Source organism: Selaginella moellendorffii, unplaced genomic scaffold, assembly GCF_000143415.4.
Source record: "Selaginella moellendorffii unplaced genomic scaffold, v1.0 SELMOscaffold_3, whole genome shotgun sequence".
Lineage (NCBI taxonomy): Eukaryota > Viridiplantae > Streptophyta > Lycopodiopsida > Selaginellales > Selaginellaceae > Selaginella > Selaginella moellendorffii.
In genome coordinates, this window is record NW_003314264.1 from 742,705 (window position 1) to 810,013 (window position 67,309).

At 45.5% G+C, this 67,309-nt stretch overlaps 10 protein-coding genes across 12 annotated transcripts; 5 read left to right on the forward strand and 5 right to left on the reverse strand.

The window, feature by feature from the left end:
- Positions 1–35,891: 35,891 nt before the first annotated feature.
- Positions 35,892–36,827, reverse strand: LOC9643770 (11 kDa late embryogenesis abundant protein). Its single transcript, XM_024668275.1, has 2 exons — positions 36,621–36,827; positions 35,892–36,421 (listed from the first exon to the last, which is right to left on the reverse strand). The coding sequence occupies exons 1-2, from the start codon at positions 36,726–36,728 to the stop codon at positions 35,993–35,995; spliced, it is 537 nt and encodes a 178-aa protein (XP_024524043.1). The 5' UTR covers positions 36,729–36,827; the 3' UTR covers positions 35,892–35,992.
- Positions 36,828–36,949: 122 nt separating this feature from the next.
- Positions 36,950–38,909, reverse strand: LOC9643771 (chitinase-like protein PB1E7.04c). Its single transcript, XM_002963516.2, has 4 exons — positions 38,582–38,909; positions 38,264–38,513; positions 37,248–38,180; positions 36,950–37,159 (listed from the first exon to the last, which is right to left on the reverse strand). The coding sequence occupies exons 1-4, from the start codon at positions 38,899–38,901 to the stop codon at positions 37,028–37,030; spliced, it is 1,635 nt and encodes a 544-aa protein (XP_002963562.1). The 5' UTR covers positions 38,902–38,909; the 3' UTR covers positions 36,950–37,027.
- Positions 38,910–39,783: 874 nt separating this feature from the next.
- LOC9643773 (histone deacetylase 19) lies at positions 39,784–42,792 on the forward strand. Of its 2 annotated transcripts, none has more exons than XM_024668433.1 (9): positions 39,784–40,354; positions 40,629–41,069; positions 41,141–41,283; positions 41,349–41,439; positions 41,498–41,613; positions 41,723–41,780; positions 41,844–41,906; positions 41,980–42,440; positions 42,494–42,792. In XM_024668433.1, exons 1-8 carry the CDS (start codon positions 39,827–39,829, stop codon positions 42,436–42,438), a joined length of 1,899 nt encoding a protein of 632 aa, XP_024524201.1. In that variant the 5' UTR covers positions 39,784–39,826; the 3' UTR covers positions 42,439–42,440; positions 42,494–42,792. The 2 variants fall into 2 exon arrangements, with proteins under 2 accessions (XP_024524201.1, XP_002963181.2); XM_002963135.2 differs by having other exon boundaries at positions 39,787–40,354; positions 42,498–42,792.
- Positions 42,793–43,590: 798 nt separating this feature from the next.
- On the forward strand, positions 43,591–45,762 carry LOC9643392. Its single transcript, XM_024668294.1, has 7 exons — positions 43,591–43,818; positions 44,062–44,280; positions 44,510–44,630; positions 44,697–44,842; positions 44,937–44,999; positions 45,131–45,199; positions 45,312–45,762. Exons 2-7 carry the CDS (start codon positions 44,068–44,070, stop codon positions 45,372–45,374), a joined length of 675 nt encoding a protein of 224 aa, XP_024524062.1. The 5' UTR covers positions 43,591–43,818; positions 44,062–44,067; the 3' UTR covers positions 45,375–45,762.
- LOC9643393 (adenosine kinase 2) lies at positions 45,500–48,098 on the reverse strand. Its single transcript, XM_024668293.1, has 13 exons — positions 47,881–48,098; positions 47,759–47,812; positions 47,619–47,665; positions 47,523–47,554; positions 47,361–47,462; positions 47,233–47,300; positions 47,104–47,180; positions 46,950–47,047; positions 46,813–46,883; positions 46,668–46,734; positions 46,478–46,600; positions 46,364–46,424; positions 45,500–46,260 (listed from the first exon to the last, which is right to left on the reverse strand). The coding sequence occupies exons 1-13, from the start codon at positions 47,973–47,975 to the stop codon at positions 45,884–45,886; spliced, it is 1,272 nt and encodes a 423-aa protein (XP_024524061.1). The 5' UTR covers positions 47,976–48,098; the 3' UTR covers positions 45,500–45,883.
- Positions 48,099–48,264: 166 nt separating this feature from the next.
- On the forward strand, positions 48,265–50,313 carry LOC9643774 (pentatricopeptide repeat-containing protein At4g02750). The gene has a single exon (XM_024667785.1). The coding sequence runs from the start codon at positions 48,265–48,267 to the stop codon at positions 50,311–50,313; it is 2,049 nt and encodes a 682-aa protein (XP_024523553.1).
- Positions 50,314–50,406: 93 nt separating this feature from the next.
- On the forward strand, positions 50,407–51,669 carry LOC9643394 (elongation factor P). The gene is made up of 7 exons (XM_002963138.2): positions 50,407–50,582; positions 50,647–50,724; positions 50,782–50,888; positions 50,950–51,027; positions 51,083–51,184; positions 51,249–51,330; positions 51,390–51,669. Exons 1-7 carry the CDS (start codon positions 50,471–50,473, stop codon positions 51,512–51,514), a joined length of 684 nt encoding a protein of 227 aa, XP_002963184.2. The 5' UTR covers positions 50,407–50,470; the 3' UTR covers positions 51,515–51,669.
- Positions 51,670–51,684: 15 nt separating this feature from the next.
- On the reverse strand, positions 51,685–53,139 carry LOC9643395 (pentatricopeptide repeat-containing protein At3g57430, chloroplastic). Its single transcript, XM_002963519.2, has one exon. It carries the CDS (start codon positions 53,137–53,139, stop codon positions 51,685–51,687), a length of 1,455 nt encoding a protein of 484 aa, XP_002963565.2.
- A 588-nt stretch (positions 53,140–53,727) lies between these two features.
- Positions 53,728–56,160, forward strand: LOC9643775 (26S proteasome regulatory subunit 10B homolog A). Of its 2 annotated transcripts, none has more exons than XM_024667626.1 (14): positions 53,728–53,808; positions 53,866–54,020; positions 54,083–54,244; positions 54,308–54,417; positions 54,472–54,583; positions 54,629–54,903; positions 54,952–55,076; positions 55,127–55,170; positions 55,237–55,368; positions 55,419–55,496; positions 55,559–55,641; positions 55,691–55,813; positions 55,864–55,924; positions 55,977–56,160. In XM_024667626.1, the coding sequence occupies exons 1-14, from the start codon at positions 53,745–53,747 to the stop codon at positions 56,136–56,138; spliced, it is 1,686 nt and encodes a 561-aa protein (XP_024523394.1). In that variant the 5' UTR covers positions 53,728–53,744; the 3' UTR covers positions 56,139–56,160. The 2 variants fall into 2 exon arrangements, with proteins under 2 accessions (XP_024523394.1, XP_024523404.1); XM_024667636.1 differs by having other exon boundaries at positions 54,635–54,903.
- Positions 56,161–56,254: 94 nt separating this feature from the next.
- Positions 56,255–57,526, reverse strand: LOC9643396. Its single transcript, XM_024667670.1, has 2 exons — positions 56,993–57,526; positions 56,255–56,918 (listed from the first exon to the last, which is right to left on the reverse strand). Exons 1-2 carry the CDS (start codon positions 57,524–57,526, stop codon positions 56,280–56,282), a joined length of 1,173 nt encoding a protein of 390 aa, XP_024523438.1. The 3' UTR covers positions 56,255–56,279.
- Between the last annotated feature and the right edge of the window lie 9,783 nt (positions 57,527–67,309).

Consider the following 67,309-nt stretch of genomic DNA (forward strand, 5'->3'; position numbering starts at 1 on the left):
TCCTCTGACAAACCAGATCTTATGATTCCTCTGACAAATTTCAAACTGAGTAGCTTCTAGACTTTGCTGTCGGACGTTGAACTTTGTCACATCATGTCCTTGCCTCGATCCAGCTGTGCCATATCAGTGATTCGAACTTTGCCATGCCGTGTTAGCGATCCGCGCCAAGATTATTCGTCGTGTAAAGGAATAATTATGCTGTGTGTGTATGTCCATTTATGGCAATATAAGGCCACATGCCATTCAAAGAATAATGCTAGTCGAGCATTTTTTGGTGCATTTTTGAGTTCAAAATTGCATGCTATAAAGTTTACCTGTACCAAAAATAGAAACAGCTTTATTTACTTGGGAATTTAAGTGGTTGAGGCATTTTTAAACTTACAAACACATGCCCTACTTACATTCCTTTGGTTGCTTAAAATTCAAAAATATTATAAACCTTTCTTTTTGCATTTTCAATGTTTTCAATTATGGTTTTTGATTTTCGCAGGACCAGCCTAGTAATCTATTTGCATCTCGTCATGTTTATAGCTAGCTTTTGTTTGTCCCCTTCGCTAGCCTGAGATACATCTGCTCGGCATCTGCCTCTTACAGCATTTGCCCAGAAAGGGCATCTTTCTTCACGTAGCATTTCCCACATGTTTAGGGTTTAGGGTTAGCAATTCAGTAGCTTGATAAACATGCAAATACAGAACTTGAGGCAAAATCCTTTGATATATCACAATGCCCCTAGGACCATAAACACATTTCAATAGAGAGGGTCCTTTCATTTCATAACTCCTTACGTAGATCTTGGTGAAACCAGAGTTAGTGAAGTTAGTTTCTTGTGATCCCGCATCTGATTGTGATGTCCCTTTGCAGTGTCGATGGAAAGGTCAATGCACACCAAAGTGTAGAATCTTGGAGCAAAATAACGGTCGGATCTATGGCAAATGCCCCTGAAACATTGTAAGGCTCGTGTGGTCTCATGTGGTGTCCGATCGAGATGCTTCTTTGTAGGTCATCAAGAAGGACATTGTATACCATTCTTTATTTAGCTGAACATCTGGCATTTTTGGAAATACAAGATGCTTTGGAATATCCAATCATGCATGGTATAAATATAGCGAGGGTATTAAATGATATCCCAATCATGATCTTTCTTTTGGATTTCGCGTGCATGCAGTCCGAGGAATGATGACGTTGTGGATTTCTTTTGGATTTCACGTGCATGCATGCACGCGGCGATCTAGAAATTAATGGTGGTGCCCAAGTCCCAGGAATGATGACGTTGTGGGATTACCAACCATCGTGACATTTCGTGCATGTGAGGTTAGGTTTTGCATCGTACTCGTGCTCCCACACTCATGCTCGCATCACGCTCCCACTCGCGATCACGCTCATATTTGCGCTCATCTACCTTCTCTACAGGTTTCTCGTGTGCATCGGCGTCCACTCGCGCTTGCATCACACTCGCGCTCGCATCGCGCTCGTATGCATCGGCATCCACTTCAAGACACACCTAGTTTGTAACTTCGCCGCCAACTCCGCCGCCCACTCCGCCACCCACACGCAGCCCACTTGGCGTCCTGGGAGATTTTAGCGCCACTCTCCAACTGTAAGTGGCAGAGTAGCCTTGCTGCTAAGATCCGCTCCACACACAGTGCACATTCGCCAGCGAGTCCAGCCTCAATTGTCACACCTCCATTTAGCTTCAAATGGTAAGTCTTTTAGGCCAAGTAGAAAATGGCATGAGGCCACATGCCATTCAGTAGCAATATTGGTATGCACCGATTGGGCTCTCGAGTGCAGTCTGGTTACAGATGGCGTGTAGCCTCACGCCATCTTAGGATGCAGCCTCAAGACATCTGATGCAATGGTGAATGGCGTGTGGCCTCACGTTATTTCCAGCTACTAGCTTTTCATCTGTCAGCTTTAATTGTTGTGCATTTCTAAACAGGCGAGGAATTGCGTTCTTCTTCCAGCCACTGTCAATGTGGATGCAGAGAAGGGGGAGGAGCTCACCAGTTGGACTTTTGGGATGGAAGGCGAGGATCTGAGGCTGTACAACACAGATGGTGGGAGAAAAGAATGCATGGGGATCCTCATCCAAGTGACAGACACTCCATGCAGTTCCATGCAAGAATATGGACTGGCACTTGTGGTAGAGACAGCGTCCGCCTTCAAGATCCACCTTGCACATCCTAGCGGCTTTCCGGAGGGGGGCAGCGGCTATGAGGAATTCCTAGAGGGAGCTAGGGAGAGGTTGTCCAGGAGGCCCACAATTTCAAAGACGCTGCGGGTCTATGAAGATCACATGGAATCCACGGACCTCACCTATGGCGATGTTCAAAAACTATATTCCAACATTGAGCCGTTGAGAGTGCCTTCAGTTCGCGAAGCGAAGGGGAAGGGGGTCGATCTAGAAACTACCCCGAAGCAGAAAAGGGTGGTCAAACTCAAGCCGACGTCCGACTCTCCTGCTCCAAAAAAGAAGCTACTCAGGGATGCCATTGCCTCGGGTTCGAACACTACACCCACCAAAAAGAAGAGCCGCAAAGAGCAGAAAGAGCAAGAAGAGGCAGCAAAAATCGTCGCAGATAATAGTACTTGTTACTATTCCAACAAAGTATATACAATCGACGTGAGCCGTATCGACATCCAAAGCAAATACAACCACAGGCTAGTATTTGATGAGTGGGTGGAGAAACTGAAGTAGAAGATGCTGGCAAGTCTAGTAACACCCGACATTGCAGACGTGATCCTCTACTACCAAAAAATGAAGGGCAAGACGAGGTTTCCAGACTTGATCAATAGGAAGGTGTTGGACGATCAGAACATCCGGTTCTATGCCGTCTCCGGGCAGCATTCTAGCTTGGTGATGCAAGAGATAGTTGTGGATATTATGGTGGGTGAGGAGGTGAAGAAAGTCTTCAAGACAAGAGTTGTCCGCCTGATAAAAGGCAACTCGCCCCTCCGATCTATCATATACATCTCCCACGCGCAGAATGTCAAGCAAGAAACGTGCTACAAATCGGGTCTGCACGAGACATTGGCACGAACACGGAAGCTCTGGGTTCAACTGAAGAAGCCACAAAACCAGGACAAGGACGTGCACTAGCAACTAGCGCCTGGCAGGTAAGCCTCGTTGCATGTGGCATAGCATGCGGCCTCACGCCATTTCCATTGCAGGAATTCTTGAGTCTTCTCTCGAAAACACTAGGGGTCAATGACACACTCAGCATCCATAACATTCTACTCGCGACAAAAGTTGTTTTTGACAAATGGGTAGATGTGCTAAGGAGGTACCATGACGGGGAGTTGCTAAACTCAATCGGTGTGGAGGACGGCCGGAAGCCCAATGATTTGAAGCTCAACGCCTTGCGTTTCTCGCGGTCTATAGACGACGACGACCTTCTGACAGTGGCTAATGCTCTTTTACGTGGTGAGGTAGTCTTCAACAAGACCAAAATGACTCCCGGCCATATTGTGACATACGAGGACTTGTGCACGACTCTGAGAGCTCGTGCGCTATTGAAGGATTGGATCTTCGAGCAAGTGGCTGTAGAGAGGGTGAGCATCGATACCACGCAAGAGATGATGGAAGCGCTGGAGTTGTCAAATGAAGACATCGACGAGTACGTGAAGGGGGCCCCCAAGTTCATCGATCAGCTGCGGGATGCCACGAAAAGTAAAGCTGAGAAGTTGGATCAGTATCCAAATTTCATTAATAGGGATGTCGACCGCCGGCTTCAGAAACAGCTCGACCCCGCAGCAGAGGCCTATCGAGAACCTTACTGGGTATACGTGAATTCGGATGAGGATCAAAGGTGGAGGAGCATCGTTTCCCGTGGAGATGAGCAGGTCAAGAACATCTTTTGTGTGATGGACTTCACAAACGAGGAGATCACTCATGCAGACGAAGTCAGCTCCATCATTGACTTAATGGTGGGACTTGCAGAGGTGGAATCTTCAGTCCACTATATGATCTACGAGTTCGAATCCTATCACAAGTTCTGGAAGGCCTTGAACGAGGTGAAGGCTCGGTTGAAAGGCAAGGAGATGCGGGAGATCCATGGGATAATGGCTAAGAAGAAGATACCGACGAATGTCCTCATCTTCAACCTCCTGACTCAGATTCCTATGGCAGACTCCCCTTCCCCAATCTCAATGGAGAGGTACAATGGATGAGGGATGCTTTTCAAGTCAGGGCCACGTTTTTCTCATCTCGTCGTCTTCGAAGGGTGCAAGAACGTGCAGAAACCATGTTAATACAGTCGGGTGAGGATACGGTCCTAGGTCACGCACTAAAACAGGCTATGGATGTCTTGTATTTTGAGATGGAGACTCGGCCAGATGATTTTCCCAAGATGGTCCTGGAAGAACAAGCCATCTAGCCTGAGCAGCCTATGGAAGAAATGCAGGAGGGGGATGAGGAGCCAGAGAAAGATAATGAGCAGGAAGAGCAGAAGGACGAAGAGGAGGACGAAGAAGAGGAGGACGAAGAGGACTTGGATGGTCCTCACAATGGTGACAATCACAATAATGACGACGACGATGATGACGACGATGGCCAGCCTGAGGTGGCCAAAGAGCAGCAGAGGAAGGTCATACAAGACAAACCATCAGGTAAATAATAGTACATCCATTCCTAACCTTTTACCATTTCTAACATTGTCCATGTAGGTCGCAGAGCAAATGGTAAGTAGAGATTATTCAGTTGAATTAAGAAACTCTAGCCTTTAGTGTCGAGGAAGGATAGTGCCAAGCAAGGGTCGAAACGTATGTCCAATCCTTCAGAATCAGCAGTGTGCCCAAGTGATATCGGTCCTAGTTCCTCAATAGCAGTTGATGGTAAATATAGTATAGTCGATTCAATGTGCTAATGAGTTTGTTTTTAGTAGCACGGGAGGATACCATCTCAATCGAAGGGAGATATTTGGACATGCATATGGATCCGCCAGTGGACTCTACTTGCCTGCAAGAGTCATCAGAGCTGGTGGAGGCTACTATCCATATCAACGCCAAGCAAGCTGACCACGCTCCACTTGATGCTGCCCATACCACTGAGTTAATCTTGTCCACGTATCCAACTAACGGTGACCAGGCGCCATTGGACCCGCATGAGGCCGCCCCAGCCGCCGAGCCGGTTGTATCCTCATTTCCAACGGACTCAACGTGTGCCCAATCGTCTGACTACGTGCCGTTGGAACCTCCCTACACCGCCCCTGCTGCCTGTTCAGTCATGTCCACTTTGCCAACGGAGGCACCAGCTGAAATGGCGTGTGATCACACGCCATCGAAACCACCGCATGCCACTGTTGAGCCAGTTGTACCAGAGTCTACAGCTGAAATGGCATGTGCCCACACACCATCGGATGTGATTGACCCCACATTGCAGAGGAGAGTATTTCTGCCCTTCACGTTTCCTCGACTAAAACCCTCTCAACGACCATCAGGGAGCACCATTCGCTAATATTGTAGATGGTAAAATTGACTTGTACCATTTTTTATGCTGACGCATTTCATTTCACAGTCACGGTGAAGGTACTGTATCGTTTTTGATCTGAACGGTGTCCTTTTCTCCCATGAGCGTGGCTCGTCCTCGAATGTCACTGCACCCTCCAAAGCCTGCGGTCGCAAGTTGGTCAAAAGAGACAGATTCACATTAATCACACGGGAGAAATTGCGGGATCTAATAATGACCATGCGACACTTAAAACAAAGGGCCGAGTTCAATTTGCAATTGGGAGTTTGGACATCCATGATGCGCCACAATGCATTAACGTTGCTACAGATGATGCACGATCAAACGCGAGTAATATTACCATTTGACTTTCTCCTAACGCAGGAGGATTGCTTGACTATGGTCCATGTGAGGGGTAGCAAGCCCATCTTCGTCAAGCCAGAGACTGTAGTGATGAACCGAACTGCTAGGTCAAGTGAAATCCTCATCATCAATGACTCGCCGATTAAAACTGCAGTGAACACGCACACATATGCAGTGCACCCCATCTCTTGCAGTATGGAAACTAGGGAGAAGAAACCGTATGTTCTGGGGGACCTTGCAAAACGGCTTGGAGCGATGGTGATAGAGAACCGGCCAGTCCAGGAGGTGGCTGCAGAAATCAACCAAATGGCAGATGGAACGGTATATCAGAAGCCATTTGATCGGACAGACACTAGTCATCATTTATGGCATGTATATTGTCTAGCCAAGCACTATCCGCATCTCCATAATCTGCTCAACCAGATGGGTTCTTCGACCACTGAACATGAGCGTGGACGTATTAGAGAAGAGATGGCATTACTATTGGGTTTAAATCCTGATAGTGTGGAGAGTGATGAAATTCCAAGATTATTGTATAGGCGTTAGAGGCAAAAAATAACAGTCTGAGATGGCATGTATTTATTTAAAAATGTAACTTATTATGGCATGGGGTTCCATGCCATTGTATTAATATTAAAAGACAATTCTTTGAGAGGATTTACATTATACTAGAAGTGTTACAGCATGTTATTGGAAGTCTACGAAGTTATTTTATTAATAAGGGGAAAGTAAAGATTGAATGGGGACTTGGGCTCCACCTAGACTCGGAGCAATTGAGCCAATATTAAAAGGATGGAAAGAAATTGGACGACGATGACAAGGAGAAAAGAGAGGTGAAGCAGTGGCAGGGGGAGGAGAAGTGATTGAGTAGACATTTTCTTGATTAAAATAAAATGGCATGTGCCTCAATGCAGTTGAATTTTGTTATATTTATATACTATATAAAGGTTTGGAAACCTTATTTTAAAAGTGGGATAATGACAATTCCCACTTTAACGAAATAGAGCTTATAGGATAAAGGGTCAAAACCACGTGCGCTACAACGTGCGCGGTAATTTTTGAAACCTAAAATCACATTCACAATAATATATATATATATTTTTTGTTCTTTTTTGTTACATATATACCATTCAACATACAAAGAAATGATATACCTTTACCTACAAAGATATAGAGAGAGACCTAATGCTCAACTCCCTTATCATAAATCAACTTGTTTGCGAAGATTTAGACAACTATTATAAACTCCTTTTTTTATAAATATGTCAAAGAGATATAAGTGGGGACTTATGATTAATAGTTATTCTAATGGTTATGGATTGAACCTATACACTGAGGTGCTAAAGTTAGTCTGCCAAAATTGACCCAAAAAAAACAAACTAGAGATGTTTGATTTAAAAAATACTAAATATTTTATTGATTTACAAGGTTTATTACATAGTATTATATGACCTACTTTTTATTACATTTAGCATATCTCACGACATTCTTTGGTGCGACCACCACACTTTTTACAACATAATAAGATGCCTTTAACTTCAACTTTATATTCACTTTCCAATACCTCTAGTGGTGGACAAATCTCTTCTTGGATGTGTAAGGTACTAATAAATTGGTATGAAATACATTATGAATATATGATCTCTATAGGAAGATCCAATTGATAGAATGCATCACCAACTTGCTTTGACACCTAATAGGGGCTAATATCTTTAAGTAATAGAAATCAAGTTCCATGAGGATAACCATACTTGGTCTCCCATTTGATAAGTTACATCTAGATGATGTTGATCTTTATAAAATTGATATCTATTTTGTGTTTGCCTATCACCTTAGAAGCTTTAGCATAGATGCTATGTATAAGTCTCCATGGGTAGAACTAATATGTTTGTTATCACTTTAGGTACAACTATTTATTAAAGAACTGTAACATCTCCCATAGAGAATAGTAAATTGCACTGTGAAATATGTTATTATAACAGATTTATGCTATATCCAAATACTCAACCCAATTGTGTTAGTCTGCCCCAATGTAGTACCATAAATAATCGTCAACCTAACTCTTCACTCATTTGGTTTGCTCATCTATTTAAGGATGATAAGCTATATTAAACTTCAACTTGATATTGAATAACTAGAATAATATGCCGTAAAAATTCCTTATAAACCTCAAATCTATATCTAAGATCATCTCTTTAGTAAGTCCATGAATCTATACTACTTCAAGGAAAAAAAGTTTTATTGCTTGTTTAGCATTCACTATTTTCACAATTGGGATGAAATGTGCAATCTTCAATAACCAATCTACAACCATCATTAAAGTATTAACTATTTAACTTTGGTAAACAAGTAATAAAGTTAAGTGTCATACTCTAAAATAGCCACATTAGTCCTATAATGCATTACAACTTCCTAGCGTATTTCTCAATCCTTCTACCACTTTACTATTAGAGTTTTTCTTCAATAACTCTATATGGTGCAATATCCCAAACATCCTCCCAATCAGTCCCAACTAATTGCTAATATTACTTTGAATTAAGTTTGACAACTCAGTGCTTATGGAATTACCAAGTTTATAGATGATGTCAATTAAACTCTAGAATTTAGACTTCTCGGGAAGTTATTCAACTTAGTACTATTTAAACTCAATGAAACTTAACCTCAAGTATCCTAAAAATTTTAATTGATTAAAACAAAGGGTGCACTTTTGTTTATGGGCCCTTTCCCTTTATATTTGAACTTTCATAGATTATTTTTGGAATCATTTTCTTTGGTTGTTTATACAAATTTAGTAAACATTTTCTGCTAATGATCTTGCTTTGGGATAAGTTTTGGCTATGTTGCAAAGTAGCTTAGTGTGTTATTATCTATATAAATCTTGATATATCCATCCAAATAGTATCTCCAATATTTTAATGCCAATATTGTAACAAATATCTCTTTCTCGTGCATAGGCTATCTTTATTGGGTCTCATTCAATTTTTTAGAATAAAATACAACCAACCACATTATCACAATCTTGTTGCAACACAACATAAATAACATAGCTAGATGTATGATAATGCATTTCAAAGGGTTTATCAAGATTTCAAATCTTAAGAATATGAACCATAATCAACCATACATAGTATTTCACTGCTTTTACCTTCTTCAAATCCACCTCAATTACACCACTGTAAACTCTTTAATTTGAACTTCCCTAGAGGTTACCTAGCTCAGTACTAATTAAACCTAAAGACGCTTAATCCCAAGTATCTCAAAGCCTTTATCCGATTAGAAAAAGGGGTGCACTTTTGTTCATAAGTATTTTCCTTCTATATTTGAACTCTTATAAATTGTTTCTCAAGTTGTTTTTTTTTATTGTTTACAATCCAACACGCTTCTTTGCAAGTTTATGCCCTCATTAATAAAAGTTAAGATCTACAGCTCTCCCGAGAGCCCTACTTTTTTGACACCTTTGTAAGCTTCTGGGTTTGGACTTCCCAAAAGGTCACCTAGCCCAATACTATTCAAACCCAAGGATGCTTAACTCCAAGTATCCCAAGACCCTTAACCGATTGAAAAAGGGGGTGCACTCTTATTCATGGGCCCTTTCCCTCTATATTTGGGGACCGTCTCTCGAGTCGTTCCTTTTGGTTGCTGAGAGCCATAGCTCTCTTGAGAGCCCCGCTCTCTTGACACCCTACCCCTCGGGTCTAGCCTAGCAGGAGCAAACTGGACCAGCCAGATGTCAATCAACATGTGGTGTGATTCCCCTAGCCAACCAACAGAGTCGGATCCGAGACCCCTCTGATACCAAATGTAAACTCCCGTTGGAGTTTAGACTTCCCGGAAGGTCACCCAGCCCAATACTATTCAAACGCAAGGACGCTTAACCCCAAATATCCCAAGACCCTTAACCGATTGGAAAAGGGGGTGCACTCTTTTTCATAGGCCCTTTCCCTCTATATTTAAACCCCATGGATCGTCTCTCGAGTCGTTCCCTTTGGTTGTTTACAACTTTACTCTTTTATTCATAAGTTGTTTCTCTTTATATTTGAACCTTTATAGATTGTTTCTCAAGTTGTTTTTTTTTATTGTTTACAATCCAACATGCTTCTCTACAAGTTTATGCCCTCATTAACAGAAGCTAAGAACCACAACTCTTCCAAGAGCCCCGCTTTCTTGATAGCCTACCCCCTTAGGTCGAGTTTAGCCAAAGTAAATTAGACTTGCCTGATGTTAATTAACATATGGTGTGATCCCCCTAGCTAACCAAAAGAGTAAGACCTAAGGCTACTTTCATACCAAATGTAAGTTCTTGAATTTGGACTTCCCAAGAGGTCACCCAGCTCAATAGTATTCAAACTCAAGGATGTTTAACTCCAAGTATTCTAAGACCTTTAACCGATTGGAGAAAAAGGTGTAAGAAACTAAATTTTCCATTCTATTTCAATCACTTAACCACAACTTTGACCACTTAGAAGAGTCTCACTCACAATCTCCATAAGTCCTATTCCGGACTTGGAGACTTGCTAGCCCCGGATTATACCCTACTTGTTTGTTTGTATTCACTTTAGCTTTGGACTTCTTAGTGAATATATCATCACCCAACACGTGAGCATAGCCTTCTTGGATCACACTGGCCTTTCTTGGCCAAACTAGCTTCACTGGGGTCCAACCCCCACATTCTCCTTACTATACTTTTGGAACCCCTTGTAGTGCCTTCCTGGGGGACGATTCCCAACAACTTAATTCAGACTTAGACTCGGTCTTAGTCTCGGTTTCAAACTCAAACTTGGGTCTCGGTCTCAGTCTCAGTCTCGATCTCGGTCTTGGTCTTGGTCTTGGTTCCATCTCCATCTCAGACTCCATCTCGGGTCCATCTCAAACTCCATCTTAGACTCCATCTTGGACTCCATCTCAGACTCCATCTTAGGTCCATCTTGGACTCCATCTCAAGTCCATCTCGGACTCCATCTCAGACTCCATCTCGGGTCCATCTCGAACTCCATCTCGAACTCCATCGTAGGTCCATCTCGGATTCCATCTCAGGTCCATCTCGGACTCCATCTCAGACTCCATCTCAGACTCCATCTCGGACTTCATCTTAGGTCCATCTCAGACTCCATCTCGGACTCCATCTTGGGTCCATCTTGGGTCCATCTTGGGTCCATCTTGGATCCATCTTGGACTCCATCACAAACTCCATCCCAGACTTCATCTCAGGTCCATCTTGGACTCCATCTCCAACTCCTTTTTGGACTCCATCTCGAGTCCTCTTATGTCCCTTTTTTAGAGACTCACTTATTGCTCGCTTCATGCTCATTCCTCAAGCACTTTGTTGGGAGTTCCACTCCTGCTCTCAACTTTTCGAGTCGGAGCTTTTAGTCTAAATGTGTTATGTTCATTTGGCTCCCATCTCAGCCACTACCACATGGCACACTTTTGGCTCCTCTTTGGGACCTAGGGATTTTGTGTCTCACAACTCCACCACCCATAAACGAAGTTTGATGTCCTCATTGAATAATAAACCATTTTATAAAGTAACATTAGCATGTATTACCCTTTTCATTCTTAGCACCAAGCCAATAATCATTGATGGTTTGTCACTGAAGGCTCTCCATGCCTTTCCTATCCTCTATGAAGTATAGTCTCTCCAACTTAGAGACTTATTAAGCCATTTATGGTGGTCCTTCCCCTTTTCTTTATTTAGTTCATGCTAAACTTGTTAGAGACACCTAATCTATTTTGACTATTCATTCAGGAGTAGTCTCGGCCTCTACTAGCATAACCATCGCACTTTGGAACTTTTAATTTTGATTTCTCAAAGTCAATTTCATAGATGTCTCTGACATCTTGCATTGCACGTGTTGTGCAAATTGCATTTCCCTATCCTAAAAAGTTCCTTACTTAACAAAACCATCATCCTCTCTTCTATTTTGTGTTACTCTAGGCACTAAGTTTTACTTTTCCATAATTTGTGCTAAGGTTGTCTACAACTTTATCATTTGGCTACCTTGCCACTCCCTCCCTTAGAACTTTCACCTTTGCCAAATTGGAGCATTTGGGAATCCATCCACAAAAACATATTTTCTTTCCCATGATTTGTTAACATCCAACACATAAGTGTTCCTTGCTCAATTTTGTTGTTTGGATTTCTTCCAATGATTTTCATGGCCCAAACTTGGCCACTAGTCATTTGCTCCTATTCATTAATTGTTGCACTAAATAACATAGGATCATTATCTCCATCCTTGATGTATTCTTTTGGTTCCTGTAGCACACCTGAATTTGGAGCCGAACTCCAAGCCTATTGCGCTATGAATGAGGGTCCAGTACAATCCCACGAGCACTAGCTCCCCTTATCTAGCATTTGCACGCAAAATAGTGTCAGACGGAGTCTGGCACAATTTTGGCATACCAATGGCCTAACGCGAGGAGGAGGGTACCCCACTAACTAGAGCAGCCTGGAGCTTGGGCTTAGACCCAAGCCAGACGCAGAACAAGGAGCGACACAGCCCAGTAGGAGCCAAACTAATGTCTCAAGTGGTCGAACATGCATTCTAACCACTATCCCTACTATACATTTGGAACCCCCTACAACCCCCCCCCCCCCCCCACCCCCTGAGGAACACACGCTTTGGGCTTTCACCCCAAGCCTCCCTTAGTATTAGGAGTTAGTCTCTGGGACAAGCTCGAAACTTACTAAATATGGAATGGCGCTAGATATGGAATGGCACGAATTTGGATACGAGATCAACACCATTGTGTTCGGGCCAATCTCTACATTCCATAGATATGCCAAATGAGCTAATCTAGACACTTTCCATAAATAGCATTTGGGACCGAAATGAGACCAACACAAAGGGTGTGATAGCGAGAGTGTTTGGCAAACAAGTGTAAGCTCCTGAATTCTGACTTCCCGGGAAGTCACCCAGCCCAGTACTATTCAAACCCAAGGACGCTTAACCCCAACTATCCCAAGACCCTTAACTGATTGGAAAAGGGAGTGCATTCTTATTCATGGGCCCTTTCCCTCTATATTTGAACCCTATGGATCGTCTCTCGAGTCATTCCCTTTGGTTGCTTACAATCCACCACGCTTCCCTGCAAGTTCACGCCCTCGTGAACGGAAGCTAAGAGCCGAAGCTCTCCCGAGAGCCTCGCTCTCTTGACACCCTACCCCTCAGGTCGAGCCCAGCGGGAACAAACTGGACCAGCCAGATGTCAATCAACATGTGGTGTGATTCCCCTAGCCAACCAACAGAGTCGGACCCGAGACCCGCTCTAATACCAAATGTAAGCTCCTGAATTCTGACTTCCCGGGAAGTCACCCAGCCCAGTACTATTCAAACCCAAGGACACTTAACCCCAACTATCCCAAGACCCTTAACCGATTGGAAAAAGGGAGTGCACTCTTATTCATGGGCCCTTTCCCTCTATATTTGAACCCTATGGATCGTCTCTCGAGTCATTCCCTTTGGTTGCTTACAACAAGGTAAGCTATCATCCAGCAATATTGAGGGATTAATCTCAATATGTGAGGGTTCTTGTCACTAGCAAGTGCAACACAAAACGAGACAGGAACTCCTTACCGAGCTAAGTATGCTTAGTTAATAGCACGTGGGAATTCCGTCCTTATGCTCATCCGGTCTAAGTACACTCGAAATCCCCAATTAACTCCACTAGCACAAAAGGGGCTACTAAAAGGTTCGAACTGTACTAACCTCCTGCCGTCATGGTAGTAAGGAAAGAGTGTCCGTAAGGACTGGCCGACAAGTATTTTTCGATACCCGAAGTCACATTCGCAACACTCTCCCCCCCTTGGGGAAGATCAACGTCCGCGTCGATGTATACCTGAGTCTAGCAAACCGTCAAGGAAACAACTCCGAAAGTTAATGGAAAGCATACTATATAGGAAACACACTAACTTAAATGAGTTATGGAACAACCTCTCTTGTACGTCCAAGGACGTTAAGACTCAGACACCTTCCAACCGTCACTGACAAGGAAATGACTAATGGAGTTAGCCACCCTTGCTGCTCTGAGTACCACTCGGCTTACAAAGGAGTGATACATCCTTGCCCGTAAGGACATAGGGAGAAGGCCAGAGGCCCAACTGCCCCTAAGCAAGAAATCAACCCTGTCGAGAAGATTTAGACAACTATTATAAACTGATAGAGTAAATTGTTTACACGACCATGCCCCTTTTCAAAAGTTAGGCATCGAGAGAGAGGTAGGGACTTGTGATCAGTCTATAATAGTTATCCCCATGGTTATGGATTGAACCCATGCACCGAAGTGCCGAAGTCAGCCTGCCAAAACTGACCCAAGGACTAATGGACGAGAGAAACAACACTTTGATTGATAGAAATATATTACTTTATTAATTTGCAAGAGTTATTACAAGGTTTACAAAAGCTAATCTTTATTACAATTCTCATACTCCGTGACAAGCTCATGAGCATATGTAAAATTCCTAAGAGGTTCCCAAGTTGATTCACAAGATGGATAACCTTTCCACTTAACTAGATATTCTTTCGCACGAGCATGTCTTCAAGACTGAGCATCCAAGATAGCTTCAACTTCATATTCTGGTTCACCATCCACAACATCTGGTGGCGAACGAATCATCTCGTGTCGAGCAACATCCATAGTGTAAGGAGCCAAGAGATTGGTATGAAATATATTATGAATATGGGACATCTCCACAAGAAGATCCAACTGATAGGATATAGCACCAATTTGTTTCAACACCTGATAGGGTCCAACATATCTTGGTAATAGCTTTCGAGACAAAGATCCCTTAATGTTCAAGTTCCGGGAAAATAACAACACCTAATCTCCCACTTGATAGGAGACATTCCGACAATGCAGATCCTTATCACGTCGATACCTATCCTAAGCTTTGCCCATTGCCTCAATTGCTCTAGACCAACCGTGACATAGCTGCTCCGCATAAGTTTCAATGGCCGGGACCAACACTTCGGACATTGGTTTAGGTACAATAATCTATTGAGGAACTCCACGAGCATTCCCTTGCAGCATCTCCCATGGAGAATAGCCTATAGCACTGTGAAATGTGTTGTTATAATAGATTTCTGCTGTATCCAAATGCTCAACCCAGTCGCATTGGTCCGCTGTGACATAATACCACAGATAATCCTCAACTTGAGCATTCATGCGTTCGGTCTGCCCATCAGTTTGAAGATGATAAGCTGTACTAAACTTCAACTTGGTACCAAACAGCTGGAATAGTGTGCCCCAAAACTTTCCCGTAAACCTTGAATCTCTATATGAGATCATCTCTTCAGGAAGACCACGAACCCGCACTACTTCATGGAAAAAGAGCTTTGCTGCTCGTTTTGCATTTACTGTTCCCATAGTTGGAATGAAGTGTGCAATCTTTGACAACCGATCCACAACCACCATTAAAGTATCATAACCCTTTGACTTTGGCAAGCAAGTGACGAAATCAAGTGTCACACTTTGAAATGGCCATGCCGGTGCTGGAATGCACTGCAACTTTCCAGCCTGCTTCTTAGTTTTGCGCTTACATTGCTGGCATATAGGGCAGGAACGGATAATTAGCTACATCACCTTCTATACCAAACCAGAAAAATCCCTTTTTCAACGAAGCTAGAGTCTTTTGCTGTCCACCATGTCCTGCTGCTAGAACATCATGATGTTCCCGCAGAAACAACTGTTGTAGATCCTTAGAGGGAAGATACAATCTTTCTTGCTTATAGAATATAAGCCCATCCCGAACTGAGAAGTGAAGCTTCGCATTAGTGCGGTTAGCAACTTTTGCTGCTTCGCTACCAGAGTTCTGCTTCGCTACTAGAGTTCTGCTTCGACAACTCTGCACAGCGTAAGATTGCCTTTGCCAATGGATCACTTCCATATGAAGCTTGAACGTCCTCCAACCAGTCCGAACTGATTGCTGATATTGCCCGGAACTGAGCATGACGACTCAATGCATCCGGAACAATATTATCTTTACCAGGTTTATATATGATTTCAATATCATATCTAGCAAGCTTCTCTTGCCAATGAGTTTGCTTCAGTGTAAACTTAGGCTGCGTAGCAAAGTAGCTTAGTGTGTTTCTATTTGTATAAACTATGGTGTGTCCACCCAAGTAGTGTCTCTAGTGTTCCAAGACCAACACTATAACAAACATCTCTTTCTCATGCGTTAGCCATCTTCGTTGAGTTTCATCTAATTTTTTGGAATAGAACACAACGGGACAACCATGTCGCTTTAGTGTAACACCCACCGCTTTGTCACAATCTTGCTGCAACACAGCAACAATTGCATAGCCAGATGCATCACAATGCACTTCAAAGGGTTTTTCAAGATCTGGGATCCTAAAAACAGGAACCGTAGTCAAGATCTCCTTCAACCGTACAAAAGCACGTTGACAAGATGGTGTCCAATGAAATGGTATATTACTCTTTATCAACTTAGTCAACGAAAGAGCAATTCTTGCAAAATTGCGGACAAACTTGCAATAGTATCCTGCTAAACCAAAAAAGGAATGAACATCTGACACAGTGGTCAGGACATCCCAGGACTTCACTGCTTCCACCTTCTTTGGATCAACTTCAATTATGCCACCACCAACTATATGTCCGAGAAAGTTTACGCACAATTGTCCAAAAGCGCATTTACTTTCCTTAGCATACAATTTGTGTTCGTGCAATTTCTAAAACACCAGCTCCAAATGTTTCAAATGATCCTCCAATGTTTCACTGAAGACTAGAACATCGTCGATGTATAGGACAACAAATGTGTCCAAATAATCTCTGAATATTCAATCCATCATAGTGCTGAATATTGCCAGAGCATTGCATAACCCGAACGGCATGATAAGAAACTCATAAGATCCATACTGAGTCTTAAAGGCTATCTTCTCCACATCCTGATCCGCCACCCATATCTGATGATACCCAAACCACAAATCAAGTTGCATAAAATACTTAGCCTTTAAGAGTTGGTCAAACAAGTCATCAACGTGAGGCAAAGGATAACTGTTCTTGATCATGATCTTGTTGAGTGCTCAATAGTCAATACACATTCTTATAGTTCCATCCTTTTTCATAACAAAAAGGACCGGCGCTCTATAAAGTGACTTGCTTGGTCGGATATGACTTTTGTCAAGAAGCTCCATGAGTTGCTTCTTGAGTTCAGCCATCTCCTTGATGTTCAACCGATATGGAGTTTTCATAGGTGGTTTAGAACCTAGAATAATCTCAATTCGATGATTAACCTCATAGATAGGAGGTAAATCCTTCGAGAAGATATCCTGAATCCTCACCAACAACTCCAATATCTTCTTTGGTACAGGATCAACCCTGTCACCTATTCGAACTAAGTCACCAACACTCTCAACTTCCATCACTTGAACCCAAAAGGTCCGACATCCCTTCTTAGCTGCTTTTTGAGCGGCCCTCACAATCAGGAATTTTGCATCCCAATCCTTTAAGGAAAAGCTCTATTTCGTTAAAGTGGGAATTGTCATTATCCCACTTGTAGAATAAGGTTTCCAAACCTTTATATAGTATATAAATATAATAGAATTCAACTGCATTGAGGCACATGCCATTTTATTTTAAACAAGAAAATGTCTACTCAATCACTTCTCCTCCCCCTGCCACTGCTTCACCTCTCTCTTCTCCTTGTCATCGTCGTCCAATTTCTTTCCATCCTTTTAATATTGGCTCAGTTGCTCCGAGTCTAGGTGGAGCCCAAGTCCCCATTCAATCTTTACTTTCCCCTTATCAATAAAACAACTTCGTAGACTTCCAATAACATGCTGTAACACTTCTAGTATAATGCAAATCCTCTCAAAGAATTGTCTTTTAATATTAATACAATGGCATGGAACCCCATGCCATAATAAGTTACATTTTTAAATAAATACATGCCATCTCAGACTGTTAGTTTTTTGCCTCCAACGCCTATACAATAATTTTGGAATTTCATCACTCTCCACACTATCAGGATTTAAACCCAATAGTAATGCCATCTCTTCTCTAATACGTCCATGCTCATGTTCAGTGGTCGAAGAACCCATCCGGTTGAGCAGATTATGGAGATGCGGATAGTGCTTGGCTAGACAATATACATGCCATAAATGATGACTGGTGTTTGTCCGATCAAATGGCTTTTGATATACCGTTCCATCTGCCATTTGGTTGATTTCTGCAGCCACCTCCTAGACTGGCCGGTTCTCTATCACCATCGCTCCAAGCTGTTTTGCAAGGTCCCCCAGAACATACCCTAGTTTCCATAGGGGTGCACTGCATATGTGTGCGTGTTCGCTGTAGTTTTAATCGGCGAGTCATCGATGATGAGGATTTCACTTGACCTAGCAGTCCGGTTCATCACTACAGCCTCTGGCTTGACGAAGATGGGCTTGCTACCCCTCACATGGACCATAGTCAAGCAATCCTCCTGCGTTAGGAGAAAGTCAAATGGTAATATTACTCGCGTTTGATCGTGCATCATCTGTAGCAACGTTAATGCATTGTGGCGCATCATGGATGTCCAAACTCCCAATTGCAAATTGAACCCGGCCTTCTGTTTTAAGTGTCGCATGGTCATTATTAGATCCTGCAGTTTCTCCCGTGTGATTAATGTGAATCTGTCTCTTTTGACCAACTTGCGACCGCAGGCTTTGGAGAGTGCAGTGACATTCGAGGACAAGCCACGCTCATGGGAGAAAAGGACACTGTTCAGATCAAAAACGATACAGTACCTTCACCGTGACTCTGAAATGAAATGCGTCAGCATAAAAAATGGTACAAGTCAATTTTACCATCTACAATATTAGTGAATGGTGCTCCCGATGGTCGTTGAGAGGGTTTTGGTCGAGGAAACGTGAAGGCTGAAATACTCTCCTCTGCAATGTGGGGTCAATCGCATCCGATGGCGTGTGGGCACATGCCATTTCAGCTGTAGACTCTGGTACAACTGGCTTAACAGTGGCATGGGGTGGTTCCGATGGCGTGTGATCACACGCCATTTCAGCTGGTGCCTTCGTTGGCAAAGTGGACATGACCGAACAGGCAGCAGGGGCGGTGTAGGGAGGTTCCAACGGCGCGTAGTCAGACGATTGGGCACACGTTGAGTCTGTTGGATATGAGGATACGACCGGCTCGGCGGCTGGGGCGGCCTCATGCGGGTCCAATGGCGCCTGGTCACCATCAGTTGGATACGTGGACAAGATTAACTCAGTGGTATGGGCAGCATCAAGTGGAGCGTGGTCAGCTTGCTTGGCATTGATATGGATAGTAGCCTCCACCAGCTCTGATGACTCTTGCAGGCAAGTAGAGTGCATTGGCGGATCCATATGCATGTCCAAATATCTCCCTTCGATTGAGATGGTATCCTCCCATGCTACTAAAAACAAACTCATTAGCACATTGAATCAACTATACTATATTTACCATCAACTGCTATTGAGGAACTAGGACCGATATCACTTGGGCGCACTGCTGATTCTGAAGGATTGGACATACGTTTCGACCTTTGCTTGGCACTATCCTTCCTCGACACTAAAGGCTAGAGTTTGTATCTTAATTCAACTGAATAATCTCTACTTACCATTTGCTCTGCGACCTACATGGACAATGTTAGAAATGGTAGAAAGTTAGGAATGGATGTACTATTATTTACCTGATGGTTTGTCTTGTATGACCTTCCTCCGCTGCTCTTTAGCCACCTCAGGCTGGCCATCGTCATCATCATTGTCGTCATCGTTATTGTGATCGTCACCATTGTGAGGACCATCAAAGTCCTCTTCGTCCTCCTCTTCTTCGTCCTCCTCTTCTTTGTCCTCCTCTTCGTCCTTCTGCTCTTCCTGCTCATTATCTTTCTCTGGCTCCTCATCCCCCTCCTGCATTTCTTCCATAGGCTGCTCAGGCTGGATGGCTTGTTCTTCCAGGACCATCTTGGGAAAATCATCTGGCCGAGTCTCCATCTCAAAATACAAGACATCCATAGCCTGTTTTAGTGTGTGACCTAGGACCGTATCCTCACCCGACTGTCTTAACATGGTTTCTGCACGTTCTTGCACCCTTCGAAGACGACGAGATGAGAAAAACGTGGCCCTGACTTGAAAAGCATCCCTCATCCATTGTACCTCTCCATTGAGATTGGGGAAGGGGAGTCCGCCATAGGAATCTGAGTCAGGAGGTGGTGACTGGCTGCTTTCACTCAGCCCTTGATCTGCAATGAATGGCATGAGCACACACGCCATAACCGCGAGGCATTACCTATCATCTTTTCGTTGCCCTTCTTCCTTTTCGAATCAAAGGCCTCTGATCCCGACGACTGTCCAACGTGCTTTCGCTTTTTATGACCACTGTCAATTTGAGCTTGATCTGCAAGAAATGGCATGAGGACCCACGCAATAACCATGACGCTTTACTTCCCGTCCTTGGAGGCTCTGTCGTGCCTTCTGCATCCTCAGGTGCCTGCTCCTCAATTCCCTTTCTCTTTCGTTTCTTATGCGCCAGTTCTACAGAAATAGCATGAGGACATACGCGATAAGCACACAAATGCTTTTACCCTTCCTCCTCTGCCCTAGTCGGTTGTCCATCTCTTTGTCTACAGCGTCTGAAAGCTGTTTTGCAGGTAGCCTAATTCGAGGTTCATGACGTCTCCTTGGCACTTGAACTGTATACTATTGCATCAACACATGCAACATCCCACAATATTTTTAAGTTACCTTTCATAAAGTTTTCCATTGGTTCAACTCGTTCCCCTGAAATACAAACTTAGATAAGTGCATGGGGCCATATGTCATGATCGTACCTGTTTCGGAACTCTCCTTATCACTCTCCAAGGCCTCCCCCTCCTCCACTGGAGGCACGTTGTTCCGTTCGATTTCCTCGACTCGATCTGCAAGAACATTAGTTAATTGCGTGGGGCCACACGCCATCAAACCTTCAGGTTCTTGTCGTGAGGTCTGCACTACTTGCCCTAGTCTCTTTGGAATTTGAGCTGCAAGAAGCAATGGCATGAGAATTCACGTATAACAAAAATGATTGGTACCTCTTGTCCGTTGTACTTGGCTGGTGCTTGCCTGTTTTGCCTTTGAAGAAGTGTCTCCTGCAAGGAATGGCATGAGACCACACGCCATTGCAAATATAATTTGTACCTCCTTTTTTCCTATTGCTTGTCTGTTTGTCCTTCTTCGATGCGCCACCAGTGCGCTTTTCAGTCCTCGTGTCTGAATATTCACAACGATCTATAATCAAAATGGCATGAGGCCTCACGTGACCTTACCTTGTGCAGGTTGTGAGCTCGGCCCAACATGGGTATCTTCAACAGTAGCTGTTAACGCCGTTTCAGCATCTGGGGGTGGCCACGCTCCTACATACAGAGCTTGTGAGATAACATTTAAACTTAAAGTGCGTACTCACCAGGTTCGCAGAGAAGATACTGTTTTTCTTTGGCAACTGTAATTATATGCTCCATTGAAGTCACCTCTTCAATGGAGTTTGTCACCGCAACACACAGGACACCCTTGAGTAGTGCGGCTCGAAAGAATAATCCGCCGCAATTGTACTCGACAACGCATTTGCCCTTGGAGTCGGAAGCAGGTGACCCACCCGCTATTGCGTTGAAGACCCAGCTGAGCATTTCCCATGCTGCACCTGGAGCTTTCTTTGGATTCGAAAGTTCCATAGCCGTCTTCAGTTCCTCAAGCACGGGTAAATTGACTTCCCTCAGATCAATTCGATCGGTCTTGTCGAACGAAGCTGGGAAGTCACTCCAGTCCCACTCTGCTGCAGGACCAATAACAAGGGTGAGTGTGAAGATGCGGACATTCGTCGGTATCTTCTTCTTAGCCATTATCCCATGGATCTCCCGCATCTCCTTGCCTTTCAACCAAGCCTTCACCTCGTTCAAGGCCTTCTAGAACTTGTGATAGGATTCGAACTCGTAGATCATATAGTGGACTGAAGATTCCACCTCCGCAAGTCCCACCATTAAGTCAATGATGGAGCTGACTTTGTCTGCATGAGTGATCTCCTCGTTTGTGAAGTCCATCACACAAAAGATGTTCTTGACCTGCTCATCTCCACGGGAAACGATGCTCCTCCACCTTTGATCCTCATCTGAATTCACGTATACCCGGTAAGGTTCTCGATAGGCCTCTGCTGCGGGGTCGAGCTGTTTCTGAAGCTGGCGGTCGACATCCCTCTTAATGAAATTTGGATACTGATCCAACTTCTCAGCTTTACTTTTCGTGGCATCCCGCAGCAGATCGATGAACTTGGGGGCCCCTGTCACGTACTTGTCGATGTCTTCATTTGACAACTCCAGCTCTTCCATCATCTCTTGCGTGGTGTCGATGCTCACCCTCTCCATGGCCACTTGCTTGAAGATCCAATCCTTCAATAGCGCACGAGCTCTCAGAGTCGTGCACAAGTCCTCGTATGTCACAATATGGCCAGGAGTCATTTTGGTCTTGTTGAAAACTACCTCACCACGTAGAAGAGCATTAGCCACTGTCAGAAGGTCGTTGTTATCTAGAGACCGCGAGAAACGCAAGGTGTTGAGCTTCAAATCATTGGGCTTCCGGCCGTCCTCCACACCGATTGAGTTTAGCAACTCCCTGTCATGGTACCTCCTTAGCACATCTACCCATTTGTCAAAAACAACTTTTGTCGCGAGTAGAATGTTATGGATGCTGAGTGTGTCATTGACCCCTAGTGTTTTCGAGAGAAGACTCAAGAATTCCTGCAATGGAAATGGCGTGAGGCCGCATGCTATGCCACATGCAACGAGGCTTACCTGCCAGGCACTAGTTGCTAGTGCACGTCCTTGTCCTAGTTTTTGTGGCTTCTTCAGTTGAACCCAGAGCTTCCGTGTTCGTGCCAATGTCTCGTGCAGACCCGATTTGTAGCACGTTTCTTGCTTGACATTCTGCGCGTGGGAGATGTATATGATAGATCGGAGGGGCGAGTTGCCTTTTATCAGGTGGACAACTCTTGTCTTGAAGACTTTCTTCACCTCCTCACCCACCATAATATCCACAACTATCTCTTGCATCGCCAAGCTAGAATGCTGCCCGGAGACGGCATAGAACCGGATGTTCTGATCGTCCAACACCTTCCTATTGATCAAGTCTGGAAACCTCGTCTCGCCCTTCATTGTTCGGTAGTAGGGGATCACGTCTGCGATGTCGGGTGTTACTGGACTTCCCAGCATCTTCTACTTCAGTTTCTCCACCCACTCATCAGATACTAGCCTGTGGTACGACAGCAAAGTCTAGAAGCTACTCAGTTTGAAATTTGTCAGAGGAATCATAAGATCTGGTTTGTCAGAGGATTTGATGTGACGTTCAAGCGTGTGTTATTTTTGAATTCTCGAACTCATTCCTAGGTCTATCATTTTTGTGCGCCGTGTTCTTGGTTCCGCTAAGCGCAGTGAGCGCTGCTTGTGTAAGCGGCGTTGTGAGCTGTGGTTTATGCATCTATGAGCGGTTGCGGCATTGCGAGCGCCATTGCGAGCGGCAGTTTATGCGAGTGGCAGTTTGTGCGAGCGGCACTACGAGCAGTTGCGGTGGTGCGAGCGGCGCTACGGTACCACTAATGGTATGAGGGCTCATGCCATCTTGGGGCTTGCAAGTTCATCACTAGCATATTGCCAATAGTTTCTTTACTTGCCTATAGCTGTGTGTTTATCAAGATGGCATGAGGCCTCATGCCAATTTTGTGAATGCGAAATTTCACGTGGGTGTCAATAGCATATTTGAATAATGGCATATGGCCTCATGCTATTGAGGTTGTTTGGTATGTTATGATTTAGGCCATTCTCCAATCATTTTTTGTATGGTCTTAACTTCTTTTCTGCACTTTCAGAATGGCCTCCGCAAGTGCGACGCATGTTCCCTCCGTGGATCTTAAGAACCGTGCTACATGGATTCAGGCAAAGGTGTTTCTAAACAACCCCGAGGGGGAGGTGGTAGCTGAGGGCTTAGCCACAGTTGTCGATCCAAGAGATGCGGTTGCTAATCAAGAATTGGGCTACGATGATATTGGAGTTGCGATTTTAGAGGTTGTTGACACAGAAGAAAACAGTCTGACTATTAGAAGCATTGTGCGGTGGAAATTGAGGCACTTAGTGTTTGAGAATGTGAAGGATTCACACTCAAACACCACTACAACTGATGACAGAACATCTCTTCATGGGAAAAGAAAGTACACCTTCCTAAAGCGCAGCCAAAGGGATCTGAGCAACAAACCGAAAAGGCAGAAAATGGCGATGGAGGTTCGAATTGTCTCGACAGTTGCTTGTTGCAAGAGGAGGTGCTGTCAACATGCTGATTGGGATGCTATTGAAGAGGAGAGAGCAAGATACAAGACATTGTCCTAGAAGGCAACTCGCAATTTTGTGTATGAGGCATTACGGTCATCTGTTGATGCTTCAGAACATCAGGTGGGGGGGATGGTCTTCCAGAGGGGTTTGGTCTACATGAAGGCATGGAGAATCATTTATGGAGTCCCTCAAACCACATTCTACAGAATCAAAACTAAGTTCGAGGAACAAAGGGTTCAACAGGCAGTCCATGGGAACAACGGTACTCACAAAACCAGGGGTCATGTTGTATATGGAGAGGCAATCTTCAAGAGGTTTGTCGAGACATGTAGCGAGCAGCAACCACATAAAACCCGCCTCTTGGAAGATGGAACTCGAGACACCCAACAAGTTCTCCCTTCCATGTATACCAAGGGGGCCATATTGGAAGATGTGAATCGGGAACTCCAGAGTAATGGCTACAAGAAGCTGAGCCAATCTAGATTTAGTAGATTGTGGAGCAACAGGTTCAGGGATGTGAGTATAGGAAAGTACTCCAGCTTTTCAAAGTGTGACGAGTGCATTGCTATCAAAATGGCTTTGTCGAAGAATTCTTGCATCGCTCAAGAGTGAGAGACGTTGGTTAGAAGGCGGCTCGACCACAACATCGAGCAGAGAAGCTGCAGGACTGCATATTATCATAACAAGATTCTCTCCATGGAGAGACCTGACTCTTACCTCTGCATCATCCACGACAAAATGGACCAGAAAAAGACGTGCTTACCTCGACTCAATCCTGCCCCCAAGGCAATCTCTTCATCCATGCAGCTGCCTATGTCTCTGTTTGGCATAATCGCTCATGGGCATGGTGCCCAGAACTATGGGAACTTCTTTGTACCTCTATGGGGTGGCGGGGGTGCAAACATGATGATTGCGTCCCTAGCAAAACACTTAAGGTCTCTGCAAAGTGCGCAGACTGAGCTGAATGGCCAACCCTTGCATAAGGCCCTTGTCAATCGAACCCCATACAGGGTTCAGCTGGAGGAGGAGGAAAGGCTTGCAGTATTGCATGGGGCCCCATGCCATCCCAGTGAATATGTTGGCCGTCAGATTGTAGAGTTATTAGGTGAGGCCTCATGCCATTCCGACGAGGCTGGTCACCCGGTGAATGCACAGCCTCATCCAAACAAAGCAGAATCTCAAGGAAGTTCTTGCGGCCGATGTGGCCTTCCACCCCATCTTCTGCTCCAAACAGACAATGCTGGCAGTGAGAACAAAAACATGTACGTCTTCGCGTACTTGGCGATGCTTGTTGCCAAAGGCATATTTGAAACGGTTACACTTGGCTTTCTCATGGTTGGGCACACTCATGAAGACGTCGATGCCATGTTCAGTCACCTGGCAGAGTCCCTCCGGCGATCCAATGTCCTCACCCTCCTACAACTCTACGATGAATTCCAAAATTGCATCAAAGGCACTGTTGAAGCTGCACTTGTGACAGAGGTTCCAGACTTTAAGGGGTTTGTAAGAGGCTACATTAGAAACGGATTTGAAACGCTGTTTGGCCACTCCAAGCCTCTTCAGTTTCATTTCAGCATGCGTGACGATGCCCCAATGATGAGGTACAAGATGAGAGAATGGGACACAGTGTGGCTGCCAGTGGACGGCATTGAACTCTTCAAGAGAGATCCCATAACTGGGGAACCTATGATTCCTTAGGGTTCCCCACGGCCGATGCACCCGGATGGACTCAAAGACCAGGAAAGTATAGTGGCCGGGATTAGACAGCATATTGCCTTCTGGAAGAGGGGGTTGGTGTTTGGTGGAGAATCCTATTTTCAGAGGTGCAAGCCTTTGCTCGAATACTGGGAGAAGATTATATCTGCTATCCAAAATGGGCCGGTTGTATATGAAGAATTGGAAGAGTCCTTTTGGCCAGAACCCAGAGCACCAGATAGTAGCAGAACAATGTCCTCTGGAAATGCAGTGACAAATAACGATGTTGAGGATTACTATTGTGGGCCGAGGAACAAGAAGCTGGATTCAGCATTCAATCCAGTACAGGTTTGCAAAGGAATGGTCGTGCTTGTCAGACCCAGTAATAAAAAACAAATGATATAGGTGGGGCGCTGCATCACTGATGCAGAGGAGGACGCGGAAACTAACTCCTTCAATGTAACTGTGGAGTGGTTCAAGCCAAGTTCCGGATATATGAAGGATTGCCTAGAAAAGAGATGGGTGCTGAATCCAAGGGATCCCAATATGAGCATATCGGTGGATAATGTTGTGCATGGTTGGATGTGGAAGCAGAGTGCCACCATCACCTTGCCAGACCATGCAAGAGATGCAGCAAGAGCATTCATAACCCGGGTTCAAGGTGAGATTCATTAATATTCCTTTACTAAGTTTCTAATGTATTTTATTTCAAGGTGAACAATCCGAATCTGAATCAGAGGAGGCGTGATGGCATGTGGCCTTACGCCATTCCTAGGTGAGATGATACAAATAACAAGTATAAATTCTTAGTTGTTCTAGCAAATCTTACTTAAAGTTCAAGGTGAACAAGCCAAATATGAATTCATCGGATTGTTATAACAAATTGCGAGGTGATGGCATGAGGCAATACGCCATTTGAGAGTGGTAGCCATTCCTATATGAGGTGAGTGAAATATTTATTAGAAATACCTCATTCAATTGTGCACTTCTAAGTCTTGGTCCACTCAGTACTGTTTGCATGTTTCTATTTTAATTCTTTCTCTAAAATGTTATTTAGCATGTGGCTTCATGCCATTGCTCTCCACAATCATGCATTGAATTTTTCTATCCTTGCATAATACTTCTCCATATATATAGCATGTGCGCACATGTGATATGGTTCATTAGGCCTGATATAGTGTGTGAGGTAAAACAAAGATGATGTGACATATGCATTTACCAATCACACGTGCATAAATCTAATAATATGGCGTGTGGCCCATATTAATGGCACATAAACCCATATTGTGGGCTTACGTGCTTTATGTACCATCATTCCCTTGCAGCGTGTGTGTTGGTTTCCTTTTATAACACAACGAACTCCATATTTTAGGGTGAAGAGCGTTCTCATGGCAAGCACAAAATCTGTAAGTGAGGCAGAAAAGGAGATGGAGAAGGAGATAGGTGAAGATGTAGAATATATAAGTCTTCCAAACTCCCCGTACTATACTCCAGGTGATCATTTTTCTGAACAAACGGCAACATTAACAACTATCGAGAACGCCCTAGTAACGTCAAAGACAACAATCCAAAGCAAAACAACTGACCCGGAGAAGGATGATAGTACCGCTGAGAGTACCAAAAAGGAGGTGTCCACTAGCGCTTAGGCTTATAATGGCGTGTGCCCTCATGCCATTTACTTGATCACCAAATACCTTTTTCCCTTTGCACTAGTATATCTTAATACCGGTCTGAGAAATAGAATGGCATGTGCCCTCAGGCCTTTTACTAAATCACCTTTGAAATAAATGCAAGCCTCTATGTCGTAAAAAAAAGGTACTAGAGAAATTCCTTAATAACATGAATGTTATTTAGTTTCATGAAAATACACTAAGGGTCAAATGAGTTAAATGACTTCTCCAGACTAGCAATGCCTCTTGCTACACCTTCACAATTAGATTCGTTAGAAAAAGATAACATTGAATAATATCTAAATGTTCTCACCATTAAGTTATATGTCTGGCTAATAGGAATGACGTTCATCTTGGAAAGCTCACCACACGCTCAATGAACAAATAGTGTGTGTGCGCATGCCATCGCTCTTCTTTAGCTTCAGATTCGGCTTGTTCACCTTGACAATGAGATTTATTATACAACCAAATGGACTCAGTCTGGACACAAAGTCACCGTGCTAGTCACCATGCCCTAGATATGTCTAGCCCCTGGACAAAAAACATATAATTTCACGTCATTTTTAAATACTTGAAAATTTGTACCTAGTCCCATTTTACTGAATAAATCCCACTTTAACGAAATAGAGCTTGGAACGCTTTTGTAACTGGAAGGACACATCAGGACGTCCTTCGGACTTCAACATGATACGACTTTGTCCAACACCAAAAATCCCTTTTATATATTTGTTGAAAAAGTCCATGCCAAACACCATCTGAAAATCTACTATCTTCAACACTACCAAGTCCACTCTTTCTTTCCACTTGGATATTTTTATTGGAACATCACTCACAAATTTTCTGGCTACTTGCCCACCTTCTGCAAACCGGAAGTGCATAGGTGACATTTGCTCAGTATTCAATCCTAACAACTTAACTAAGTCTTCGGATACCATGCTGTGCGTAGCTCCCATGTCAACCATCACTCAGATTTGGTGTCTGCGGACAAAGCCTACCAGATACATCAACGGATCAGTGTTTGCATTGACTGTGAGAAAAGCTTGAGGAAAGCAACGAAAGTAACTCACCTCCTCTTCCTCATAGTCTGCATTGACCAACTCGTTAACCCCTTCAGCTTCGCCACCACCGTCTTCCCTCATGACATTAACCCGAGACATTGTCTTATGCTTGTTGGGACATTCTGAGGACCTATGTCCTAACTCTCCACAATGGAAGTAATGACCCACACTACCTATTCTGCTAGGGGCAGGTTTCCCAGGTTGCTACTGCTTGTACCCACCAAGAGGAGGAACAAAGGTCCTAGGACCAGAAGAAGATGCTGATGATCTCCAACCACCACCACCTTTGTTAACCGTTTCTTGTGAGCCTCTAGGGTGGAACCTGCCTTCCACCCTCTGTTTCCGATCACCTTGTTTATTCCCAGAATTCCTATTCTTATCCGAGTTACCAGCATATGGTTGCTGATATTGTTCCATAAGCGAGTGACTAAAGGCAACTTGCTGCACTACCTCCTTACACTCCAGGTACGCCTTCGACTTAAACTTCAAAATCTCATTGCGAGAAAGTGAACTTAAGCCCTCCAGAAAATAACTTCGTGCATCTTCATCACTCATATTTGCAATCATAATGCACTTCTAAGCAAACACTTTAATGTAATGCATGAGATCCCCTCGTTGCTTTAACCGCCACAGCTCTGTGAGAAGTCTCAGACCAAGATCATCCAGCAAGTATTCCTTACGGATGCGAGACCGCATCTTGGTCCAACTTCTAATCTGCCCTTTTTTAGCACACACCTAGCGCCACCAAGTTTTGGCATGATTGGTGAGAAAGGATTGCGTGCACGCAACTTTCATACGATCATCTACATCTGCCGCTATGAAATAATTTTCCATATTGTAGACCCAGTCCTCCAAAACCTTATAGTCCCGCATGCCTCTGAAATTGGGTGGTTTCAGGGGCTTGAATTTTGAAACTCGTGCAACCATGGGCAGCTGTAGAACTTCATCGTCCTCAAAACTTGAAGAGAAGTCCAGTTGCTTAGGCTTAGCTAATTTAGTTGCCTCATCTTCTTTCTTCCTCTTCTTATTCTCTTTCTTCAATTTGCGAATCTCCCTTCGCAAATTCTTGATCTTGACTTCCTGAGCCGTACGCTACAACGCTGCAGCATCTGGCTCTTCCTCTTCTAACTCAACCTCAGCCTCTCTTCCGCAGCATCTCTAGCAGGAGTTTTCTCCTCTCGATTCGCCCGTCTAGAGGTTTCAACATCATCAGCATGGTTCCTTTTCACCATCTTGCTAGCTGCATGCATGTCTCTATCAATAACTAAACATGCTTACAACGTTCTTACCGAATGGTGCAATCCAACTAATCCTACACAGGTTGCTTTGGATCTACTAAAAAAGTCTCTGCATATGCAACTTGAGTCAGAAAATCCGACAAAAGTTGGATAGGAATCACTAAGACAATTCCTCTGATACCAAATGTAGCACACTTGAATTTGGAGCCAAACTCCAAGCCCGTTGTGCTATGAATGAGGGTCGGGTATAATCCCACAAGCACCAGCTCCCCGTATCCAGCACCTGCACACAAAATAGTGTCAGACAGAGTCTGGAACAATTTTGGCATACCAGTGGCCTAACGCAAGGAGGAGGGTACCCCACCGACTAGAGCAGCATGGAGTTTGGGCTTAGACCCAAGCTGGACGCAGAACAAGGAGCAGCACAACCCAGCAGAAGCCAAACTAATGTCTTAGGTGGTCAGACATGCATTCCAACCACTATCCCTACTATATATTTGGAACCCTCCACAGCTCCCCCCCCCCCCTCCCCCCCCTCAGGAACACACACTTTCAGCTTTCACCCCAATCCCTTAGTACCAGGAGTTAGTCTCTGGGACAAGCTCAAAACTTACTAAATATGGAATGGCGTTAGATTGCGCATTTAGACACGGGATGAACACCATTGTGTTCGGGCTAATCTCTACATTCCGTAGATATGCCAAATGCGCTAATCTAGACACTTTCCATAAATAGCATTTGGGATCGAAATAAGATCAACAAAAAAGGCGTGATAGCGAGGGTGTTTGGCAGACATGGTAAACTATCATCCAGCGATATTAAGGGACTAGTCTCAATACATAAGGGTTCTTGTCACTAGCAAGTGCAACACAAAACAAGACGGAAACTCCTTACTGGGCTAAGTATGCTTAGCTAATAGCACGTAGGAATTCTGTCCTTATGCTTGTCCGGTCTAAGTACACTCAAAATGCTCAGTTGACTCCACTAGCACAAGAGGGGCTACTAAAGGGTTCCAACTGTACCAACCTCCTGGCGTCATGGTAGTAAGGAAAGAGTGTTCGTAAGGATTGGCCGATAAGTATCTTTCAATACCCGAAGTTACATTCGCGACAGTTCCATGGCAAAGATTTTGCTTTGCCAAGTCTAAAGGGTGTTCATACTTAATAAGTCTCTTTAGCATTTTCTATTATGGGTTTTATTACGGCTCAACTTAATGACCCACCTATAAATCCCTTTCTTATACTCGCAATAACACTGCATTGTTGCAGTTCTTTCCCACTTGGTACTTTGATAAAGCCACACTATTACTAATAGCTCAAGTCAACACTTTGAACTAAGAATTTTATTCTTTAACTTCATAAAGACCTTGTCCTTGTTTTAGCCATAAGATCACTTAGTGATCTAACTTTGGCACTTTAACAGGTTTGCAAATAAATACTAAATCTTCCAGACATTTAACTTATTGACCATGACCTCGGGGGCATCCCCCACATTTGGTGGTGCACCCAAGCTAGCCCTTCCAACCAAGGACCCATAGCAACTAAAACTAAGTGTCCCCATCTCATTCACCATGACCTTGGTGTAGGGGGTTCCAAAAGTATAGTAGGAAGAGTGTAGGGGTTGGATCCCAATGGAGCCAGTTTGGCCAAAAAAGGCTAGTTTGGCCCAAGAAGGCTATGCCTAGGTGCTAGGCAATGAGATAACCACTGGGAAGTCCAAAGCTAGAGTGAATATGAACTAACAAGTGGGATAGTTTAGTGAAGTGTTTAAAAGCTAACTCTAATTCCCTCGAGAGATTGAATGGTCGATGCTTCCAGTCCAAGTGTGGGTGGCACTACCTACTTGGATATCTGGTGTGGCTTAACGAAATCTTGCTCTAAGCCCATGGCTAGAGCACCCAAAGGCGAAAGGCGAGGAGAGTACCCATGAGGCTCACATAGGGCCACGATGTTCCAAAATGTTATCCCAAAGTCCCGGATGGTGAAAAGGAAGAGGAGTAGTTATTGGTGTAGTGACCAAGGATGCAGTCACATAACAAGGAAATCCTAGAGAACAAAGGGACTTAGTGGTCAAGCCTGTGAGTCTTGATCTAGTGGCAGTGTTAGCTAATACGGCCATAGACAGAAAGGGACTTGGTAGGGACTGGAAAAGAGATATTAGGGAAGGCTATTCCCCATGTCTGCAGACATCCTAAAGATACCAAGGAGTGGATCTAGTATGGTCATTCATGGATGGATGGCCTAGTCTTTGAGAGACGGGACTATGATGTAGGTGGTGTTGGACCACCAGTGTGATCAAGGTGAATGGGCATGGCCTTAGCGTAACGGGTTGATATGTTGGTGGTACCTTAAGTGCCAGTCATGGGATCGGGCACGTGGAGCACTTAGACTAAGTGCAAAGGTTGTGTGGCATGGATGCTATTCTCGGGGTTAGCAAGCCCTAAGTCCTGAATTGGACTTATAGATGTAAATGAAACTCCTTTAAGTGGTTGGAGATATGGTTAAGTGGCTAAAGTAGAATGGAAAAATTAGTTGTTTACATAGACTCCATCTCGAATTCCATTTTAGGTCCATTTTGGACTCTATCTTAAACTTCTTCTTGGACTCTATCTTGGGTCCCTCTTGTGTCCCTTTTTTAGAGATTCATTTATTGTTTGCTTCGTGCTTATTCTTCGAACACTCCGTTGGGAGTTCCACTTCTGCTCTTGACTTTTCGAATTGGAGATTTTAGTCCAAATGTGTTACACTCATTTGGCTCCTACTTCAACCACTACATAGCACCCTTTTAGCTCCTTTTTGGGGCCTAGGGATTTTATGTCTCACAAAGGGGTGTATTTTTATTCATGGGCCCTTTTCTTTTATATTTGAACCTTTATGGATCATCTTTTAAATCATTCTCTTTTATTGTTTACATCTCACGTAATTGACCAAAAGTACACTTAATCTCATTATTATATAGTTTATTTTCTTGCAATTTTTAAAACACTAACTCGAAGTGTTTCAAATGATCCTCTAACTTTTCACTAAAGACTAGAATGTTATTGATATACAAAACAACAACAAATGTGTCTAAATAATTTTTAAATATTCTATAGCATCTTCAACAGGAGATTCCTCCCCTTGATTTGCTTGGCTTTTCAATGACTTTTTATAATCATATTAATTTAGTCATGTTAAGTATGCTTAACTAATAGTATTTTAGAATTCTGTCCTTATACTCTTATGGTTAAATATATATGTGATTAGTTCCTCAACTAACTTAGGCAGAGATTAATAAAAGGGACTAGTAATACTGACCTCTTGTCATCATAATAGTGTAAGAAACTAAAGATAACAATTTGATAAATGATTCAATGGGTAAAGGGAAAAAATTTATAAATAAGAGTGCACTTTTTTTTCCAATCAGTTCAAGATTTTAAGTAGGGTTAAGCATACTTGGGTTTTGAGCTGGAGTTACTAGGTTGGATGACTTCTAGAAGTCCAAAATTAAGAACTATATATATAATATCTTTTTAATTTATTTTTATTTTAAACTTAAACTCCTATAAGATTAGAAACCAGCAAGTCACTTTCTCTATCCTATATAGCTTTAAAATATTTGTAAACAAGGCCATTTTAAGCATATGATATGAGAAAAAAAAACCTAAGAATATAGGAATCTTTATGCTTTATTTCATCAAATATAAAACATGCCTCTTGCCTATACAGCTACTTAAGCAAAAAGAATCTGCATTGCTCTCATCTAAAAGATTCTTCTAAATTAGTTAAAAATGACAAATGATTTACATAAAATCATCAATTGCTTATGAAAGTCTTCCTCTCTTTTGCAAATCTAAAATTCAAAGAGCATTTACATCCTTGTTCCCCCAATTTCTAATCCTTGTTTATATAACCAGTTGATATATATTTTTATTATCAACAATAACACTAGATGCTTGCTTGGTTTCCTGCCACAAAAGAAAACTAAAACTGAAAAACAAACTTTAATATAAAAAAAACTTTTTCTTTCCTTCCAATTGATCTCCTTGAGATTAGTATATAATAATTATTGTGCTAATTGCCTTCTTTGAAAGAAAAGAAAAAGAAATTAAATCCATCTCCTATAAAAGAAAAAATGGCATACTTCATCCTGTGTTTAGGGCTCCATTCCTCCTTGGTACTTCCAATAAGAATCTCTATAAAAATAGTACCCGAATCTCTACCCAATAGTAGTTTGATTTACAAATGGACTGAACCCTAGAAAACCTAAATTAATTTCTTCTCAGAAATATTTGAAGTTTCTAAATCTTTTTTATCAGGAAAGATTAAGCAAAATTTTCAGATTAACCAAATGTTCTTCTCAGGTAGTATAAAACAAATATTTCCTATTGGAAGACATTTTTTCTGCCATGAGATTTTTGCTGTTGGGAGGCTGTTATGAGATTTACCCATTGGCAAAATGTGTACCTATCAGTGTATTTATATGATGCAATCAGGAAATCACTATAAGGAGTAATATTTCTTCGTCTCTTCTCATTTTTCTGCTTTGTTCTTTACTTTTCTACTTTCTACTCAATAGTGCAAGAGATGGCAAGCAATAATCTAAGGAATGCATCAATAGTGGAGGATAATCTCGTCACAGAATTGAGGACACCCACATTGATGGCATGGAAGAGCAAGAAGTGCAAGAATGACAAGGCCACAAGTATCACTTGCAAGGGGAATGAGTTGATAATCAAAATATCAACTCATAATAGTGTTATTTTTGCAAGTTACTAGTGTTTGCAAGAGGAATCAGTCGATAATCAAAATATCAGCTCATAATAGTGTTATGTTTGCAGTTACTAGTCATTTAAGCATCATCCATTCTCTAGCGCCAAATTTTCCAAATGTTGCTTACTTGCATAGTGTGTTAGTGCATGGTGCTTTAGCAATGCAATATAGGAGTCCTACTAGCCTTATTTTTTGCAACAACTGCTTGCGCCTTCTCTCTATAATAGCCAGTGGTGGGATTTAACTAGGTACATTGTTTTTCGGATGCTTGGTGACATTTTTTTTCCTAATTTGGCCAAGCAATCTTTTGTCCATGCATAATTCCAAAAGCAACTCATTCTCTCTGTGATCACCAATGCATCAGCCCATGTTCATGTAAGTAAGCTATAAAGTTCTTACTTCTTCTAATTTGCAGCTAGAACTGACTTTTTCATCTTCTTCAATGTTAGGGCTCTAGAAAGACTTTTTGAAGAATGAGAGGATTTATAAATCCTAGATGACAAAAGACCATTGAACACAACTAACAATCAACGAACTCAAACTGTGGTGCCTGCAAAACAATCGGGTAGTTTGTGTATTTAAAGTCGATCTCTTTCCCCTCACATTCGGATCTATACTGAAAAAGGCCGTGCTCAATCATAGAGTCAACTGTGTCCTGGAAATTCTCTAGTGTCTACTTTTCGTCAGCATCCCGAGCGAAAGATCGAATTGAGTGTGCTAATGGCACGGACGCTTGCTTCTTTTTTCCAGCTTCCTGCACTCCATTTACACTAGCCTGCTTCACTCATTGGCACAAATCCTGCAGCAACGAAGCCCTGCCGCTTGACTAGTCAAACATCGCATCCCACAAAGCTTCCACCCTAGCATTCCTCTCGGATACAAAAGCCAACGCCTCATCCTTGGGATATTTCTTACGCGCCGGCAGGTGAATCCACCGCAAGCTGACGAGAGCAGCACAACATTCGCCTTGCACTCATCCTTGGAGATATTGACCAGCTTCTTCATCAGCTTGTCAACCTCACTAAGCTCCCAGTATGATCAAGAACGTTGGCCTCGTCAATGAAGACGGTTGGAAAAACACCTATGTAGCCATTCAGAGAAGTTCATAGGTGTTTGCAATGATTACCCAACTTCTATCGTTCCACCGTAGAATGATAAGTCAGTCCCGTCGATCCCGTCCAAATAATAGACATACTCGCTGCAAGGCGCCTTCTCCAGATCGGCATCCACTTGGGTTATCGAGAGTCTTGCCAACTCATGAACCACGGCCGACTTTCCCGAGTCTTTTGACCGACGGTGACCAGCTGAGGGTCGCCCAGCTAACTCAATTGGAAACATTACTAAACCCATGTGATACAGATAATTATCAATTAACTTCCAACAAAGGTTTTAAAGATAACATTTTCAGCAATGTAATTCACACAGGTAAGGAAGGTCCCTCCAACTTTCAATTCAAAGCCCGGTGTGAGTACCGGTGTGGGTGCCGGGGACGTGAGCTCCCGTGCCAGTATGGCCGGTGCCGGTGTGGGTGCCCGTGCCAGTATGGCCGGTGGCGGCCGACAGGGGGTTGTGTGTGCCGGTGTGAGTCCCCGTGCCAGTATGACCGGTGGCGCCCGACAGGGGGTTGTGTGTGCCGGTGTGTGTGCCAGTATGAGTCCCCGTGCCAGTATGACCGGTGCCGGTCGACAGAGGATTGTGTGTGCCGGTGGTGTGGCCGAGCCCCGTATCGTGGTGCCCAATCCCGTGCTTCTTCTCCTCCGCCTTGGCGATGTTCTCCGCCTGCTTCTCGTGGAGGTGTCCCGCCGCCTCCGCCTCCTTCATGTGCTTCCTCTCCTTGGCCTCGTGCTTCTCGGCCTTGTTGTGCGCGGTCACCTTTTCAGCCTGAACGAAGACCACACCAATGAATTGATCAGCACAAAGCTCAATCGATCGATATGAGAGACAACGACACGACAATCGCTCGGACCATCTAATAACAAATATAAAAGATACTACTCAATTCGGTTCATTAGAGACACCAACGTGAAGCATTTTGAGATCGAGCAAACATCCCGGATTGAAAAAAGGGGGAAGATCTCACCTTCTCGGTGCCCGAGGCCTTAGCCGAATCCATCTTCTCCCCGGCCTTGGCCATCGCGTTGCCGGTCTTCTCCTGCACTGCGGCGGTGGCATTCCTAACACCCTGCATCTTCGAACACCTTTCGAATCAAACGATCTCGACTAGAAATCTCTTCGCTGATCTGATCACAACCAAAAGAACTAGAATGCGTCACGTTCTCTATCCATAGCGCTTATATACACATCGCCCAGGCTAGAACCACGCGCCACGTATCGACCATCCTAGTGACGACACGTGCATTTCTTATGTGACGTGTCTCTCATGCACTGGCCTGCGCTGGCGAGCGGCCATTGACGGAAAAGGCATCTTCTTAGAATGTATTACATATTGGCGAGGGAATAATCTTCTCTCACTAGGTAGTACGTGGCTTATTTTGAGTGGGATCTCTTTTCTGAGGTGTCCTTGAGCGAAGGTTGAGCTGATAATTCACTGGAAATTTGCGAGCTATCTGGCGATGGTGATTCTAAAGAGCTAAGATCATCGCTCGAGCTAGCTTGAGCCTGTAGAAGTAGAAAAGCAAAAACACAAAGACACATATATCGCTTAAGATCTCGAGAAACTAAACTTTTCAGAGCGATCGAAACTTACGTGTGAGAGATTGCTGCTCCAAATCATCCCACCGCTGCTGCTGCTGCTGCTGTTGTTCTCGAGAGCTGGCTGACAATACAAGTTCGTCAATCCAGACGATGAAAAGTTCCTGCCAAGATCCACACTCGTTGGAAGAAAGCTCGAGCTATAAACTCCAAGTATATCGGCAAGACCACCTTGAAAAACACCGGTGCTAGGCGACTCGGGCTTCAGCGGACACGGCAAAACCACACCCATGAGAGGTCCGCTGGCCAGAGAAACACCCGAGGCCGGGGAAACCAGAGGAAGCGAGAAACCCAGAGGAGGAAGGAGCGGAGGTGGCGGCCCGACTGACACGAAAGAAGCGGCTGCCGAGGACGAAACCAGCGATGGAAGGTGAGAAGTGAAAGTCGAGTACTGCAAAGCCGAGGCGGCTCCAAGCGGACATGGGCAGTAGTAAGGAGCCACGACTGCCGAGAGAGGAACGCTAGGAACACTTACGGAGCCACTTACTAGGAGCGGGAATGGAACGAAGGTCTGTGGGAGTGATCCAAGGATTCTCTGCGCGAAAGCCTTCTTGTCGAGCTCTCCCGAGCTTCTCAGCAGCCGCTGGCTCTGGTTGAGTGAGAAGAGCGTCGCGGCGATGGAGCTGGAGCCAGGAACAGTGGTGGAAGTCGACGAGGCGAGGCCAAAGGACATGCCTATTGCTGCTGCCGCAAGCGCTTGCGAGCACACTGCGCTTGGAGCATCGTCTCCTTCACTCGAACAAACAAATGGATTGCTCAAACTTGGAAGTGGCAAAGAACCTGGCAGCAGAGCTTCTGGGCCGGAAGGAAACGAGGACGAAGAAGACGGTGGCAAAGTTTGCAAGCCGCTGGCGATCGACTTGAGACGCGACTCGTGGATGCCTGTCTGCTGACACAAGGTTGGCCTTTGTTGCAAGATATCTTTCATCTGTAGCACAACAAAGGCACGAACGTTTTTCTTTAGCTCTTCTCTAGAACAGACAAAAAGGGATGAAGAAAAATGTGACTGACCTTGAGGACTAACTCATCTCCACGAGCTTTGGACTTTTCCGATTGCCAGAAGAACACCGATCTGTTTGAGGCGAGTTTGAGGACGAAGGATCTGCCGGAAGAGTCCGTAGCGATTTCTTGCAGCTCAACTGGAAAAGAGCCTTGGATTGGTGACGAAGAAACTAGAGCCAGTCTTTCGATCGTCCCATCATCGCCCAGGAATGAGAGACGTAAGTCGGAGCTGGGCAGCATCGTCAGATCGAGGTGACCCCTGCGGCAAAAGAAAAGAGAAGAGTAAACCACCCAGCCTTTGGAAATCACAAAGATCTTACGCTATACCTTGAATTTGTTGGACGGAGAAAGTAGCCATGGCTGACAATTCTTCCAACGCGAATCGAGACGAGAGGGGCACATAGACACCGAGCAAGCGTGGCGACTTCCTCCGAAGAGAATTTCTCGCTGTTTGACGACGAAGCAGCAGCATCCAATGACGAGCTAGACAAGGAGATTGCCACAAACCCTGAATCCGCCGCTGGGCGTGGTGAAGCATCGGATCCGGAGCAAGCACTATCCGACGATGGATTGGAGCCGTCTGGTCTCTCAACATCCGCCGCATTCGCCTTACCGCATTCCCAGCCGCTGTTCTTATCAGCGTCCATCGCCACCAGCCCTAACCTAGGGAAATATTCGGCGAATACTTTAAATCGATTCTTTATGCAAGGGTTTGTAAATGAATAAAATCTTCTCTGACTCAATTTATTTTAATTTTAACAAACATGATGTTTTACTATTCAGATTTTTCACTCTGACACCAATATATTTACTAATTTGTAATAATAATCCGAAATATATTTCATAAGCATGCAGTCAGTGTTCCATCCATATTGCCAATAAATTCATTGAGATCAATCTTCTTGATATCACCCCCACACTGTGTTACTAATATGTGCTTGTCCTCTAAGGTTACACCACTGCAGGATCCCAGGAAATTACCAAACTCTTTTCGGTGCAAGTTGTGGTCTGCAGCAAACTGCACCAAATCATTCAGGTCCAAGTCTGTGCCATGGGTAGATTTGTCCTTCTTGATGCAATTTCCATTCAGCCAGGAACCATCCTTGATCACAACATCGTCGCAAGTCTCTGAGTAGTCCTTGACGTCCTCGTTGCACTATCAACAGAGAATTAAGAAATTTTCCCACTGCCAACATGAAATTTACATGGGGCCTTTCAACTAGTATGGCACTTGCAGTGACGATCAAAGCAAATAGTATTAGAGGAGAAGCATAGCCCATGCCTTGGTTGCTAAAACTATATGAGAAGCTCCGCAATAGTTTATTTTGGTTGAATTTAACAATGACATAGGAATACAGAAATATACATAGCCTATGTACAGGAGCGGCAAGAATCGCAATATTATTTCGAACCACGTGGAGTAATATCCATTTATCTATATAGAACTTTACAATAATTAAACCAAGCAGAATCAAATATAATTCTTTTCGCATATCTCTTTTAGCCCCTGCATTTTAGGGTTTCTCTTTTAACTTAGGGGACTTAGAGGAGGAGGAGGAGAGATCTCTGGCGATGGATGGAAGCGGCAACTCGCTCGCCTCGGGGCCGGAGGGGCGGAGCAAGCGCGTCGCCTACTTCTACGACCCCGAGGTAGGGAACTACTACTACGGCCAGGGCCACCCAATGAAGCCGCATAGGATCCGGATGACCCATTCCCTCCTCGTCCACTATGGCATTCACAACAAGCTCGAGGTTCTCAAGCCCCTCCCCGCCAAGGACCGGGACCTCTGCCGCTTCCACGCCGACGACTACGTCGCCTTCCTCCGGGTCATCACTCCCGAGACGCAGCACGAGCACTTGCGCGCGCTCAAACGATTCAATGTGGGCGAGGACTGCCCGGTTTTCGATGGCTTGTACTCGTTTTGCCAGACTTATGCCGGTGGATCCGTCGGTGGCGCTGTCAAGCTCAACCATGGTCACTCGGACATTGCGGTGAATTGGTCTGGTGGATTGCATCACGCGAAGAAGTGCGAGGCCTCGGGGTTTTGCTACGTCAACGACATTGTTCTTGCCATCCTGGAGCTTCTCAAGTACCATGCTGTAAGTTTTTCGTGGTTTTCTCTGTCGAGAGAGAGTTTTATAGCTACAAAATTCTTTCCTATGCTTGTTTGTGTTTTTCTTTGTTCTCTTTCGGCAGTAGTTCTCTCGCTGTTGCAAAATACCTTGTTTTTTCCTTACTCCTAAAGCTGCTACAAGCTTCTCTTGAGTTCTCATCCTTCAATGCTGCTACAAAGTTTCTCTCGTACTTGCGCTTGTTTTCACTTTGTTGCATAGCCACAAAGTTCTCATGGCTCTTTCTTGTTTCTCTTTCCAGCGAGTTTTGTACATTGACATTGATATACACCACGGAGATGGTGTCGAGGAGGCCTTTTACACCACAGACCGTGTCATGACCGTCTCCTTCCACAAGTTCGGGGACTACTTCCCCGGAACCGGGGACGTGAGGGACATGGGACACGCCAAAGGGAAATACTATTCTCTCAACGTCCCGCTCAACGATGGCATCGACGATGAGAGCTACCATTCTTTGTTCAAGCCGATCATCACCAAAGTGATGGAGGTTTTCCAGCCGGGGGCTGTCGTGTTGCAGTGTGGAGCCGACTCGCTGTCCGGGGACCGGCTTGGATGCTTCAACCTGTCGATCAAAGGCCACGCTCAGTGTGTTAAGTTCATGCGGTCTTTTAACGTTCCGTTGCTGTTGCTCGGAGGCGGAGGCTACACAATCCGCAACGTTGCTCGGTGCTGGTGTTACGAGGTTTGTACGACTTGAGAAACAAGCTCTCTTTTACTTTGGTTTCTTGATTAGAACAACACCTTGCCTTGCAGACTGCTGTTGCTGTAGGCGTGGAGCTAGAGGATAAAATGCCATACAACGAGTATTACGAGTACTTTGGCCCGGATTACACGCTCCACGTTACTCCGAGCAACATGGAGAATCAAAACTCGGCTCAGTACCTGGAGTCCATAAGGTCTGATTTCATTTTTTACTTCTCTGTCCTTGAGTACGATGTCTTTGTATTCACTGAGTGCACAGGAATCGACTCCTGGAGAACTTATCGAATTTACAGCATGTACCAAGCGTACCATTCCAGGAGAGACCACCTGATACTGATCTTCCAGAAGAGGTCTCCCTCTCTGTGGCTTCTACATGGTGAAAAGCTGAGAAGTTGTTTATAACTGTAGGAGGAGGAAGACCTCGATACGCGTGAGAAAGGTCGGGCTTACTCAGACTCGGAGTCTGAGGAAGACGAGCCTCGCAGGAGTCGTCACCAAAGTCCTAACGACGCTGCCATATCCAGGTTTGCAAACAAACAAAGCCGAGCATCGTCATACTTTCGTGCTCTCTTTCTTTATCTTTCTTTATCTTGCGTTGAGCTAATATCAAGTGTCCGGCTGCGTCTTTTACAGGCGACAATCACCCTCGGCAAGAGATGACCGCATCAAAAAGGAAAAAGAAGAACTTATGGTACGAGGACAATGAATTTTCTTATTTCCTTGCTTCTGACGGGACTATTATATCTGTGTGAAGGACGAAGGAAGTGATATCGACGGGGATCTACCCAAGGCTCAGCAAGAACCTCAAGATGACCAGGTTTATATACCTCTCTCTAGATTCTATGGCTGAAAAACCACCGAAAACAACAACAAAAACCATTTTTTGGCAGCCGACTGCGATGGAAACCGATGCCAAAGCCGAGGAGAAGTGCTCGTCCTTGCTCCCGGATGCACCCTCGGCCCCCCTGGCCTCGTCCGCGGACACAGCGCACGAACCAAACGAGCAGAGCACGAGCAACACAAATTGGCAACTTGTGACGACCTCCACTGCTGCTACGGCCGCAGCGATGAATGCTCGAAGTCCATTAGCTCCTCCCGCTCTTAATCAAGCTCCCCCGAGCTCGACAGCCATCGCCACTGCTGCTTGGACGCCTCCAACTTCTGCCACAGTCGTAGCTCGGCTGCCTCGATTCTCCGCGAGCTCTGGAGCTCCAGTTGCTGCCACTGTCACTGCCACCGCCACGGTTACCGCTGTTACGAGCTCCACAGTGGCGAATTCTCCAGCTCCAGCGCCAGTTCCAGCGGCTCTAGCTCGTGTGACCGAAGCTCCCACACCAATGACTCCTTAAAGGTAAGCTCTCGAAAAAACTCTTCTTTGCTCTAACACAAGTTTTCTCTTTTTAGAAAGCCATCGAGCTAACAGTACTTATAGGATTTGGATCATCCACAAGAGGAGAATTTACGAGCCAAGCAAGCTCTTGTTCTCTAAAGCTTTGTAAGCTAAATTTTTTCTCTCTATTATGCTCGAATCTTTCTAAGTGGACACTGCGCGAAAGAGAGAAGTGTCTCGTCCACGAGGTAGGTAGCTTGTCAATTCGATCATCCATTTGGGATGATATGAATTTGGGCCATGCGGCGGTACGGCGTTGGCCATGGTCCACACTCAAGAAAAAAATATTATAAGATTCATATATTCTGATGCGCGTACGGCCTTTTTCGATCCCCCACTGTCACGCCGAGATTATGGCCGCCGGGAACTTGCCGGCATATTCAAAACGGCCGGTGGGCTTTCTTTTCCCGCCGCAAAGCGCATATTCCTTTCACTCCACGTTGGCCATTACACCGCGCAGTAAGAACATGCCACGTAGAATTTACAGCTGGCCTCCACTCTCCCTCTAATTTTCTTTGTTGTTAAGAATCTCCCATTGCATTAACGAAGCGCGCGTGTGCGTCGAGTGTTTAAAGTTTTTAACGCTTTGCTACTATAGGCGCCCAAAACATTTTACCGGATCAAGTACTAGAAGGAGCCTTTAGTACTTTAATCCAGGTAAAAGTAGCAAACTGGAAAATGGCGGGAAACCACGAGGTAAGAAAAATTCCTCCCACCCCCCCAACGGGGCTCCCGGACCCCAAATGGCCGATTAAATCCGCCGCAATGCCATCTCAACCACCCGCCTAGTTTTAACCTTCCCACGAATTTTACTCGAACTGGTCCACGCCGAATTTCCCTTGTAAGCCGGCTGCATGGCACGCAACCAGCAAGCCTTAACTGTGCATTTCTCACCGCGGGGTAGCGTCTGCCGAAAAGTAACGTATAGACCGGCTGGTCCGCCCGGCCTTAAGCTTCTTAAAGCGAAACACAATGCGCGGGCGCCTGGCCTAGAAGTTCTTTTCGTTTGGCAAGCAAAAGCACGAGAGCGTATGTATCTCTATAGGCCGGTTGCATGGCCGCGTTTTGCCCGGGCTATACCTTCTAATATTCGGTGAATATTCACGAGGGCTTGGGTGGAAGCTTTAGCGTGGGTGTAGAAACCCACGCCTACGGTGTGTGTGTGTGTGTGTGTGTGTGTTGTGTTTTCTTTCTTTCTTTGTGGTACCTATATGCGCGCTGTGCTTTCTGCGTGTTTGGAGCTATGGCGCCGTGACGAGGAGGTTAAAGCGATCGATCGATCCAGGCTAACGCAGCGATCCATTGATCGGCGCATTGGACCGCGGATTGGAATTCGTCGGTAAGCTGTGGATTCCCGTCTTTCTCGGAATTTGCGCTCTCTCCAGCTCAAGATCTGCGGGGAAAGCCCCAAATCTCCGTAATCTTCCCTGCATTGCGCTCGATCTCTCCTCTCCTCACGATCTTGGCCTCCAATTCCGATCCCCGCCGCCAAGCCGCCAATCCCGCAATGCGCGGATTGAGAAATCTTTGCAAGAAGCTGCGCTAATCGATGGGAATTCACTCCTTGGCTGTGTGCTCGCAGGCGCTAATGCTGGAGGCGGACAGCGGCCCACCGGGCTTGTTTCCTCCCGGCTGCTTTGCTCCTCACAGCGGGGACGAGAGCGGGGAGGAGGAGGAGCTCTCGGTTCTTCCCCGGCACACCAAGGTCATTGTGACTGGAAACAACCGCACGAAATCCGTGCTCGTCGGGCTACACGGCATCGTGAAGAAGGCCGTGGGACTTGGCGGCTGGCATTGGCTGGTAAGCAAAACAAATCAATGCTTTCCTTGCTTTGCATTCCTCTCCGGTTTGATTGATCACGGCGGCTTTTCAAATTCCATCTTGCTTCTTCTTCTTGGAAACAGAGCTCGCGATCGCGCGCGATGGATTCCGAGCTCCAGCAAGCATTTTTTCTTCTTCTTGTTGCTATTGTTTTGTTTTATTGATCTCGATGCCCCATGGCGGAATCTAATCGAATTGCTCTTGGCAGGTCCTCACGAACGGGGCCGAAGTAAAACTCCAGCGCAATGCGCTGAGCGTGATCGAAGCGCCCACTGGACAGGAAGAAGACGACGATATCGACAACCCATTCTCGAATGAAACAACACCCGGTATGGCTTCCCTGAAATCAAACTCGCGCTTTTCTCTCTTGATGGCTGACTTCCCGCGCTGCCCAGATGATTTCCCAAGAACATTCAAGCCCAGAGTCCGGCCCCAAAAGCCCGCGGCGCACGAGATCACGCGCATGGCCGATGAATCCAAGCGCAGCTCGGAGAGACGGTGCGAATTCGGCCTCAAGACGTCCCAGTCGCAATGTGTGCCGGTAAGCAAGCATGGAATTCTTTACATATAGCAGCTCAGTTTCCTCTAGCAGGTTTTTCTTTCTGAAACCAAAACGTTTCTTCCTCCTTTCTTAGGTTGTGGACCTTGGTAAACTCGATACGGCAGCGCTAAGGAGATATCGGCGACACTTCAAGCTCGTAAGCCCATCTATCTACTTTTGACTTCATGGGAGAGAAACGAAAGAAAGAGAGATGCATGTTTATCGAGAGAGAGAGAGAGAGAGAGAGAGAGAGAGAGAGATCCGTGTCTAAAACACCCGTCTTCTCAGTTTGATGTAGGCCCGAATTCCTCGAAAGAACAGCTACTGCAAGCAGTGTCAAGGCACTTCGTGGGACAAGTAAGTCGCTCCTCGTCCCGTGACCCCATTTCATTTCATTCCCCTCGTAAAGACGATAGCTTTGCGTTTAAACAAGCAAACTTATCCCCCTTGTGTGGTGGTGGCGTGGCAGCAACTGGACGAGCTGCAGGTGATCACAGGATTTGTGCAAGCTGCAAAACGGCCGCGAATGTGAGCTGCGCTGTGCTGCCGCTGCTCCCTGCTGCTAGGCTGCTACCTTCGACGAGAGACGAAGATTTGCGCGACCAAACTTTTGCCAGGCATAAAAACTTGTAAGATATCTACAACCCTCCCCCGTCCTCTTTTTTCCTCGTTTTTTTTTTCTCCTCCGTCCTCCTTTCCTTGTTCTGGTCGTCACTGTCCCATTCCTAGTAATTCTCGTATGGGAGAAACGCTGCTGCCGCTGGCTCTTCTGTCCCCTTGCTTCTCGCTCGCTCGCCTGATCGCCTTCCCCCCTATAACTTATGCTCTTGTTCGCCACGGGGGGTGCTTAACTTCTAACCAAATGTGTCTAAACTGTACAGAGGTGCCAGAAAAGAATGAGAAAAAAAGAAATTTCTAAACACCACGTCTTTGATCGATCGATAGCGATGAATGATCTTAGAACCTCGCCGTGAATCATGAAAGAGGAAAATTCTTTGGTGTGGATGGATCGTGGAAGGATGACTTTGACTCACACTAGCACTAACGAAAGTGGGCGAGGAAAGTGGGGGCGGTAGTGGAAAAAACGTATTTGACTTTTTGAAAACGCGACACCCAAAAGGACGCGCGCTCTCTGTTAAGTCTCTTTGATTTTATTCTCGTCCGAGATCTCTGCGCGGCGAGATTTTCTTGCTTGCTCGATTGACAAAACTTTGTAGGGAGCAAAAAGATTTGGTTTGCTCGAGAAAACAAGGCGCACCTAAGATCTTTAGAGCTCGGATGTGAAGTCGGGCTTGGCGGATAGGTGCAACCCGAGCGCTGGATGATGACGTTGGCGGCGTAGTTTCCGGCCTCGCAGCACCGCGGGATACTCTTGCCTTGCACCAGATGTGACAAGAATCCACCAACAAACGCATCACCTGGAAAGAAAAGAAGGATGCTTTGTTAAGAGGGTCCAAAAGGATAGAACTGGCAGCGACAACGATGGACAAGCTAGCGATATTGAAATGCTCGCTCACTCACCGGCCCCATTTGTGTCGACGAGCTTCTCCTTTGGAAGGAGCTTCACTGGAAATCTTGTCACCTGGGGACCGACGGAGTTGAGATATGAAAACACAGAAGCTTTTGGTCTCTTACCTTGCCGTCCTCCGCGACGACCGTCGGGTCGGCCCCCTGCGTGATGACTGTGACTCGCTTGTGAGTCCCCGACGCCTTTGGAAGTGCCGAGATCTTTAGAGCGATGGTCTCGACGTCGTCAGTCTGTCCAAAGAGGAATGAGAGACTTGGTTAGAGTTGGAAGACAAGTTTAAGAGCAAGTCCTTTAAACCTCCCAGTTTTGACTCTTTGAAAAAGCCCTGGCCTCGGTCTCGTTCCCAAAAACAAAGTCGATGTACCTGTGGGCATCGCGAACACATGAAGCAAAAAAAAAAACGAAAAAGTGCATTGGACACGTCTCAAGGATGTGCACTCACGGAAATGCCTCCATCAGCTGGCTGGTAAAGAACTCGCATATGAATGGGGCCGCCAGGTTCATCATGAAATACTGCACGCAGTGAAGATGCGAGAAAAACTCATCAGAGCTGAGGGAAAATGCATGCGCACAATTCACCTTTCCTTTCTCAGCTGCGTGCTTGGCGATAAGCATCACAGATTTCGCAGAGACTGTCAAGAAGAACCCGGCTATATAAAAGAATTTCGCCTTTTCAACTGCATGCAAGCTTTCCATGAGACAAAAGGAATCCAACTACACGAAATGGATTTACCGAATGCCCAGTTTTCAGGCTGCTCCAAATGGTGAACTTTATAGCAGTTTGCAGCAGACAGGTTGGCAACCAAAGACCTGAAGCGACAAGAGAATTATCTACAGAGGAACAAATCTTTTAGAAGTATACCTTTCTCCTCCCACAACGAGAACAGCACAGGTACCGGTGGGTGTGGATTCATCTTCGTAGTATCGAACCTGCAAAAGGATCCAACTCCGATTAATATATCAAGATCCACACTGCGGAGAAACACTTACATTCACCCCGCCAGCAGTCGAGCTCTTCTTCATCTCTTTTCCGAATTCGTCCTTTCCAATGCAGCCGATGAATGTGGTAGCACCGGGGACTTGCAGCATCCACTACACACAGGCTACACATTTCAGCCTCGAGAAGAAACCAAAGATGCGAACTTGAATTACCTGGGCGACCCGAATAGCATTCTGAGTGGCACCTGAGAAAAGTTTGAAAGATTTTTCCTCGGTATGGATCGACAGGCTATATAGCGAAAGAAATACCTCCGGCAATGTAATCAACCTTGTACTTGTTAGCGAGCTCTCGGTACCTGGAAAAACACGAAAAAGAAAGGAACATAAGAACACTAGAGCCGGAATTTCCAGATCTGGAATCACACGCATCGACATCTCGCAATGCTTACATTGGCAAATGCTTCTCCTCGGCCAGGATGGCGTTGTTTAGCTTCACATCATACCTGGAGAACGATATCACGCGTTATCCAGCGGCAAATCTAGAAAAGATGAAGAGAACGCCAGCACAAACTTCTCAAGAAAGCTGGGATCCACGACAGCTGAGATGTCGAGCAGAGGGTTTCCAATCCCGAGAAGAACGCCTTCCAGATCTTCCTGCCGAGCCATTCCCTAGAAAATCTCGAGAGAGAAGCGAAGGGACGAGAAGAAGAGGCGCGGCGCTCTTGGCGGGCGAGCAAAGCGCCAATGCAGCCACAAGAAGAAAGAGAGGAAGGTTTAAGCCGAGAAGAAGAAGAGATATTAACCTAAACGAGCTTTTAAGCGACGAGATTCGAGACCGCGACCTCCTGTGGTAGGTGGCGTGGCGCAGTGAGTCGTTTCAGCCAATGGAAAACCATCTAGTCAAACATTGAGAGCCAAAATTGTCCACCATGGTCTCCACATTTTTGACAATAGCATGAGATTAGCTGCCAACGTTGATGGTACGCTAAAGTCCTTTGTTTCGCTAGTAAATTCTTGCTCCATTAACAGAGATTTGCGGGCTGCAAAGCTAGCGCATCTACAAATCTTGCAATCCCCACACAGAAACGACCGCTTTCTGGCAAATTATCTGATCAAAATGTACGGCAGGTGTGGTAGTGTTGAAAATGCAAGAGATGCTTTTGCCAGCATCAAAGACCCAAACTTGTTTTCTTGGAGTTTGATGTTTACAGCAGTTGCCCAGAACCGGCATTTAGAGTACGCTCTAGAAATCTTCCATCGAATGCCAGAGAGAAACCTAGTGATTTGGAACACACTAATGCTCGCTTACTCCGATATCTCGCAACACGATATAGCGGAGAATATCCTGAGCATAATGCCCGAGTGGGATATCGTGTCCTGGAACTCCATGCTCCAAGCATATGCCAAAAAAGGGTACCTGGAGCGCGCAAAGATTCTCTTCGACGACATGGGCGAGAGGGACGTGGTGTCGTGGACGACGATGATATCCGCATATTCCTCGTGTGGGCTCGTCCACGATTCCTTGATGCTCTTTACGAAGATGCCAGGGAGGAACCAGGTATCTTGGAATTCCATCACGCACGCGTTTGCTCTCAATGGCTGCGTGGGCGATGCCAAGCGCTGCTTCGATCGGATGCCCGAGCGCAATCTCATCAGCTGGACGGCGCTGGCTGGCGTCGATCCGGAGCTCGCGATGGAGCGGATCCCGGCGTGGCCGGGCGCGTCAATTCTGGGCTTGATCTCGGGCTATGGAGAGGCCGGGGAGCTGGACAGAGCCCTGGCGATCTACAGCGCCATTCCGGGCGAGGATCTGGAGCTCTCGACTAGCATGATCCACGCGTATGCGCGCAATGGGGAGCTGGATCCGGCGATGGCTTTGTTCGATCGAATGCGGCAGCGGGATCTCGTGGTGTGGTCGCTCATGGTGTCGGCGCTCGCGCATCACGGGCGATTAGCGGCTGCCGGGGATTTCTTCGCCAGGATGCCCGAGAGGAGCATCGTGGCCTGGAGGGCGATGATCCAGGGGCACGCGCAGAGCGGGCGATCGCAGGATGTCGCGAGGATTTTCGAGGATCTGCCTCAGAGGGACGCTCTCTCCTGGACATCTTTGATCGTCGCGCATGCCAATTGTGGGGATCTCGCGAAAACAAGGCAGTGCTTTGAAAGATCTCCCGAAGTAACGGTGGTAGCGACTTGTGCTATGATCAGTGTGCTTGGAAGGTACGGTCATGTAGAAGAGGTCAACCTATTATTTAAATCCGTACCAAACGAAGATCCAATGGCTTGGACTGTCGCTATAACCACAAATGCCAAGTGTGGGCATTTAACTAACGCAAAGACCTTGTTTGACAAAGCGACAAAGAGAGACGTTAGGGTATGGGATGCCATTATAGGGGCATTTGCACAAGAAGCGTATTTAAGCAGGGCGTTAATTGTGTTTAGCAAGATGCCATGTTGGGACGTAGTAGCCTGGAACACCATTATCACCGCAAATGCCCTCAAGGGGCATCAAGAGGAAGCGTTGGATTTCTTCGCGATTATGCCCCAGAAGAACGTGGTGTCGTGGACGGTCCTGATCGCCGCGAATTCCCACGCGGGAAGGTGCAGGGACTCCATCGCGATTCTCCACTCGATGCAGCAGTGTGGATTCCTCCCCGACGACACCACATTCACGATCGTCTTGCTCGCGTGCGCTCACGCGGGGCTCCTGGACGAGGCGCGCTGGTGCTTCGAGCTCATGGTGCGCGACTACTCGATCCAGCCCACGCGCGAGCACTTTGGATGCCTGATCGATGTGCTCGGCAGGAGTGGATCGCTGGGCGACGCCCAAGCGCTCATCGATGTGATGCCCTACAGTGCCGACAATGTGGCGTGGGGGATGTTCCTCAGCGCTTGCCGGCTGCATCGCGATGTGATTGGAGCCAATTGCGCGGCGGATCGTGCCATCGAATTGGCGCCCACCATCTCTTCCTCGTATGTGATGCTCGCGAGCTCTCTGGTTTGAACGATGAACGAGGGCCGTTGATGTGCCCGGCAGGAGGAGCGATCCCAGCCGTTGGGTTCTGGAACGAGCTCTCTGGTTTGAACGATGAACGAGGGCCGTTGATGTGCCCGGCAGGAGGAGCGATCCCAGCCGTTGGGTTCTGGAACGAGGAGAAGCAATGGATAGCGTCGTGTGCTCCGCTAGGGTTTTGGGGCCCCGGAGCGTCATTCCTTCGTTTCGGCCGCATTGTCAGCCCCAGCGCCAGAGGACGCAGCAGCGATTTCGTCTCAGTGAGTAATCGATTTGCGCAGATTGCGTAGAAATCTGAGAGGAGAAATCTCGCTGTTTTTCCAGGCATTGTCGCGGTTTCCAGCAATGACTTTAAGACTGGAACGGAGATTGAGATTGACAATGCGCCCTGGCGCGTCATCGGTGAGTTTTTCTTGTTTGATAGATATTTTCCAGGGAGAATGACCGCATTGTTTGTAGAGTTTTTGCATGTCAAGCCTGGCAAAGGCTCTGCCTTTGTGCGAACCAAGCTAAAGAATTGCATCACTGGCAACACTGTGGAGCGGACGTTTCGGGCAGGAGAAGTTGTAAGTGTTTTCCTATATTCTCAAGGAACAAGCATTGACGAGCTTCTCATTTTCTCTCTAGCTAGAAGACGCCACAGTCCAGAAGAACGTAAAGCAGTTCACTTACAGAGATGGCGATCAGTACGTTTTCATGGACATGGTAAGAGCTAATCGAGAATTCATCTTGCGCCTTTCGAGAATTTTTTTTCTTGTAGGTTTCTTTTGAGGAATCTCGCTTGAATGCCAAAGAAATTGGAGACAAAGCAAACTGGCTGCGTGAAGGAATGGACTGCACAGTTGTGTCGTGGAAAAATCGGGTATGTCTGTCCCGTTTGTGTTCTCCCTTGTTTCAATATGTTTTAACTCGATCTCACGACGCAGATTCTCGAGGTAGACTTGCCAATCGCTGTGAAATACAAAGTCGTCCAAACGGATCCAGGAGTTAAAGGAAACAGAGAGTCAGGTATAGATGAATTCAAGGGATCCTGTCTAGGTTTCGTGAAAGATTTTGTTCATCTTCAGGTGGAACGAAACCGGCAACACTGGACACTGGAGCTGTGGTTAACGTCCCGCTGTTCGTGGATGAAGGGGAGGAGATTATCATCGATACGCGCACTGGGGAGTACATGAGTCGCGCAAAATCTTAAGAGTAAGTTGTCCTCTGCGATCCAAATTTTGTAGGAGCTGTGTTAGTGGATCGCTTCCATGGCCTCCTCAACAAAGAAGTCCAGTTTTTGGAGAAATGTAGCAAGGAAGATCAGGTATCGATCGCATCTTTTTTGAATTTAAGGATATTCCTGTCTCCCGCGCTTCTACTTTAGGGCTTTTGAGCTGCGATAACGCTCGCGAGCACGGCGTAGGAGCTCGATCTCCTGGGCTCCAGCGCGATAGCTTCCCTCGCAGCTCGCTTCGCCCTCTCAAGATCACTGTGCGTCCGGCACGACCCCAGGAAGCTCATCCAGATGAGAAGATTGGGACGCCCGCCGGGGATCCTGCCCATGAATCGCTCCGCCTCGGCGAGCGCCCCCAATCGCCCCAGCAGGTCGATCACGCAGCCAAAGTGCTCCACCTTGGGCTGGATGCCGTGGTCCAGCCGCATGGACGCGAATTGGCGCAGGCATTCCTCGAGCATCCCGGCGTGGCTGCAGGAATTGAGCACCGAGACGAAGAGCGCCGGGTGGATCTTGACGCCTTCTTGCTGCATCCTCCCCAGGATCTTCATCGCTTGCCCGAGGCGGCCGCGATGCGCATACGCCCCAAACAGCGTGCTCCAGGCGAGCTCGTTCTTGTTCTTGGCGGGCATCCCATCAAATATTCCTTGGGCGATGGCCAGGCAACCGCACCGCCCGTACATGTCCACCAGGGATGTGGCCACCACGGCTTCTTGCTCGAGCCCTAGCGCGGCGGCGAGCGCGTGGATCGATCGCCCCTCGGCGAGCGCCGAGAGATTCGCGCAGCCGTCGAGGACCGCCGCGAATGTGAGCTTGCTGGGGCGGATCCCGGCGATTTGCATGCCGCGGAAGATCGCCAGCGCCTCCTTCCATCGCCCGTGCTGCGCGAAGGCGCCGATGATCGTGTTGGACGACACCAGGGATTCGTCGCCACGGTGCTCGCGGAAGATCGCCGCTGCTCGATCCAGTCGCCCGCATCGGCCGTAGAGATGGAGCACGCAGTTGATCAGCACTGGGTTCTCGATCACCAGCAGCCCAATTTCCAGCGCGATCGCGTGGATCGCCTCGCCGGCCTCGAGCGCTTCCAGATTCGCGCACGCGGTGAGCGCGAGCACGCAGCTCACATTGTCCGGCGCGATCGATCCGGTGGAGATCATCTCCTGGAACAGCGCCAGTGCCTCCTCGTCTCTCTCCTGCTGGATGCAAGCGCTCATCATCGTGTTCCACGAGATCACGCACTGGCTCGCGTAGATCTCCCGGAAGACCCCGCGCGCCTCCGCGAGATTGCCAGACTTCCCATACATGTTGATCACGGCATTTGCCGCGAGAGGATTCTCTCGCAGGAATCCAGCGTCGGAAGCGATCCTATGGATGATCCTCCCGTCCTCCACATCCGAGCAAGCGCCCAGGACGCTGACGATCGTAACAGCATTCGCGCGAAATCCCCCCTGTTGCATCGATCGAAAGCAAAGAATCGCATCGCGGTTTTGCCCGGTCTTGGCAAATGCGTGGATCATACTTGTCCAGGTGATAAGATCTCTCTCGCGCATCCCAGCGAAGATCCCAGCGGCGGATCCGGCGCTGCCACACCTCCCATACATGCTGATAATCGCATTTCCCAGCTTTGTCGCATGGGATCGGCCGAATCCACTCGCCAGGATCTGGAAGTAGATCGCCTCTCCCAGCCGCGCGCTCGAGCAGGCGCCAAGAACAGTGATGAAGGTGATTGGATCGGCGCGCTCGCCATCGAGCAGCATCCTGCGGTAGAATCGCAGCGCCGTGGAGGATTGCCCGGCGTCGGCATAGGCGCCGATCGCCGCGGTCCACAGCACGACGCTCCTCCTGCCCGGGATTCGATCAAACACCTCGATCGCGTCACGGAGGCTGTGGCAGCGGAGATACATGTGGAAGAGATGCGCGGCGAGAAAGGGATTGGAGGATTCCAGGAGGCCCGCGGAATGGGCGATGATCCGGGCGTGGATCGCCCAGCCATCGTCCAGCGATCGCGAGCTCCCGCAAGCGCGCAAGAGAGAGCAGTAGCCCTCGGCGTCGATCGATCGCTTGGCTTCCATTCTCTGCAGCGCGCGCCATATCGACGAAGAGGGCATGCATTGGGAATATTCTCCAGGTCCAGCTCAAAAAGAATCTTTCAATGACCTTTTAATGTGACGTTTCTTGCAGTATGGGAATTAGGGCTTAATGCGCGATGATGCTTGTCCGCGGGATTCGTAGCGGCCGCGCGGCATCGGCGCTTCGCGCGACGCTCATCGGTAAGATTCTAGCTGCTGGCGATTCTCTAGAACTCACGATCGCGCGCGCTATTGCAGGATGCTCGCAAATCGGCCATGGCGCCCGAGGCTTCGCTGGAGGGAGCGAAGCCGCCGATTCCTCTCCCGGCGGCAGCTGGGGGACTCTCTCGGTGGGAATCCTGTTTGGAGCTGCTGCCCTGTACTCACAACCGGCATTTAGCGACAGCAAAGTTGTGAGTGTGATTGTGAGCTTGCATGAAGATGTTCTGATTGGTTTTTCTTCTCTTTTGTCTAGTCCGGAGGATTCTTCTCGAGCAAAGTATCGGGAGGAAACTCGACTTCTTCGGACGATATGGAGAAGACACTGGAGGAAGTTCGCGAAGGATTGCGGGAACGATTGCGACCCTTGAAAATGCACGCTCTTCCTCCTATTACCGTCGTTTCTAGAGGGCAGCAGGTACCACGAATGCATCTTTCCCTTTCTATGGTCTTTTAATTGTTACTTCATTGTAACTAACAGGTTGCGGTCAGGTTTCCCGTGCCTCCAACTTGCGACACTTACCGGCTTGTCGTTGATCTGGTTTCTCATCTTGGTGGTGATGTGGATCTGGCCGTGAGAGCTTCCAGCAGGTAGTGTAGAGACACAGTTGCGGCGATTTGATCTCTTCGTTTGTTCTGAATCAGTGCAGTTGCTCGACAGTTGGTAGTTTCCCATCCTGATCGAAACAGCGACAAAGTTTCTACGGACAGGCTTTGCGTTGTCATCTTCGAACCTCTCATAGGGGAGAAATCGTCGGTACGTTTGTTTGCTTTTAGATGAGAACTTGATGAGTGCGTGCAGTTGCAGGAAATAGAGTTTTTAAGAAAAGGGAAGCTGAGTTCGGCGGAGCTTGACACGGTGATAAGTACTGTACGCACAGCTGCCGGTATCAACGTAGAGCCAGCGCCAAAAGTGAGAATTTTTAAGGGAGAAGTGAATGGAAGAAAAGTTAAGCGAGCTTTAGACGCTTTGGATAAGCTTGGAGTTAAGGTCTATGGCCTTGACATGGAGAGTGGCGAGACTGAGGCGGAAGGTCTCACGTGGCAAAGTATTGCAGGATATCACGAGCAAAAGAGGTACTTTTTCTTTTCTTTGTTGTTATCCAGCTTACGTGTGTGATACAGGGAGATAGAAGATAACGTCCTCCTAGCTCTAAAACGTCCAGAAGTTTATGACAGTATTGCAAGAGGAACTAAGGAAAAGTTTGAGTCTAATAGACCACGCGCAGTCTTGTTTGAAGGACCTCCAGGTAGGTTTTAGAAACTGAAGCGGACCTTCTCATTCTTTCCGTTTACACAGGTTGTGGAAAGACTTCATGTGCGAGAGTTATAGCCAGTCAAGCGGTATGTGTCATGTCTTCAATAAGCTTGTTTTCTTGTTCGCTGACTGGATTGTAATGCCAAAAACAGGGTGTTCCTTTGTTGTATGTGCCTCTGGAAGTTGTGACATCCAAATATTATGGAGAGAGCGAACGCTTGCTTTCTTCCGTGTTTAATGCGGGAAATGATTTCCCGGATGGCGCAATTGTGTTTCTGGATGAGGTATATCGAGCTTTTTTGTTTAATCCATATTTCAGCAATGGACCTTACAGATTGATTCGTTGGCAACGAGCCGAGATAGTGATATGCACGAAGCCACCAGAAGAATGCTGTCAGTCCTCTTGAGACAGGTACAAGATTTTTTTCGTCTAGCTTTCCCGGTATTTAGACTGGTTATCTTACTTGGGAGAAGATGGATGGATTCGAGCAAGATAAACGGATTGTTGTCATCGCGGCAACAAATCGGAAACAAGATCTTGATCCGGCGCTGCTCAGGTCCGCTTCCAAGTTTTGAATCAGTCGGAGTCTTACCGTTTTTTGGCAGCCGGTTCGATGCTTCAATCACTTTCGATTTGCCTGATTTACAAACAAGAGAGGAAATTGTAGCACAGTATGCGAGGCACTTAAGCCGGAAGGAATTGTCCTCTGTTGCAGCCACAAGTGAAGGGTACAATGCACACTTTTATGAGTACTGGTTTTGAACTTTTCTTCATCCAGGATGTCAGGTCGCGATCTTCGTGACGTTTGTCAACAAGCAGAACGAAAGTGGGCTTCTAAGGTGAATTTCATTTTTATTATTAGGAAAGATCTTACGTCTTCGATTCCTGCAGCTAATCAAGGGACTCGTTGGAAATCCACCCACGCACGAACTTCCTCCTGTTCAAGAGTACATGGAGTCGGCTGCTAAGCGGCGAAGGACACTCGTGAAATGGGCCGAAGAGCAGGTTGTACAGCAATCCTCCAAAGCTAAAGTAGCTCTCAGTACAAGCTAAAGAAAAAAGGGAGTTTCTTCTATCGCCCTTTTTCCTGATGACACTGGTTGGATGTTGGCTTCACCTCTTAGATAAGTCTGAGAATCGCTTCAAGGAGCGCGAGTCCAAAAACATGCCTGAAGTGAAGAAGCTGTCATCAAGTCAGATCATCAAGCCTGGTAAGTCGTCGTCCTCCTCGTCAGTATCAAACTTCTCACTGTCAGGTGCGTAGCTTCTGTTTTGGAGAGCTCTCTTTCTCAGCACGTAGACGTTAAAGTAGTAGCTTACCAGCTCCTCCCGGCTCCTCCTTCCCGCGAAGGAAGCTTGGAGGTCCGGCCAAAGCTTCTCCTCCTTGTCCCCGCGGCAGCTTCTCACGATCGCCGCAAACTCAGCTTGCTCTTGCCTGCTCCACTTGGCCGACTTGATCAAGCTCTCCCCCATTGAGTGAAACCCCCACTCGCGGAAGACGTCATCTCCCAGCTCGAGCTTGAGCTTCCTGCGTTGCTCGTTGACGTGTAGCTTCACAGAGTCTTCCGAGCTATCGTCCGCGCTGAAGCACGTACTAGCGGTATGGCTTCGGCTTCCCGCCACCCTTTTGGACCAGACCACTCTTCCTAGAAAGAGCTTTGAGTCATCGTCGTCGGCATGGAGAGCCACAGTGGAAGGAACTTTGGCTTGAAAGCTTGGTCCGATTGGGACGCTCTCAGGCTCCGAGGAACTTGGAGGCTGAGGTTTGGGTCGAGGTGTGAGAGAGCGAAGGCTATACTTGGAAGGTCGTCGTGCTCTAGTGTTATCGTATCTCTGTACGTAAAAATACATACGAAGACGTCAGTTAGTTATTAAATGACATAAACCATTGGATTGATTAATTGTACCTTTTGGTGGTTGTCTTGCCTCTGGAGGCGACCCAAGAATGCCCTGATTGTAGCTTGGAATTTCCCACTGTCCCCTTCACGGAGGGCTGCATTTCCTGGATCCAGAGCCAGCTTCCTCAAATGGGCCAGGGCCTCTTTGACATGAGAGTGAATTGGAGGCTTTAAGGCCTCTTTGACATGAGAGTGGATTGAAGGCTTTTCATTTGGATCAACACTGGCTTTGGTGACATTTGCAGATGTAGCACCAGCACCAAAGACCCTGCCACTCTCAAAAGCCTTGAGGTACTTCAGATAGACTAACTTGACACTAGGCCCACAATGTGGTGGCAACCCTATTGAGGCTGCCACATCCCCCCACTTTCTAGACCCACTAGTTTTAGAGTACCCACCTGACTCTTTCACCTTGTCTAGCAAGAGTGCAAGGTTCACCTTATTACCTGCTATGAATACTGGAAGTGGTCTCTGCCCAAGTGCTCTTCTAGCTTGTAATGCCCACTCAACCTCCTTCTCAAATGCATCATTTCTAATTTCCATTGCTTCCCTTGGCAGCCCTAAAGCCCACTTCTAGGGTTTTACATACTCAAAAGTTGCAAAGTGATTTCATTCTTGGCAGGATTTGAGCCTAAGACTCTTGCACTTATGAAGTATATATTTTGCATATAAGGTAAGAAAGCTACTTTTTGGAGTTTGTATAGCTCTTTGCCTCTTCACATCAAATCAAATTTATAAACTAGTATCAAAAGAATCCAAAATCATTCTAAATTCCACAAACATCACTAAAATTTACCTAAAACCACTTCAAATTGTACACAAATCACTAAATCTATTGATATATTTGTAAGTCTGACCAATCTTGTAACATCATCACAATAGAAAGCCCATGTTTCTTGTCCAACATTGTCAATATAATCACACTTCTTATTTAAGCGACTTGGAGGGCAATGGGTTTTTGAAGGTGAATCTAAAGTGCAACTTTTCAAGTTCTACAAAAATTATACCCAATTTGCATTATTAACCATAAATGCCAAAGGATACATCTTTAGCATTTACTCTAATTAGAGATGCTCTATATGCAATAAACAAGCATCTGTCATCTTTCTTTACAAAGAAGTGTAATTACTGAGATTGCTTGTGATGAGCATATTCGTAAATTTTTTGAGTAGCTTTTTCCTTCCCACTCCATGCTTTTATATAGGATATATTCATACCCCTAATCTAAATGGAAAAAGCTCTTTTATTCAAATGTATGGAAATGAGACCAAGAAACCAAGGGAGCTCTGTATAAGAGTTTTTTTTCCTTCCTATATGATGGGATATTTTCTTCCTGGCTCTGGTCATGTTTTTCAGGACTCTTACTACCATATCCGGGCCTTCCACAATGACTGCCTTTGACGAGGCCATGCGATTGAGCTTTGCATTAGTGCAGCTTGATTGATTTGCTGTACACTATATTCATGATTTCTTGTGAATATGTTGATGAGACAAGCTAGCCAATCTCTCCAACACTAAATTATGAAGCCTCTAAAAACAACTATTGCTTTTACAGTATATCATGTATTTTTTCTTTTCCAATGCAATCACCAAAAGCTTAAAGTATAATTTTCTTTTTAGACTGTTTACATCATTCTTTTCCAGAAATTCTTGCACTGCTATTTCTTGTGCTACCACTAATTAAGCAGCTTACAAGAATCCACAACGCAATGAAGCTGCCAAAGATAAAAGTAGTGCAACTCAATCTTCTTTCAATAAAAAATTGTAAATGCACCAAAGCTTAATGTCTTATTCAAGGATTTTCAAAGGCTTGCTACTACCTTTAGTGTAAAGACTTGTCATATCGGTGACAAACAAAGCACTAGAGCTCTGTTTTGGATCTTTGAGCTATGATTCCATCATAGTAATGCTTGCTCTCAGATCAGGAAAGAAATTTTAGTAAAGAACTTTCTAGCACTTTAATAGTTTGGATGTTCTAATTTGGCTATCCAAATGTTGTGGTTATAGAAGGAAAAAAAAAAGAAAAGAAAAAGAAGTGAAGATTTCATTGCACATAGCTTGCTTGATTTTTTCTTTTACTTCAATGCTTTATTTCGTTAAAGTGGAACTTTTCATTATCCCACTTATGGTGTGTGGCCACATGCTATTTTTATAACAACAATAAAAAATTGAAGTTTTAACTTTATAATTTATAAATTAAAAACTTTTCATATGATTTTGTGTTATAATATTGTGAAATATAAAAATAAATTAAAAAACTGATAGAAATATTAATAAATATTAATTAAGTACTAAGAAATGGCATGTGGACACATGCTAATTAATGTCCCACTTTACTGAATAAGTTCCACTTTAACGAAATAAAGCATATTCAAGTTGCTTACATTGGTAGTGGGGAGTGACAATACATCTGTTCAGAAGAATGTTCCCATCTTGAAATGTCATTTTTGATTTATATTCCAAATAAAGACTCAAGGAATGGGAAGAGATAAAAAACACTTTCATTTTTCTAGCTATAAATGTTTCATTCTTGTCACCAGTGGTACCTTTAAGTTCTAGAGTGTTACTTTAAATAAAATTTCTCTAATACTGGGAAAACTAAACAGAATGACAACATGACTAAAGTTATGATTCCCAATTTATGAGATGGATGCTTATGGCCATGATGGACATAGCTTCCCCCCAAGGTGCTAGAAGTAGTGCAAATTTTGGAGTCATTAGGACTTGCCTAATATAATTTTAAAGCATATTTCACAGAGAGTGTAAGATTTCTTGCTGCTTACTTGAAACTAGAAATGGCCTCTACCCAAGTGCTCTTTTTTTGTAATACCTTCCCAATTTTCTTCTCAAATGCATCATTTGTAATCAATTTTAGTCCCCTTAGTGGTTGTATTAGGGCTCTAGCCTCAACCCTCTCTCACACTTTCTTCTGCTCATGCAATCTTTATTCTCTTATGCTCAAGCATGGCTTTGATGAAAGATGGTGGAATATTTTGGGATAAAAAAAATCTTAGGATCAGGCAACCACAAAGAAAGTAAAGAGAGGCAAAAAGTAAAGATGCAACCAAGGATATCAAGGACTAACTTGAGCTGTTGCCTCAAAAGAAATATTCCAAACTCTCCCAAGTAAGCCTCAAAGTCCCAAACAAAGAAAGTGGAAGTGATGCTTGTAAGTAATAATTGTGATAGCATGAAGAGATGAATGACAGTGGTGGCCAAATGGTGAGAGGATAGTGGCGGGGGTCTTTTAGCATGTGATGGTTATTAAGTGTCTTTGCAATTCATATAATTGTCATAGAAGAGAAAATTATGTGCAGCTAGTACGTGGCATTTGCTACTTTTGGTGTTGTGGAGAGTGTGTTTCACCAACAACATCTGTCCATCAAAAGTGCTTGGCATTCTGTCAGGATCAGGTGCAACCAACACCAACTGCTGTAGAAATCAGCTGCTATAGTGTCTAGAAATTTGCCAAAAGATCACTACATTGAGATAGTTTACACCATATCTTTGTATTTCCACTGTGTAATGCTGTGCTGGACATGATGTAGTCGAATCCCCAATATTGTATGAGAGATATGGAATAGAATATAAGCAGACAATTGAAAGACAATGATGCAGCTGGTAAACAGGTGAGTGAATGGTGACTATGAATAGATGACATTTAAGAGTATGATGTGTAGAATGAAGTGATGTGGAGAAAACTGGGACAAAGAAGTAAACATAGAAGAAACTTGACCTTCTGGATGAATACCTTGAGAACAGAACTCAAGGAAGATCTTAGTTCTCCAGAGGAAAACATAATTTATAACAAAATAGAAAGCTGGAAGAAAGAAAAGAAAGAGAAAAGAAACACTAGAGATACTTCTTTAAGTTTTTTATTTAGTTTTACTATTTTACTATATAAATATACTCATATGAGTTTTGGATGTAGTCCAACTTCATAGCTTTTTACATGAGGTTATTTGTTAGTGAGATACTTAGAGAGAGCTTTGGATGACCTATAAACATAGAAGAAACAAACCTCTTTCATATGCTTGCCAGGAAAAGGTGGTGCTGGATCCAACATTGTGACTGAAGTTTTACCTCATGCTTGGATCTCTCACCTAGTCATGGCATCTTGGTAAGAAATAAGATGAAAGAAAATATAATAAAATGGCAAGAGAAGAAAAAAAAACTTACAAGCATGCCAACATTGGGGTTGTGCTACAACACTTAAACAGTGCCATGGCTTGGCTATAGCCAGGCACAGCCAGCTATGGCATCTCAATTGTTAGCTTGGAAAGAGGGCAGCCATGGCAGCAATACTGAGAAAAAAAGGTGCCATGGCAGCCAACATTTACCCTAACATAATAATAAACTGTTAGCCATCTATATGGTAGAGCCATAAACAACACTTATGACATCCAACACAACCAAGTGATGAATCCAAGCTTATAAATGTTTTTTAAGTTTTTTGAGGTTGTAGGTCTGGCCTTGTTTCTTCTTGACTGCCATGAGGCAAGGTAAACTATCAGGTCTAAACCTCCCCCAGTGAACGATTTCCAGGAAATGAATGGACTCCATGGAATCTTGTGTTCATAGTCTCGATTTCCATACCAATCCACCATTGCATTTGTCAAGTGATATAGATGTATCCTTATCTCCAGCTTGAAGCCACAAGTGTTTGATGTGGGACGATACAAGGTCATCCCATTTCTCCAATTGCGATGGTTTTCTTGATCCTAAGAATCCTTACTTGCTCTCTCTTGTCCAAAGTCCTACTAGTCCATCTTCCTCATGGGCATACAGAATTCTTCTTCCGAATGAGGATGAGCTAATGATCGTGGTGCATCTGACAAGGCTAGAACTGGTAAGTGTGTATAGCAGCACCATTGAGAAAAACTTAATCATTTCCGAGACACTGAAAATGAGCAGCAATCCTCACTCAACCTAAAAACTACTTTACAGCGATAAAATTTAAGAAAAAACTTATATATACTCAATAAATTAAAAATTTGTTATGCATTGCATGCAGCAATGCTTGCTTAATAGTAGTGTCATACTTATTTAGTATTTTGAATAATCCAATTAATCAATCTGTCCATCTCACCATGATCACCTTGTCCCGTGGCTGCCAGATGCGCTGGATCTCTATCCATATTGCCTTGAAATTATAAACATGTTTATAATTTATAAATCAAGATTAATCTTATTGCATATAAACCATTAGATGGTAGAATAAAAAGAATACTAGGAAGTGTTTAGGAAAGTTTATAAATTATAAATATGTTTATAAAGTATAAATACAAGATTAATCTAAATGAATAACAACCGTTAGATGGTAGAATATTCTCAAATATCCAAGTATATTCTAGGTATATCCACTACCATCCCTACAAATTTTGCTTAAGCAAACCAAAAACTCATAAGATATATATACAACACTTAAGAAACTCAAAAAAACTCATGTTTTTCTTTTAAAATACTAAGTAATTAGATTAAGTAGATACTAAGTAAATAGATTAAGCCCTTGGAGTATGGAAGGAAATGCCTCCAAAGCAAAAAATCTCAGTCTAAAGCACTCACAAGAATCAAGTGAAGTATCAATGCTTGCGGAAGATGCCACAATCGCCTGTGGGTGGTGCCATGGCTAGCATCCTATGGTTGGAGAGGTTTGGAGTGATGTACCATGATCCACAACACTCTGACATAGTAGCTAAACCAAGTGCATGAGTGCAACAAGCTTGTAGATTCTCTAGACAGTGACAATTTTTCTCAAGTGCCAGCCCAACTCTCTTCAGGAGTTTCTCCGGGAGAGGCTTGGAGAAGGTCAAAAGAAAAGTTGTGGCTAGAAATGGTCTCTAAATTATTGCAAATGTGTGCTTGTGGGCACTGGAAGTGACATACATATGCCTTTAAGATTGTTGTGTAAAGGCAAGGTTTGCTGGTGGATATGGGCTCCAAGAGAGGAAGAAATATCTAGTTCACAACTGCAAACTCCCTTAGCAACACAAATACGAGTGGTTCAAGTGAAAGTGAAAGTGGCCTTAATGGTGACCACAACTGCATCTCTGCCTAGTCTTACTGAGCCTGGTCATCCATAAGCTAAGGATCCACTGCTTCTACTGGAAAATTTATGTGCAAGTCACCCCCTCCAGTAGAGAACTGTCTGACGTTGAAGCTGGGAAGAACCACCTCTAGTGCCTAAGGTTGTGTGAGGAGGTCCTTAAGAGAATCCTCTTTTGGCCCCTCATCATGATATGTGGCAAAAAATTGCTCTCCAAAGGCACCACTAAACTATATTGTCCTCTAAATTGGGCATTTTAGGAATCTCAAGAATCGTTCCTTGATCCTTTGCCTTCCTTGAGCCTGAGTGAGACTTAGAGTGGATAAAGAGGAAGTTGAGGAACAAGATTGTCAAATCCATATGGAAAAAGTTGACCATGTTACATCCCAAAGGTTGAGACTCTATCCCCATATCAGTGTATGACAAGCAAGCACTAAATTGTTGTGGAGAGGAGCCTGGTCGTGCTCTTGCAATCTAAGCCATGTCCTAAGAGGCTAGTTCTTGTCCTTTAACATTGAGGACTGTTACCTGGCTGGCTCCTTGCCCAATATACAGCTAGCAGTTCTCAAAATTGAACAAGCAAGGTGCCACTTCTAACCATGGCAGGCCAAGTATAACAAACTTCTCTTGTCTAGAGGCTCCCAAAGCAACATAGTCAATGATGGGGAAGTTGGCCGTATATGAACTTGCATGTCCATAAAGAACTTAGTGACCAATACTAAGTCTGGTGTACAAGAGCTTCTAATAGAGACTTTACCAAGCTCCCAAGTGGAATGGATGAAAAAAACTAAAGAAATGAGAGAAAGAAGGCACATGGCAGAAAAGAGAGAAGGAGAAGAAGAAGAAATATTGGTATTGTGCCTTTTGGGAGTGGACAATGGTGGAGCTTGAAGTCCCCAACATGGAAGACATTGTGCATACAGACTCCTGGTGGCAATGTGAAGAGGTGAGAAAACCCCTCTTCGCTGGAAATCTATTGTTAGTAAGAAAACAAAAGAGACAATGGCCCGATCTCCAAGGGCAGAGAAGAAGCACGAGTAAAAGAATGCTGTGTATTGATAAGACAAACGATGGAATGGAGATAGGGATCCACAATTTGGATTCCCCCTTTTGAAATGCTAGCGGTTCTAACTGCTAGCATATACCATATGCTGTGCATGATTTAATCTATGGCTCCGATGCAGCCCTGGGTTCAAAGTCAGAGTCCCCTGAACCTTGTTTTTGGTTGAGACACTCTGCTTCCCTGACAGAACTAGACACCGTCCTCGGTGCGAACATAGTCAGTTTCCATCGCTTGTTGCTGCTGCTGCTCCAGTCGATAGAGGCGACGTTTTTGCTGTGGGAGTGTAAGCTCGTGGTTAGGGACGCTGTCTGGTGGATCTGTCCCATCTTCCTGGAGGTCGGCTACCTCAGCCAGCAGGGCGGTATGATCATCCTTGAGTTTTCGGTAGCGGGTGTTGAGCTCTTCGTATTTGAATTTGTAGGTGAATTCGTGAGCTGCTGATGGGGTTGATGGCTGCTTGGAGATGATCTTCCTGATGTCCCGGAGGTCAGTGCGGATCTGCTTCATCTCTTCAATCTGAGTATCCAGCCGGTGGTTTAAAGGCTCATAAAATTCCTTCTTGATCGCTCCCCGGGTGTATATGAAGGAGTCTTGCTTGAGAAGATGCTGTGCAATGTCTGCTGGTGTTGGGAAGTAGTTTGCTTGCTCGCGGTACATGCGTTGATCCAGGGCTTCAAACAACTTGCGGGTGCAGTAGCTTGGGTCGCGAAGTTTATCTTCGTACTCCTTCCTGATCTCATCATAATCACGGCGTACCTGACTCTGTGGCTGAGGCATGGTTGCTGCTCCTGCTCCTGCTCGGTGATCCTGGTGTTTCTCGCTAGGGTTCGCTCTGTTCTTGGTCCCGGGAGTTGAAGTTACTGGAGGCTGAATCTGCTTCGTTGGATGTGGGTGACGTGGTTGGGCCAGATTCTGTGAGGTGGTTGGAGATGAGCTTTTCAGTTTGATGGTGGATGAACGGCCCAGATGTGGCGTTGAAATTAATTTATCCGTTGAGAAATTTTTCGCTTGGAATTTTGTTGAAGGGCGGAATTTTTGTGAATGCTGGTCGTGGTATTTGCTGGAAGAGACATGGTTGCGTGTTCTTCAAGTGATTGGCGAAGGTAGTCAATGTTTTCTTTTGTAGAACGTGTCAAGGAGGTCGGGGCGTTGAGAATGTTGTTCTCAGCTGGTGTAGAAATTGAGTTCTGGGCGATCAACTGACGTTTTTCTTTGGCGATGTTGATGTGTTTGTGAGAAGTTGTCAGTTTTGGGGCTGATTCGAGTGGATGCGGGCTCTGGGGTGATTGTTGATGGTGGTGTGAGTTGTGTTCCTTGTCGCTGATGATGAGGTGCTCTCGGATCAGCGGTTTGGGAGCTGGATTCGCTGGTGTTTTGCGTGTGAAGCAACGGCGAAGTGGAGTTGAATTGTTGGAGTGTTTGTTGCTGGAGCTGGTGTTGTTGGAGTGAGTTGAGCCTGATTGTTAAGATGCTGGCTTCGGTTTCTTGCTGGGAGTTGCTCGTTCTGATTCTGAGTGTTCTTCGGAGCTGTCGCTTTGTTCTGTGGAGTTCGTTTGGGTTGTCCATGGTTGCTTGTTGGGAAGAGCTTGGTGTAGAGCGATCAGCAGTGGGAAGATTACTGTGCGCATGGTCCTCTTGTTGAGTGTGGCGAGGATGGTGCGGTCGAGAAGCTTGAGAAGGAGCTCGTGGAGATGATGAGCCACGTTCACACGTTTGCCGTCGAGTAGAGCTCCGTAGACTTCTGCTGTGCGCTTGCCGATGGTGCGATCTGTTGGGCGAAGTTCGTAGTAGAGGAGGAGGGCTTTGAGTCGATCCATATGCTGCTCCTCGATGTCCTCCCATGTGAGCTCACCGGTAATTTCTCGATTGGCCTTGATGATTTGCTGTGGAACTTCTCCTGAAAATTTGAGCAGTCCCTTGTTGGAGATTTTGAAAACAGAGGCGATTCTTGCTGGGCTGAGGGTGATCTCGTTGGTGCCGTCGGTTATGGTGCTGTTCTTGGGGTTGAAGGAGGCGGCCAGTTTCCTCGCTAGTTTCTGATCAGGGTGTGTTGAAAAGGCCTTGTGGAGGAGCTCGAATCCGTGGTCCTTGAGCCAGGTGGTTGTGTCGTTGCTGGGAAGCCTAGGAATATGGTGTATGACATATCTGAGGCGTCGGGGTGGATGAGCTGGCATCTTTCTCTTCATTTTCTGCGATTGAAGTGCTCGCCCCGTTAGGGTTCTTGAAACCTGTAACTGTTGGTTGGCTGATCGTGCGGCGCTCGATTGCTGGTGATGAACGGTCGAGATTTGTTGACGGAATTGATGTGGTTTGATTTGGCTTGATTGCAAATCAATGGTGGATATTGGTGATGAAGTTAACTCAAGTTCAACTGTTGATATTTGCTCAGGTGGCGTTGATCCAATGGTAGCTTGGGACTTACAGATTTTTGCTGCTGTTTGTTGCTGAAGTTGGTGGATGAGTTCGTGTTGAGTTGAGTTGAGTTGTATTGAATTGATTTGAGTTAAAGTTTGTCTATTGGGGTGAGTGTTGATTGTTGGTTTTGGGGTGTTTGTCGGTTTGGGTCTGAAATTTGTTGAGGTGCTGATGTTGAATATGTTGACGTGATATGGTCGAAGCTTGTTGAGGTTGACGATCTCAGTGAAGTCTTCGGTGAGTGTGCCGACTTTGGCGGTGCCGTTGGGGTATAGTTCAATGATTTTGAAAGGTCCTTGCCAGTTGGTGTGAAGTTTTCGGCCAAGTTTGTCGATGGGTCCTCGGTACCAGAGAACATGGTCGTCGACGCTGTATTTGGGAATCTTATGCCGGGATGCTTGTCGGTCATGTCGAGCCTTTCTCTGTTTTTGGATGGCATGAAGTGTCCAGAGGGCGTTGAGTCAGAGTTCGTCGAGATGTTCGAGTTGCTGAAGCCTTTCTCAAACTGCATGTCGGGTGTCGAGATTATACTTGACGGTGACTCGCATGCTTGGGACGATGAATTCAATTGGTGTGATGGCTTCTGTTCCAAAGGCGAGTTTGAATGGCGTCATGTCAGTGGTGACTTTATACGCAGTGCGATAGGCCCAAAGTACGTCGAGAAGTTTGTCGTCCCAGTCTTTGCCGGAATCGTTGATGACTTTTTTGAGGATGGTCTTCAGTGTTTTGTTCGTTGCTTCTGCTTGACCGTTGCCTTGAGGATAGTATGGTGTCGACGTTTTGTGTCGGATTTTGAACTCGG

Bases quoted from the DNA above. Each gene is read 5' to 3' on its own strand.
- LOC9643775 (XM_024667626.1), top strand. From the start codon at position 53,745: ATGATGCTTGTCCGCGGGATTCGTAGCGGCCGCGCGGCATCGGCGCTT. The intron at 54,245-54,307 runs GTACCACGAATG...TGTAACTAACAG, and splicing joins TCGTTTCTAGAGGGCAGCAG to GTTGCGGTCAGGTTTCCCGT. The intron at 54,584-54,628 runs GTACGTTTGTTT...GAGTGCGTGCAG, and splicing joins TCATAGGGGAGAAATCGTCG to TTGCAGGAAATAGAGTTTTT.
- LOC9643774 (XM_024667785.1), top strand. From the start codon at position 48,265: ATGAGATTAGCTGCCAACGTTGATGGTACGCTAAAGTCCTTTGTTTCG.
- LOC9643392 (XM_024668294.1), top strand. From the start codon at position 44,068: ATGCTGGAGGCGGACAGCGGCCCACCGGGCTTGTTTCCTCCCGGCTGC. The intron at 44,281-44,509 runs GTAAGCAAAACA...TGCTCTTGGCAG, and splicing joins TTGGCGGCTGGCATTGGCTG to GTCCTCACGAACGGGGCCGA. The intron at 45,200-45,311 runs GTAAGTCGCTCC...GTGGCGTGGCAG, and splicing joins CAAGGCACTTCGTGGGACAA to CAACTGGACGAGCTGCAGGT.
- LOC9643393 (XM_024668293.1), bottom strand. From the start codon at position 47,975: ATGGCTCGGCAGGAAGATCTGGAAGGCGTTCTTCTCGGGATTGGAAAC. The intron at 46,884-46,949 runs GTGAATTGTGCG...CACTGCGTGCAG, and splicing joins ACGCAGCTGAGAAAGGAAAG to TATTTCATGATGAACCTGGC. The intron at 46,735-46,812 runs GTGAGTGCACAT...CGATGCCCACAG, and splicing joins CAGCTGATGGAGGCATTTCC to GTACATCGACTTTGTTTTTG.
- LOC9643773 (XM_024668433.1), top strand. From the start codon at position 39,827: ATGGATGGAAGCGGCAACTCGCTCGCCTCGGGGCCGGAGGGGCGGAGC. The intron at 41,440-41,497 runs GTCTCCCTCTCT...TTATAACTGTAG, and splicing joins ATACTGATCTTCCAGAAGAG to GAGGAGGAAGACCTCGATAC. The intron at 41,907-41,979 runs GTTTATATACCT...ATTTTTTGGCAG, and splicing joins AAGAACCTCAAGATGACCAG to CCGACTGCGATGGAAACCGA.
- LOC9643396 (XM_024667670.1), bottom strand. From the start codon at position 57,526: ATGGAAATTAGAAATGATGCATTTGAGAAGGAGGTTGAGTGGGCATTA. The intron at 56,919-56,992 runs GTACAATTAATC...TTTTACGTACAG, and splicing joins GGCAAGACAACCACCAAAAG to AGATACGATAACACTAGAGC.
- LOC9643770 (XM_024668275.1), bottom strand. From the start codon at position 36,728: ATGCAGGGTGTTAGGAATGCCACCGCCGCAGTGCAGGAGAAGACCGGC. The intron at 36,422-36,620 runs GTGAGATCTTCC...GTCTTCGTTCAG, and splicing joins AGGCCTCGGGCACCGAGAAG to GCTGAAAAGGTGACCGCGCA.
- LOC9643394 (XM_002963138.2), top strand. From the start codon at position 50,471: ATGGATAGCGTCGTGTGCTCCGCTAGGGTTTTGGGGCCCCGGAGCGTC. The intron at 51,028-51,082 runs GTAAGAGCTAAT...TTTTTCTTGTAG, and splicing joins AGTACGTTTTCATGGACATG to GTTTCTTTTGAGGAATCTCG. The intron at 51,185-51,248 runs GTATGTCTGTCC...CTCACGACGCAG, and splicing joins TTGTGTCGTGGAAAAATCGG to ATTCTCGAGGTAGACTTGCC.
- LOC9643771 (XM_002963516.2), bottom strand. From the start codon at position 38,901: ATGGACGCTGATAAGAACAGCGGCTGGGAATGCGGTAAGGCGAATGCG. The intron at 38,181-38,263 runs GTCAGTCACATT...GTTGTGCTACAG, and splicing joins GAGATGAGTTAGTCCTCAAG to ATGAAAGATATCTTGCAACA. The intron at 37,160-37,247 runs GTAAGTTTCGAT...CTACTTCTACAG, and splicing joins GGAGCAGCAATCTCTCACAC to GCTCAAGCTAGCTCGAGCGA.
- LOC9643395 (XM_002963519.2), bottom strand. From the start codon at position 53,139: ATGTATGGGAGGTGTGGCAGCGCCGGATCCGCCGCTGGGATCTTCGCT.